We start from the raw sequence: 72,089 nt of genomic DNA, 5'->3' as shown, positions 1-72,089 counted from the left end.
GTCCACTGAGACAAACCAGCTTGGGCTACACAGTGTTTTAGACATTGAGCATATGCTCAGAGTGCCCATCATCCAATGAATCTATGACCTGGTTGGCTTCAGAACTACAGCGTAAAGGACATGACAGCAAAATTGTCTTATCTCTGCATCCTTACCACACTGGCCTGGGTACATGCGTAAGGATCCCAAATTTTTGAAGCTTCCTGAAAAACTGGCAAATTAATCAACAAAGAATAAGATAAAATTTAAACGTGGTGCCTAAGGGCCACTATATTAGTGGGCAAACGTTGAGCACACTGCTGACAAGTTAAAGGATGTTGAAAGCACCAATGAGGTTGTTCTTTATTTTATCTTATTGTTACTTTTTTTTTTAAATAAGAGAACATTTATTTGGGAAATCACAGAGGTAGAAGAAGTAATCCACAGAAGCAATGGGCTTCGGAAACAAGTCATAGAGGTAAAGGAGGGGCCCTTGGAGCTTAGATGGGAGGATGGTAAAGGCAGTGCACCTGGGGGTAGAGGAAGGGAAAGGTGCAGGTGTGCCCCCCAGAGGGAGAGTGGAGGTTCTTCCGAAAGGAATATGGGGGCCTGAGTGCAAGCAAGCATCCTTTACTTTTCCTTCATGGAAAGGGCAAAGGGAGATAGTTTCTGGAAGTTGCAGTTGGCCAATACCCAGGGGGAATAGGTGCGGTTCAGTTGTAATTAAGCAAGTGTGAAGAAAGAAATGCCACTTTTCCCACGAAGAGGTTTAAAAGGACAGCAGTGGTCAGAGCTGCCCAGGCTGAGAGGAGGTGCTCTGCCGGTGAGGCTCGCTTCGTGGGTGGGGCACATCCTATATAATAAACGGTGAATATGCAAATTGTCCCCTTGGGATTTCTACCACCCACTATGACTTGTGCTGACAGCTAGGGGGCAGAATGAAGGAAGGCCCTGGCTGGCAGCTGATAGCAGGGGGGTGGGGGGACAGGAAGGGGAGAAGGAAGGCCGTGCTGGGCCCCAATCACTGGCCAGGCCTAGGGACCCTACCTGTGCACAAATTTCATGCACCGGGCCTCCAGTGAATAACTAACCTCTCTGGAAAGGGAGTGTGCAGTAGTTACCTTGTAGGAATCAACCTTAGAACAATGCATGATGCAAAGATTTATGTCCAAAGACATTTATTTGTAAAAATTGTGATTTAAGTATCCATCAATATAAAATAGTTGAATTATAAGATATCCACATACCAGGATAATGTGTAACCAAAAATCTCTGAAGAAAAGTGATTGATAAACCTTTCTTTGTCCCAGCATCAATTTATTTTTCCAAGAATTTGGATACAATAACTGCAGCAAGACAGTGCTCAATACTATTCAAACCTCACTTAAGCCCTGACTGGTTTGGCTCAGTGGATAGAGCGTCGGCCTGTGGACTGAAGGGTCCCGGGTTCGATTCTGGTCAAGGGCATGTACCTTGGCTGTGGGCACATCCCCAGTAGGGGGTGTGCAGGAGGCAGTTGATCGATGTTTCTCTCTCATCGATGTTTCTAACTCTATATCCCTCTCCCTTCCTCTCTGTAAAAAATCAATAAAATATATTTAAAAAAAAACAAACACCTCACTTAAGATTCTTAAACTACCTCAGCATGTGTAAATGTGAATTCACATTCCAGTAAAACTGGAAAACTAAAATTTTACATACCAACAAACTTACTCAATATTGATGTAACTACAAAATTTCATGTTAACACGTGGCCTTTACAAACTAGTTTACAAACACAAAGTTACTCTGCTTACCTGTCCTAATCTATTTAGTGTTACACCAACAGATCCCCTTTCCCATAGCTTTTACCATGAAGAGACAGGTGATTCAGTGGCGAAAAATTCCCACAAAAAACCCTGAAGTTCCCACCCAGAAAAAAATGTTAACAGAACTATCCAATTGTAAAGTATCAGCAGATATAACACTGGAAATAGGTCCTGGCAATCCTGAAGTCTTTTACCTAAGTAGTGTAACAGAAAGTTACAGTGTTGACCAAAAGAACACACAGGTTTCTCATTAACCTTTGTTATTTTCATGGGTCTCAAAATTCTGTGACAGATTTTTGGTCATGTTGTTTCCATTAAAAAGTACTGATTTTAAAAACTAATAATTTAAAAACTGCCACACACACAAAGGACCAAATGGTCCACAAAACATTCTCCTTTCCTTCTGAAGGTTTTACGATGCATTGTAATCATTAACCAGTCTTTTACTATTAAACTTAAATGGCCCATTGAGACAAACAGTTCTGAGACCGTTCTTCCACCACTGATTAAGACTGGGGTGGCAGGTGTTGGGAATAATATTCATTTAGCCTTCTGAGCTTTCTGGGAAGACTTGGTGACTTTGCAGCTCCAGCTGCCTTCTTGTCCCCTGCTTTGATGACACCCACAGCAACTGTCTGTCCCATGTCACAAACAGCAAAACGGCCCAGAGGAGGGTAGTCAGAGAAGCTCTCAACACACATGGGCTTGCCAGGAATCATATCAACGATGGCAGCATCACCAGATTTCAAAAACGTGGGGCCGTCTTCCAGCTTTTTCCCAGAACGACGATCAATCTTCTCCTTCAGCTCAGCCAATTTGCAAGCAATGTGAGCTGTGTGACAATCCAGCACAGGTGCATATCCAGCACTCATCTGGCCTGGGTGGTTGGGGATAATCACCTGAGCTGTGAAGCCAGCTGCTTCCATTGGTGGATCATTTTTGCTGTCACCAGCCACATTGCCCACGGCGAACATCTTTGACAGACACGTTCTTGACGTTGAAGCCCACATTGTCCCCAGGAAGAGCTTTACTCAAAGCTTCACGGTGCATTTCAACAGACTTTACTTCAGTTGTAACATTGACTGGAGCAAAGGTGACCACCATGCCGGGCTTGAGAACACCAGTCTCCACCCTGCCCACAAGGACAGTACCAATACCACCAATTTTTTAGACATCCTGGAGGGGCAGACCCAGGGGCTTGTCAGTTGGACAAGTTGGTGGCAGGATGCAATCCAGAGCTTCAAGCAGTGTGGTTCCACTGGCATTGCCATCTTTACGGGTGACCTTCCATCCCTTGAACCAAGGCATATTAGCACTTGCTTCCAGCATGTTGTCACCATTCCAACCAGAAATTGGCACAAATGCTACTGTGTCAGGGTTGTAGTCAACTTTCTTTTTTTTTAAAATATATTTTATTGATTTTTTACAGAGAGGAAGGGAGATGGATAGAGAGTTAGAAACATCGATGAGAGAGAAACATCGATCAGCTGCCTCCTGCACACTCCCTACTGGGCATGTGCCCGCAACCAAGGTACATGCCCTTGACAGGAATCGAACCTGGGACCCTTGAGTCCGCAGGCCCACATTCTATCCACTGAGCAAAACCAGTTAGGGCTGCAGCCAACTTTCTTAACGTAGGTGCTGACTTCTTTAACAATTTCCTCGTATCTTTTCTGGCTGTAGTGTGGCTCAGTGGAATCCATTTTGTTAACACCAACAATCAGCTGTTTCACACCCCGTGTGTAGGCCAGAAGGGCATGCTCACGGGTCTGTCCATTCTTGGAGATGCCTGCTTCAAATTCACCAACACCAGCAGCAACAATCAGGACAGCACAGTCGGCCTGAGATGTGCCTGTAATCATGTTTTCGATGAAGTCTCTGTGCCCTGGGGCATCCATGATGGTCACATAATACTTGCTGGTCTCAAATTTCCACAGGGAGATATCAGTGGTGATACCATACTTGAAGGAGCCCTTCCCCACCTCAGCAGCCTCCTTCTCAAATTTCTCGATGGTTCTTCTGTGGATCCCTGCACATTTGTAGATCAGATGGCCAGTAGTGGCAGACTTGCTGGAATCCACGTGTCCAATAACGACGATGTTGATGTGGGTCTTTTTTCCTTTCCCATCTTGGGTTTGAGTTCATGGTGGTTTTCACGACACCTGTGTTCGGTCGGCAAACCCGTTGTGAAAAAGCTAATAAACCTTTGTGAGACAGTTGCCTGGCTCTGTAAAAGGGGGACCATATTCACTGAACGGAATTATGGGGATCACTGGTCTAGAAAGTTCCTGGCCCTGAGCAGGGCTCCCTGCCCTTTAGGGCACTTTTTCCTACATCTGGGGAATATTGCCACCAAAGATCAGTTCCCAGGCTCGCTGCTCAGATGAGCTAGGGAAGCAAGGCCCCAGGCCTTTCTAGTAACCCGCGCAGGCCACACCCCGCTGGTTGGGAGCAAGCCTTTATGTGCAGCACCTGGGCAGTGGGCTCCTATGCTCTTCCCCCCTCCAGGCAATGGAGTGCACTTGGAATCAAACCTGCACGGGGCCGCTGGGGGCGGGGAGAGGGCGGGATTTGGCGAGGAGCGACAGGAAGGAGCACCAATCTCCGGCCTGCTCCGCTGTGGGGCTTGCTTTAAAAGCCCTGTGGTTGCCTGATGGCTTGGGAAGTGGCAGATCCTGTGCCAGCTGGTGCTAGGGGCTGGTTGCAGCGCTCGGTTCCGGGGGAGTAGGTCGTGGACTTCCATCATGAGGAGAAGGTGCGGGCTGTGGGGGAGCTGGGGATGCGGGAGGGGAGACGCCCGTCCTGGGTGCGGGGCCGGTGGGGCTTCCAGAGGCCCCTCTGGGCCCTGAGCGAGGGTGTCACACTGTCCTTTACTAGCCTGTGACTTGGGACAGGATGGCAATGTGTCTTCTCGCCTTTCAGATAAAAGTTACACGCCCTCGCCGGTTTGGCTGGGCAGACAGAGCATCGGCCTGGGGACTGGTCCCGGGTTCGATTCCGGCCAAGGGCACATGCCCGGGTTGCAGGCTCCATCCCCAGTGCGGGGCATACAGGAGGCAGCTGATCGATGATTGTCTCTCTTCATTGATGTTTCTCTCTCTCTCCCTCTCCCTTCCTCTCTGAAATAATACATATATTTCAAAAAGAAGACATGCATAAGGCTAATTTTAAAGGGTGTACTTTAAAAATACATAAATAAATACAATGAAAGTTACACGATAATTTTGTGTTAAAGTAAGAAGGTCCTCTCCTTGGGGCTCCCAGCCCCATGTTCTGGGCGCTGGCTCGGCTCCAAGGAGACGTCCCCTGGGCTGCGGGTGGCAGGGCAGGCCAGGCCTCAGCACCCAGCCCCACAAGTCACTCCGGGCACCGCCTGGCTACCCTGGAGGGCTCCCCTGGCCTTGAAGGGGCCAGAGCCCCATCCTGCTCTGACAAGCAGTCCCATCCATTGGCCACACCTGCTGCTGACTGGCGGCAGCAACAGGTGTGTCCAATGGATGGGGCTGCTTGGCCCCAAGATGCCCCAAACTACCTGTGTCTCCCCAGGTGCAGCTCACACCTTCTTTTCTTCCTTCCCTGCCTCCCTAGCCCCTGCACTAGGCTGGGCAGCCCCCTAAGGGGGCACAGGAAGGCAGGCAGGAAGGGTTTGAGGCCCCTACCCTGCCTGCTTCCATTGTAGGCCTCAAGTTTCCCCTTTTCTCACATGGGGCCCTACTCACCAGGAACTAGCCTTGCACACTCCCACCCCCTGCTCCTCCCCAGATAGGTAGGGGATCCTGTACAAATCTCCATCCTTTCCCATTTCAGTGTTTTTGTTTTTTACTGGAAGGATAGGAGAATTACAGGCCTCATACTTAAAGTTACAAGCCCCCATTTAAGAAGTAATCCTGCATAGTGGACTAAATTCCAGCTCGTGCATAAAGGACAGTCATGACTGGAAAAGGCCTAAAGTTGTATTGGAATGACCTGTAACAAACCTTCAGTCAATTTCAAGATCAGTTTCCTCTTACGGGGTTCCTTTAAAATCATTATTTTCCCAATTCAGTATCTGAATAATTTACTTCTAAACACATTCCACCCTTCTGGAAAAGGATATGTGGCCATCCTTGATTTCAAGGAAATCTCAGCTGCTTTGTCTGTGAAGGGACCCATTCTTTATCTCACTGCTTCACTAATAAACTCACTTTCACTTAAAAAAGAAAAGAAAATATCACCCTATCAGGTGAATTGGGGCAGATTTAACTAATAAAAATATACAGGGTAGCCCGGCCGGCGTGGCTCAGTGGCTGAGCGTCGACCTATGAACCAGGAGGTGAGGGTTCGATTCCCAGTCAGGGCACATGCCCAGGTTTCGGGCTTGATCCCCAGTGTGGGGTGTGCAGGAGGCAGCCCATCCATGATTCTCTCTCATCACTGATGTTTCTCTCTCTCTCTCTCTCTCTCTCTCTCTCTGTCTCTCTCTCTGTCTCTCTCTCTCTCTCTTTCTCCGTTCCTCCCTTCCTCTCTGAAATCAATAAAATTTTTAAAATATATATATATACAGGGTGTCTCCAAAAAATGTATACACACTTTGAATAATTAATTTCAATGGGTTAAATTTGAAAAGAAAGAAACAACAATTGAGCTAGCAGCTGTTAAAGTATGTATACATTTTTTGGGACATCCTGTATATTGCCCCATAACATTCCCTAACTAGAAGGGAACTGGTTCTGATTTACCTGTCCCTACCATTTGTATAGAAGCTTTACTCCAAGGGAGAGTGCTTCTTAATTGAGGAGGGTTTAAGATCAGATAAAGTAGCCCCAGTATCTACAAGGGCCTTAGTAATTTCCCCTTTTACAGTGATTTCAATTTTTCCAAAAGTATTAATAAGGAGAAGGGGAGCCCTAGCTGGTTTGGCTCAGTGGATAGAGCATTGACCTGGGGACTGAAGGGTCCTGGGTTTGATTAGAGTCAAGGGCACATGCCCTGGTTGTGGGCTTGATACCCAGTAGGGGGCATGCAGGAGGCAGCAGATAAATGATTCTCTCTCATCATTGATGTTTTTCTCTCTCCCTCTCCCTCTCTGAAATTAATGAAAATATATTTTTGAAACAATAAAAAGGGGAAATAACCTCTCATAGTCCTCAGAGCAACCTTATATTTGCTTCTGTTTATTTTTCTAAATCCTATTTTAGTTTTCTACAACCCTACTTTTTTGCTTTTTTTTTTTTTGTTGTTGTTGTTATTAATCCTCCCCCAAGGATATTTTTCTATTGATTTTTTTAGAGAGAGTGGAAGAGAGAGGGAAAGACAGAAATATCGATGTGAGAGAAACATATCAAGTGGTTGCCTCCTGCACGAGCTCCAACCAGGACTCAGGCTTGGGAGGAGCCTGCAACTGAGGTTTGTGCCCTTGACCGGAATCAAACATGGGACCCTTTTGGTCCGCAGGCCAATGCTCTATCCATTGAGCCAAACTGGCTAGGGCTCCATTGATTTTTAGAGCTAGTGGAAGAGGGAGAGGGAGAGGGAGAACGAGAGAGAACGAGAGAGAACGAGAGAGAACGAGAGAGAACGAGAGAGAACGAGAGAGAACGAGAGAGAACGAGAGAGAACGAGAGAGAACGAGAGAGAACGAGAGAGAACGAGAGAGAACGAGAGAGAATGGAGAGGAGGGGAGAGGGAGGAAAATATTGATGTGAAAGAGAAAAATCATTTGGTTGCCTCCAGTTCACACCCTGACCAGGGCCAGGGATCCAGCCTTCAACCGAGGTATATACTAGTTGTACCGGTTAATAATGTGGATTTTGTAATCAAAGAAAACACGATAATTTCAAGAGAAACATCAAAAGTGCTTTATTCAAAGTAATGTCCATCGCTAGCTACACATTTCCCCCAATCTTTCAGGTAATTTGTGGATACTGTCCCAATAGAACTTTTCTTGTTTTGAGGCAGACCATTCAGAGACCCAATTTTCCACTTCTTCATATGTTTTGAAGTGCTGCTCAGAAAGTGCGTGTGCCACTGATAGGAACAAGTGGTAATCTGAAGGAACAAGGTCTGGTGAATACGGCGGGTGGGTTAATACTTCCCAGCAAGATATTTTAACGTGACTTTAACTGGTGTTGAAGTGTGTGTTGGTACGTCATCATAAAGCAAAATTACTATGTTGTGTCTTCTGGCCCATTCTGGTTGTTTTATGATCAAAATGTGGTTCAAATTGATTATTTGTTGTCTGGAGGGATCAGTATTAATGGTTTCACCTGGTGTCAGAAGCTCATAATACACCACACCTTCCTGATCCCACCAAACGCAGAGCATTGTCTTCTTTCCAAAGCGATTTGGCCTTGCATTCAATGTTGATGGTTGACCTGGATCAACCCATGATTTTGTGCATTTGGGATTCCCAAAATAAATCCACTTTTCATAGCCAGTCACAATTTGATGCAAAAAAAGACTTTCTTTCCTGCTGTTGAAGCAACATTTTACTGATGACTTTTCGGTTTTCCATTTGTCCTTCGTTCAGTTGATGTGGAACCCATTTTCTTTCCTTTAATGTCTTTCCCATTACTTGTAAATGATCAGAAATTGTTTGCTGTGCAACGTTTAATCTTTTTGCAAGTTGTTTTTGAGTTTGACTCACACCTTTATCCAATAATGCTTGTAATTGTTGGTCTTCAAACTTTTTCGGTTGACCTGGACATTCTTCGTTTTTCACATTGAAATCATCACTTTTAAAGCGTTTAAACCACCGTTCACAAGTATCTTGAGATGGAGCATGTTCACCATAAGCTTCCGGAAGTATTCAGCAGCACTTTTCTTCAAAATAAAGTAATGAATTAAAACTTCTTGCAAATGCTCTTTTTTTTTTTGGCACGATATTCGACATTTTTAAGCATAAAAATATCTATGATGTTAACACCTTCAGAAAATGTGACATATGAAGTTTTGAAGCTTGTTGTCAATACAACAAAATAGCATATATATCAAATCGCATATATATCAACATATGTGTAACTCCATCTGTTGAAAAAAAAATCTGCATTATTAACCACTACACCTAGTACCCTTGACTGGGAATCAAGGGGAATTGAACCTGAGGCTCTTTGGTCTGTGGTGCACTGCTCTAACCACTGACCTAACCAGCCAGGGCTGTAAATAATTCTCTTAGTGTGTCAGAGGCAGTGGCTCATGCAGCTGATTTCTCTTTTGCTTTCCAGTGAGGTTATTGAGGAGGAGTCCACATTATATCTCCAAAAAGCCCTGAGTCACCTTCAGGAAATATGGGAATTGATTGGGATTCCTGAGGACCAGCGGTTACAAAGAACTCAGGTTGTACATAAGCATATCAAGGTGAGTTTAGTGCCGGTGTCTTTGCAGGAGGACATGGGTATTAAAATTTTGAAATTATTGGTGTTTTGGTATTATTTATTGCTTAGTATTTTTTCCTCCCTTAGTTCCAAACTTTTATGGGGCAATTTTCTCTCTGGTAGGACCTCATGGATAAAATGATTGCTGAAGAAGAAAGTCTGAAGGCAAGGCTCATTAAAAGCATAGGCAACTGTCAAAAAGAGTTGGCTGTCTTGTGCAGCGAGTTGCGTGTTGAGCCATTTCAGGTACACAGGGTCTGGGCTCCTGTTTGGGTCTGACACTGAGGCAGGAGCTTTGCCTTGGGGCTGAGTGGAGGGTTTCTGTGTCAGGGTGGTCCTGGACACGACAAATGGGGGAAATGTGCTGCCTAGCCAACCAGTGCCAGCAGTCATTTTTACTGACGTAAAGCGTTGCCCTGTTGAGAGGTGAAGCAGCTAATTTATTTTTTGAGAGTTTGTTTATTAAAGCTGGGAACAGCAAAACAAGGAAGGGCTTAGAAGAAATAGGAGAGAGTCTCGTTGGAGCTGTTTTGGGAAGTCAGGGAAAAGGGGGCCATGGAGACAGGTTCAAGGGGCTGGCCCAGGAGAAGACCCTGCACATTGCTCCCCTGAGTGTAAGTCTCGTGGGGACTCTTAGAGTTTCGGAGATGCCGCCTGAGGGAGAGAGGCGTGGGCACGCTCCCAGGAGGGACAGCTTGCCAGAGGTGAATCAGCTAATGAGTGTTGCAGTGCTTTAGTCTAAAACACTTCCTCTTGCTATCAGTCTGTGAGGCATATACTACAATTTTTTTATTTTTAACTCTCAGGAAAAGTTAGGCAGAGATGATACTGTGCCATGAACTGATTTATTTGTAAGTTGTCCTACTCTTCCTTTGAGGAAATCCACTTGGAACTTGGAACAATGGTATCTCCTCTTCTACAGCAGGAAGGAGAGCCGACGACCATCTTGCAGCTAGAAATAGATTTGCGCACTGAGGTGGAGCTGAGGCGCAAACAGAAAGAGGAGAGGAAACGTCAACTGAAACTACTTACGGAACAAGATCAAGAACTGTCTGAAGTGCTTTCCATGCCACGCTATGACATTGACAGCAACTCCGTTCCCAGCCTGGAAGAGCTGAACCAGTTCAGACAACATTTGGCAACTTTGAGGGAAACAAAGGTATACTCCTTGCCTCCATAGTTCCTAAAAGTCAGTTTGACTTTCCTGTGGGTGTCTTCTGATCATTTGATTTTACAGGCATCTCGGCGTGAGAAGTTTGTCAACATGAAAAAAAAGATCATGCTATGTATGGAAGAATTAGATCACACCCCAGATACAAGCTTCGAAAGAGATGTGGTGTGTGAAGATGCAGATGCCTTTTGTTTATCTTTGGAAAATATTGCAGCACTACAGAAGTTGCTACTGCAGGTAATGTCTATTTGGAATATGGCCTGGGATCTCACCTCCATAGTATCCAGCAATTTGAAAAAAGGGACAGTTTTTTCCCTGCAGTGTTTTTTAGGGCCCAATGTAGGTTAAGAGAATGAGGGAGAGAGGATGAAGATAGTATATGATATACAACCATGATGTTTTTTAAAAGAAAACTTAATTTATATGTAGCTATAAGAACATGAAATTGAAATGATGGATGAAATAATAGTCATTGAATTAGTGTTTAATTGAAAAAAAATTAATCTTTAGGTTGAGTTCATTACAGATGTCCCTCTTTCCCCCCTTCCCCCCCCCCCCCCCGTTACTCCCCTCTACCGGAAAAAAGTTTTATTTCAAAATTTGAATCCTAATTCTTGGGGTCTGAGATCCTGCTGTAAATGACAGACTTACAGTTTGTGTTCAGAAGTCATGAAAACACACCTCTTCACAATCTTATAACAGTGCTTATTCTGCAAAAGCTCCAGAGGGCTAGCCTCTGCTGCTGCCTTTGCCATAACCCCTGTCTTTCCTTGTCACAGCTGGAAGTGAGGAAATCACAAAACGCGAAGCAGTGTGTAAGAGGCTGCGTGCTCAGATCCGGGATCTCTGGGACAGACTGCAAATACCAGAAGAAGAGAGAGAAGCTGTTGTGGCCATGGTTATGACTGGGTCGAAGGCCAAAGTTCAGAAAGCGGTAGGAAACCCATAGGGTGCTGGGTCCGTAGTCTCTACAGGCATTTTTATGTCTGATCTCATGTCTTTACCAAATTCTGCCTTGAACAAGTCTTTTTTTGTTGTTGTGAATCCTCACCCAAGGATATTTTCTCCATTGATTTTGAGAGAGAGTAGAAGGGAGGAAGAGAATCATTGATGTGATAGAGACACATGAATTAGTTGCCTTCCACATGCACCCTGACAGACTGGGGATCAAACCAGCAACCCAGGTACCTGCCCTTGACCAGGAATCAAATCTGAGACCCTTCGGTGCATAGGCTAATGCTCTAACCTAAACACACTGGCCAGGGAGAGCAAGTCTATTTTAAAGTAAGCATCAGAAAAAGGTGGCAGGAACCCACTTATCTTTTATCTTTCCTTTGATAGCATTGTTAGAGTGTGGACTTACCTCTGTGATTTTGTACTATAATTTTATTTAAAAAGGGGAAATTTTTAAAGTATATTTTATTGATTTTTTGCAGAGAGGATGGGAGAGGGAGAGAGAGAGTTAGAAACATCGATGAGAGAGAAACATCAATCAGCTGCCTCCTGCACACCCCCCACCAGGGATGTGCCTGCAACCAAGGTACATACCCTTGACCGAATCAAACCTGGGACACTTGAGTCCACAGGCCGACACTCTATCCACTGAGCCAAACTGGTTAGGACAAAAAGGGGAAATTTTTGCCCTAGCCAGTTTGTCTCAGTAGATAGAGCGTCGGCCTGCGAATCAAAGGGTCCCGGTTTGATTCTGGTCAAGGGCATGTACCGTGGTGCAGGTTCCTCCTCTGCCCGGGCCCTCATGGGGCTCATGCAGGGGCAACCAATCGATGTGTTTTTCTCACATTGATGTTTCTCTCTTCCTTTCATTCTCCCTTTAAAAAAAAAAAAAAAAAAAAAAGGTAAAATATCCTTGGCCCTAGCCGGTTTGGCTCGGTGGATAGAGGGTCAGCCTGCGGACTGAAGGGTCCCCAGGTTCAATTCCGGTCAAGGGCACATGCCAAGGTTGCGGGTTCGATCCCCAGTAGGGGGCATGCAGGAGGCAGCCAGTCAATAATTCTCTCTCATCATTGATGTTTCTGTCTCTTTCCCTCTCCCTTCCTCTCTGAAATCAATAAAAATATATTTTAAAAACATATCCTTGTGTGAGCATTAACAAAAATAAATAAATAAAAATGGGAAATTTTTGCAAGGCTCTGTGAATGTAAAAGTAGAACAAGCACCTTTACCAGGTATCTGTGTTTCAGCTGCAGTTAGAAGTGGATCGCTTGGAAGAACTGAAAATGCAAAACATTAAGAAATTGATTGAGGCAACACGAGTGGAGCTGGCTAAGTGCTGGGACCACTGTTTGTACAGCCAGGAGCAGAGACAAGCTTTTGCTGCTTACCATGATGGTTAGTACAGGAGCGCTGGCCTTCATGTGGCCTGCACTTGTGAAGATGTGCAGATGTTCACCAGAAAGTGTTTCCTCTGCTGAACAGATAAAACTGCCTTTTCAAGCCTTTCACCATAAGTTGCCATTCCTGTGTCAGTGAGCATTTGCAGGTGCTACTGGGAAATAAGGGATGTCTTGATTTCTGAAGCAGCTTATCACTGTAGCCCAGGGGTGGGCAAACTTTTTGACTCGAGGGCCACAATGGGTTCTTAAACTGGACCGGAGGGCCGGAACAAAAGCATGGATGGAGTGTTTGTGTGAACTAATATAAATTCAAAGTAAAGGAGCGGAGGGGAGAGCAAGAGAACCGGATAGAACAGCCGGATCCGGCCCGCGGGCCGTAGTTTGCCCAAGGCTGCTGTAGCCTATAGTTGCGAAGCTCAAGTTTATCAGCGCATGCTTACTCTATGCCAGGTGCAATGTCAAGCTCTTAACAATAATATCTCAATCCCATGTCAAGAGATGAGGACACAAAGGTGCATAAATGTTGAGAAACTTGAACCAGAGGCACAGCGGGTAAAGGGCAGAGTTCACATTTAAGGCCACAGAGTCTGACCCCAGAGCCCAGCAGAATTCTAGTCTGACCTGACCTGAGTATAAAGATGAGGTTATCTACTAAATTCCACATTGGGGACATTTTCTGTGCCCCAACCCACTCCTGAGCAGGGTGGATTGAAAGAAAGCTAAGAAAAGGTGAGAGATGACACAGGTTTGTGAATCTTAGTCATTTTAGTCCACACTTTAGGTCCTTACTCCCTACTCCCTCCAGGAGGATGGTGACAAACCAGATTTTTATTATCCACAATGTATACTTATTCATGTAGCGTTTTTACTATCGTGAAGAATAATCTATTTACAGTTTAGGGAATGAGGGGTTAGAAAGTAAGATGCTAAACACTAGAGGAATTTTTTTAAACTCCTGGGCTTCTATCTTGCAGAGGACTACACAGCAAGTCTGCTCCAGGTCCATGATGATGAGGTTGTGCGGTTAAAAAACTACTACGAGGTTCGCAAAGAACTCTTTGAAGGCGTGCAGAAGTGGGAAGAAAGCTGGAGGCTTTTCTTAGAGTTTGAGGTACTGCCCTCACTTTCCTCTGTTTTCCTCAGAGGACAATGAAGTATTAAGAAAGCATGCCCTTGCCCTGGCCTGTTTGGCTCAGTGGATAGAGCGTCGGGCTGCGGACTAAAGGTTCCCAAGTTCAGTTCTGGTCAAGGGCACTGGTCAGGGAGCATCAGGGAGACAACCAGTTGATGTGAGAGAGACATCTACCAATGGTTTCTCTCTGTCTTTTCCCCTCCCTTCCCCTATCTCTACAAATGGAACAATATCCTTGGGAGAGGATTAAAGAAAAAAAGAAGGAAAGAAAGCATGTCCTTTATAGAATCGGTCTCCTTTCCTCCTTACTGAGTTTCTAATACCAGTGTCGTCATCACTGAGACTCTAGCTTACTCCTGACCCATCTGTATTTGTGAGGCTCACGTACAGGAACATGTAAGAGAAAAGCCCTGAACAAATGCTTCATGCAGGTATAAGTTTCTGGCATAAAGGAAGTCCAGAGGGGCCAGTGCAGGGCAGGTGTGGCAGTTCCACAGTCAGTGGGGTCCCAGGCTTCTCCAGCTCGCGGACCTTATCCTAGGTTGGCCCTCGCGCTCCACCACAGCCCTCAGGCACCATGTGGAGAAAGGGACATAGAAGGCACTGTCCCCACAGCCCCTCTAAGGGCTCTTCCAGCTCCCGTCCCAGCATCTCTCGCATGTGCCATGCTGGTGAGGCTGGCGGTCCTGCTGCCACAGAGGAATTCGGTTGTTACTGAGGAGGGAGAGAAGGATAGAATATTTTCTCTTCCAACTTTTGCTGTTTTCTTAGAAAATCGCCTGGGTGTTAGTGCACATTTGTATGCTGAATTCCGTTTCTTCTGATCGACATAGCACAGGCAGGTTCCCTCAGAGCATTTCAGAGCTCGGGGCTGGGACTAGGAGGAGGCATAATGGACACAAAATTCAAGCAGCCTTGCTCTTAGGTTCATGCTGGCCCCGTTAGAGTCTGATGGGTCCTTCAGGGAGTCCTGAGTTCAACCTCACGTTTACAGGTGGGAAACTAGGACTCAGACCTGGGGAGAACTGTGTGAGACCTGACAGCTGTTTAAGGACAGGTTTCCCCGTCCTCAGTGACCCCTGACTTCTGCTTGGAAGCAAGGAGGAGGAGGAATAAACGTCAGTAAAGAGCCAAATAAGTAACCCTTGTTGACATGCAAGTGTTTAAGAATAAATAAGAGACTAACTCCCATTCCTTTTAGGAATTGTTTATAGGCCTTCACCGACAAAGCAGGCTGGGAGGGGAATGGAATTTATTCACAAGCTTAGCAAATGGTCAGGATTTCTTCTGTACTTTTCTGATGATCTGCCCCTAACTTTGTACACGTCTAATTCCTATTTCTAAATTATATGCTTATACTACTGTTCTGGTATACTGTATGCATGATAGAATTAAAAAAAAAAAAAGAAAAGAAAGAGCCTAACATACTATATTTTTTTGTCCATTTTGTGAGGGTCAATTCAATGAAAACCAGATTATCTGTGACCCTTAACCTTGCATATTTAAGCTGCATTGTCTCAATAGGCAGAAAGAGAGTGGACAAGTAGGGGTGCCCACCAGTCTCCGAGTGTGGACCTTTCCCTTGTCCCCCCACATAGCTCATTTCCTGTAGGTGACGTAATCTTTTGACATCTGAACCAAGGAAGGGAGCCAGTGGGGTGGCGCATTAATATTGCAGCCTGTCTTTTTAGATGACAAAGGAAGCACTGGTTTTCCTGCACCAAGTGGATGTGCTCACACCCAGCTCCCCTGCCTTAGGACCCTCCATTCCTCACTGCTGAGAGGCAGTGGGAATGCAAACCTCACAGTATTCTTAACCAGTTAACTGCCACGCGTCCAAAACAGAAACCATTCCCACACACCACGATATTTTGAATTTAAAAAGTCAATTTGCAATGAATATTACAAAAATAAATATATTACTCCCAATTCGGGTGTTCTTGAATATTTTCAGCTGAAAATTCACACAAAAAATTATTTTAAAGTTGGTCAGGGCTACCACTTAGGGAAAACATTATATATATATAGACGCGTGTGGTGTGTGGGGAAGGTCTGCCGCTTGGGTCTATAGATGCTTATGGCGTACAATGGGTTAATAATGTACATCCGAGTATGACAGCAAGGAGTCCTAGCAGAAGTGATCGGTCTGATTGCCTGTCCCAGGGTTTACTCTGATTCAAATGTATTTTCACAGAGAAAAGCATCAGATTCAAGTCGACTTACCAATCGTGGAGCAAATCTTCTAAAAGAGGAAAAGCAACGAGCCAGGCTCCAAAAAACACTCCGTAAGGTAACAGTGTTAATAGTTTCGGTGCTTGACTACAAAATACCTCACTTTTGGTGGATTCTCTGCTTTGAATCATTTGCCCCAAACTGTCTTCTCTTTCAAAGGGTAGGCAAGGATCAGTGACACTGGGCCTTATGGCATCCGCAGCTGTATGTCGAGGCATATTAGTTTTCTAGCACGGCCCTAACAAAACACCCCTACTGGGCGGCCTGAACAAAGACACGTATTTTCTCACAAGTCCGGGGGCTGGAAGTCTGAGATGAAGGCCTAGGCAGGGCTGGTTTCTTCCGAGACGTGTAGGTGGTTGTCTTCTCCCTGTCTTCACACGTCAAATAAAACCACATTCCTAGATACTGGAGGATAGACTTCATCATATGAACGGGGTGGGGAGGGGGCACAGTTCAGCCGATAACACAGAGCAAGCTCTTTATCTTGAGCAAGTTCTGTGGGCTTAAGTATCTTCTCTACCTTAACAATAATAGTATTTACTGAATGAAGGGCCAGGTATTATTTCAAAGTGCTTTCCATTTTTGCAGATGAGGAAACGGGGCACTGAGAACTTAAGTAACGTGCCCACTTTTCACGGCTCGCAGGAGGCGGGTCCGGGCCTGACCCAGATGGTGCTGCCCTCACTGCACGCCATCCTCTCACTTTCAGCACCAAAACCAGTGGCCACGCTGGGCCTGTGTATTGGGAACAAACCATCCCTCGCCTTTGGTTTCAGCTACTCTGACATTTCCCCAAGTGGGTCCAGCTCCCCGGAGTCAGCCTAGTGATGCTCTGGGAAAGGAGTAATCATTCTGGGGGGAAATCATTTCCTTCAGGCTTCACACCAAAGGTTTGAAGTAAATGACACATGCTTGTGTCTGGTCTCAGGTGGAAGAGGAACTGAAGGCCCAGATTGAAATGTGGGAACAGAAACACTTAACAGCCTTTGTGGTCCATGGGCAGAAATTCATGGAATATGTGACTGAGCAGCGGGAGATGCATCGGTTAGAGAAAGAGCGAGCGAAGCAGGAAAGGGTACGTGAACCCAGTTTGGGAAGAGGGAAGGGTGGCCATGTGAGCAGCCCAGACCTGCTCTCTCCCTGGGATGTGTCACTGTTGCTTCTGCCTGTCACACAGCAACTGAAGAACAAGAAGCAGACAGAGACAGAGATGCTGTATGGCAGTACTTCCAGACCACCCAACAAGCAGTGAGGAGTGACACCCACCACACCGGGCAAAGTGCGCAAGGTAAGGAGGCTCCATGGCCCACTGGTGTGAGGGCGTGTGGAGGGCAGGGCCACGGCCGTCTCTTGCCATGTGTCCTGCAGAGATTGCCCTGCAGGGATGGGGAAGGGGTTTTGGAGACTTTCAGTTGAGTCCATTTGAGATTGGAACATTATTTCTCTTCTCCTACTCATACTTGACAATATATAAAAACCATTTTAAAAGCACCTGTACCATAATTCCAAGAAGTCTACTAAAACTATTTGGTGTTTTTCTTGCTTTTTAAAAAAATATATTTTTATTGATTTCAGAGAGGAACGGAGAGAGAGAGAGAGAGAGATAGGAACATCAATGATGAGAGAGAATCATTGATTGGCTGCCTCCTGCACGCCCTGCATTGGGGATCAATCCCACAACCCGAGCATGCGTCCCGCTGGTTCATAGGTCAATGCTCAACCACTGAGCCACCTTGGTTGGGCTTAAAACAGCTTTTAAAAATAATGTATGTTTACAAAGTAGAGTTCACATTATATAATTTTGATTTCTGTCTTTTTGCCTATTTTATATTGTTTGTGGGTTTTTCTTCATAGCATCAAACTTTCTTTAAATACATGTTCATTGTTAGCTACTTATTTCTGTCCTCTTAACATTTTATGAAACTAGCTCTCTATTGTTAAATATTATTATGAAAATAATGCGAACTTCTTAAAACATATAACATTAACATTCAGTTCCAGAAAGGTTTATTTTAATTAAAAGTTTGAGAATCTCTCTGCTAAGAGTACAAGGTGGGCTATCCTTGCTGTCAAAGTGCTGCCCTCATATGTTTCTTGTTTTTAACTTATTATTTTAATTTTAAATGTAGATTAATTTTTAATTGACTTTAGAGAGAGAGAGGAAGGGGGACAAACAGAAAAACATTGATTTGTGTTCCACTTACTAATGGCATTCATTGGCTGATTCTTGTATATTCCCTGACCTGGGATCCAACTGCAGTCTTGGTGTGTTGGGACAACACTCTAATTAGCTGAACTACTCAGCCAGGGTTATATTATTTTTTATTTTGTAATTACAGTTGTTGTATACTCGAAACTAATATAATGCTGTACCACTCCGTGACTAAACATTTAAATAGCTTAGAAAGTGATCACCCCGATAAGTCCAGTACCCACCTGGCACCATACATAGTGATTACAGTATTGACTGTGTTCCCTGTGCTGTGTGTTCCCTCCCCATGACGACTTTGTAATCACCAATTTGTGCTTCTTAATCCCTTCATCTTTCTCCCAGCCTTCCAACCCTCCTTCCTCTGGCAGCCGTCAAAATATTCTCTGTATCTATAAGTCTGTTGTTGTTTTTTTCCCCATTGATTTTTTATTTGTTTAATAAATCTTTATTGTTCAGATTATTACAATTGTTCCTCTTTTTCCCCCCCATAGCTCCCCTCCACCAGGTTCCCACCCCACCCTCTGCTCTTACCACCCCCCTCCACTGTCCTAATTCATAGGTGTACGATTTTTGTTCAGTCTCTTCCCGCAATCCCCACACCCCTTTCCCCCTAGAATTGTCAGTCCACTCCCTTTCTATGCCACTGATTCTATTATATTCACCAGTTTATTCTGTTTATCAGATTTTTTAAATTTTTATTTTATTTTTTAATTGTTTGAAGTATTACAAATAAAACATATGTCTCCTTTTTTTTCCCCATTGAACTCCCCCGGCCTCCCCTACCCCCCAATACATGCCTTTACCTGCCCCCACCCCCTAGTGTCTTGTATCCATTGGTTATGCTTATATGCATGTGTACAAGTCCTTCAGTTGATCTCTTACAGCCCCCGCCCCCAACCTCCCCTGCCTTCCCGCTGTAGTATGACAGTCTGTTCAATGCTTCTTTTCCTCTGTATCTCTTTTTTCCCCATTTCTTTCCTTAAAAAAATATTGCCTCTGCAGACTATAAATAAACATATAGTAACAAAAAATGTTAGAGTCCCAATTTCAATGTCCAACAGTTCTGAGTCCCCGTTTTAATGTCAAACAGTTCCTTATGTGTACATGTCAGCAATGATATCTGGATGGTGGGCCCATGGTGGCAATGCAGGTCCGACCCTCTCTGGTTTGGTCCTAGGCAACCTGCTGTGTCGCACAGCTGCTGACTGCAAGCGTGGCAAGACATCGTCAGCATCTTCCATCTCTGGACTGTTTCTCCTCTTGTCTTCTTATTCATTTGATTTTTAGATTCACTTGTTGATAGATATGAATTTGTGGTTCGTAATTTTTATCTTTACCTTTTTCTTCTTCTTCCTCTTCTTAAAGAATACCTTTCAGCATTTCATATAATACTGGTTTCTAACTTTTTTTTTCCAGAGTTCAAATGAGGCTTGCTTATTTATTTATTTTTAATTTAATAAATCTTTATTTTTCAGATTATTACAATTGTTCCTCTTTTTCCCCCCATAGCCCCCCTCCACCCAGTTCCCACCCCACCTTCTGCCCTTACTCCCCCCACACTGTCCTCATCCATAGGTGTATGATTTTTGTCCAGTCTCTTCCCGCACCACCCACACCCCTTTCCCCCCGAGAATTGTCAGTCCACTCCCTTTCTCTGCCCCTCATTCTATTATATTCATCAGTTTATTCTGTTCATCAGATTTTTTATTCACTTGATTTTTAGATTCACTTGTTGATAGACATGTATTGGTTGTTCATAATTTTTATTTTTACCTTTTTCTTCTTCTTCCTCTTCTTAAAGAACACCCTTCAGCATTTCATACAATACTGGTTTGGCGGTGATGAACTCCTTTAGCTTTTTCTTATTGGTGAAGCTCTTTATCTGACCTTCAATTCTGAATGATAGCTTTGCTGGGTAGAGTAATCTTGGTTGTAGGTTCTTGCTATTCATCACTTTGAATATTTCTTGCCACTCCCGTCTGGCCTGCAATAGTTTCTGTTGTGAAATCAGCTGACAATCGTATGGGTGCTCCCTTGTAGGTAATTAACTGTTTTTCTCTTGCTGCTTTTAATATTCTCTCTTTGTCTTTTGCTCTTGGCATTTTAATTATGATGTGTCTTGGTGTGGTCCTCTTTGGATTCCTTTTGTTTGGGGTTCTGTGTGCTTCCTGGACTTGTAAGTCTATTTCTTTCACCAGGTCGGGGAAGTTTTCAGTCATTAATTCTTCAAATAGGTTTTCAGTATCTTGCTCTGTCTCTTCTTCTGGCACCCCCATAATTTGGATGTTGGTACGCTTGAGGTTGTCCCAGAGGCTCCTTAGACTATCTTCAAATTTAGGGATTCTTTTTCCTTTTTGCTTTTCTGGTTGAGTGTTTTTTGCTTCTTTGTATTTCAACACTTTGACTTGATTCTTGCGGTCCTCTAGTCTGCTATTAGGTCTCTGTATAATATTTTTTATTTCAGTCAGTGTATGTTTAATTTCTAGTTGGTCCTTTTTCATATCCTCAAGGGTCTCACTAAATTTATTGGCCTTTTCTAGGAAATTCTTGAAAAACCTTATAACCCTGGTTTTGAACTCTATATCCAGTCTTTTGTTTTCCTCCATTTCTTTCATTTGTGATCTGTTTCTTTGTCTCTGCATTTTGGTTGCTTCCCAGAGTTGCTAGAGTAGCTTTGTGTGGTAGGTGTCCTTTAGGGCACAGTGGCTCAGCCTCCCTAGTTAACTGAGGTGGACACTCTTGGTTCACCCCTTTGTGGGCTTGTTGTTGTTAAGCCTTGATTGTTGTTGGTATCACTGGGAGGAATTGACCTCTAGGCCAATTGGCTGTGAGGATCAGCTTTGTCTATGCTGGGAAAACTTCTGTGCTGGAGACACTCTTATGAGACAAGACTTACAAAATTGCAAAAGCCTCTGTGCTCAGCTTGGATGGGGCAGCGTTTCAGGGCAAAGCAGACAGCCTTGGTTTCTCATCAGCCCTGCCCTATGAGGCCCCTGGGTTTCAGTGTCCCTCCGTAATCCCTGCAAGCACCTGTGAGAGAAAGCCGCCCTCAAGTTTCGCCCACTGCCAGACAGTCCAGTTTCTCCCCAAATGAGTCGCATTCCCAGAAACTTGCCCGGAACTGGAGTTCAGCACAGTCGGGAGCTTCTGTCTCCCTCCTGCTTTAGAAAGCCAGCCGCGCACTCAGCCTCCCGTGCATTCAGCAGTCAGTCCACTCTGTGGGTGCGTGCCTCCAGACCTCTGCCTTACGCAGCTCCCGAGTCTCGGTGTGCTTTCTCTTTTCCTGATAGTCCAGATTCCCCCCGAATGAGTCTGGTTTCCCAGCATCTCGCCCGGGACTGGAGTTCAGTGCAGTCGGGAGCTTCCTTCTCCTTCCCACTTTAGAAAGCCATCCGCGCACTCTGCCGTCCCTGCACACAGCCGCCCGTCCTCTCTGCATGTGAGTCTCTGTACCTCAGCCTTTTGCAGCTCCTCTGAGTCTCAATGTGCTTTCCTCTTTTCTTCTAGGTGCAGAATTTCCACTCAGCCAGCTTTCCTTTGATTCTGGATGGTGTCCATTTTGTCTTTTAGTTGTAGTTTTGATATTGTGCGAGGCAGCAGTGTAGGTATTTACCTATGCCACCATCTTGGTTTCTCCTGGTTTCTAACTCTTTATCCCTCTCCCTACCTCTCTGTAAAAAATCAATGAAATATATTTAAAAAATAATAATCTAACAATTTTTTATTACCCTGGCCCTTCTAGTTTGTTCACCTCAAAATTTGCTGCAGTCAAAATCTCATGGTAAAAGAAGGATAATCCTGTAATCAGTCTCAGAATGTGTCTTTTGTAGTCAGTCAGCATGTCTGTTGATGCTGATGGCAGTAGTCTTCACTGCTTGCCAGTGTTTGTTGCCACTGAGGCAAAGCTGTTCTGCTCAGGAAATGAGAATTGACATGCAACAAAGCGCACTTTTGAATGCATACTACTTGGTGAGCTTTGACATAAGGATAAAACTGTGAAACTGTCACACATGAGATATGATTAACTGTCACCAATATATTGGGTGGGGCAAAAATTTGTTTAACAGTTCTAAGTATGCTAAACACAGAACTTATTCTTTTAAAAAATATTTGAATAATTGCTTTTATTTTTTTTCTTTTAGGGAGATGGAAGGGGAAGGGACAGAGAGATACATTGTTCTCTTGCATCTTCCCTGCTACCTACATGTGATGGATATGGGCATGTGCCCTGTCCTGGAATGGAACCAACGACATTTCAGTAAATGGGACAATGCCCAATCAACTGAGCCATACTGGTCAGGGCAGAGTATATTCGTGTATTATTATTTATTAATTATATTTTTTCATACCATCAAATCTAAACCTACTTTTGATACCTCTTACCCTTTTATAATATCTTTCTGTTTTCCTCAGCCCTCAATGCAGTCATGGATAGTCCTTCCTATACAATAGATTAGTTCATATTTTTCATAATTTTATAGGCTCTATAAGGTGTGTTGTTTAACAAATAGTGGTTTTCTTCATGAAACACAGTTATTTAGGGACTCATCACTTATCCTTATGTGAATAGTTACTTTTTGATTGGTGAGTAGTATTGTGTTCTATGCAAAATGACTTTGCCTATTGATCTGTCTATGATTATGGTTATTTCCAGGTTTGGGGTATTATAAATAAACCTTCTGGGAATATTTGTGTTCAGTTATCTTTATTTATGTAAATGTTTTACTTATCTAACTGTTGTTGTGAAGGTGAATGTTTCACACATTACGACATGCGGAAATGTGGCCCAACATGGTCATTGCTTTTGCCTTCCACACACCCACACTATAAAGTAAATCCAGTTTTATGCAACTCTTCGAGCACATGCACTGGTTAATCTTTTTAAAGAGCACCCAGAATTGAGTTCAGTGTTAACTCACTTTTGTTTTAATTCAATTTACCTAAGAATTTTTTTCCTTTATTGATTAAGGTATTACAAATCTGTCCTTATCCCACCATTGTCTCCCACCCCCCAATCCTGCCCTCACTCTCACCCCCTGTTGTCTGTGTCCATTGCTTATGCTTATATGCATGCATACAAGTCCTTTGGTTGATCTCTACCCCTTACCCCCACCCTCACCTACCTTCCGTCTGAGGTTTGAGCATGTGCCGATGCTTCTCTGTCTCTAGATCTGTTTTTATTCATCGTTTGTGTTATTCATTATAATCCACAAATGAGTGAGATCATGTGATAAATATCTTTCTCTGACTTATTTCACTTAGCATAATGTTCTCCAGCTCCATCCATTTGCAAATGGTAGGAGTTCCTTCCTTTTTACAGCAGCATATTATTCCATTGTGTAGATGTACCACACCAGTCAGAAAGGATATATGCACCCCTATATTCATAGCAGCACAATTTACAAAATCTAAGAATTTTTTTAAAATATATTTTATTGATTTTTTACAGAGAAGAAGGAAGAGTGATAGTCAGAAACATCGATGAGAGAGAAACATCGATCAGCTGCCTCCTGCACACCTCCCACTGGGGATGTGCCCGCAACCAAGCTACATGCCCTTGACCGGAATCGAACCTGGGACCCTTCAGTCCGCAGGCTGACGTTCTATCCACTGAGCCAAACCGGTTTTGGCGAAAATCTAAGAATTTTTTATGGTGAACAGTTTTTCACACATTTATTTACACTGTCTTTATCTCCTTTGTTAAAAAGGTCAGCTCATAATCTCTTTCAAATTGTTTAAATAAATTCATTATTTTAACCTGAAGGAGGACTGTGTAGCATCTAAGACATATGTTTGAATTTCACTCATTTCTCAATGACTCAAGTGACTTCTTTGCATTAAGGAACCATAGGTTTTGAATACTGGAAGGAAACTTCTTCATTTTTATCCTATGTTCAACTTAAGCCAACTTGTAGCATATATTTATATATTTAATATGCATTGTTTACATTCTCCAGTACCCTTTTTTAAGTTTAAGCACTGAATAATACATTAAGTGAAGTCTAGGTTTATAATATTTGTTACTTTTCCTGGTGTAAATGCTCTCATCATTGTCAGTTGCAAACTACTAAAATGATGGCACTGAAAATAGACATGTTAAGATATATCAGTAGCACATCATTATATTTTACTTGCAACATGCTGATTCAATAGCAACAAATATGCTCAAAAACTCTCATAATAATATAAAATCATTGGTAACTGCCCATTTTTAAAACTTTCTTAAAGTTTGATGTAAGTATTTGATTTAAAGTATATATTTTTGAAACATGTGCTTTTGGTGTTTCCATGCATTCCTGTATTGCTGAAGCCAAGATCCTCCTGCCCTTATCAGTACTTCATTCTCAGCATATAAAAGAACTGATGCAAAAATACAGCCTGGCTTAGAAATAGCTTACTTGTAATATATCCATGTAAAAAGTCACTTATGAAACCCAATTAATCCTAATTTGCCTTCCACCACTCCCTGTCATCATGATTTTGTATCTGTCTATTCATACATAATTGGGTATTTTACATACATTGCTGCATATGTCTTGCCAAATTCAAATAGCTCATTAGGTCAGAGAATCATCTCAATACGCCCAGGTTGGAAGTTCCATCACCGGTCAGGGCAATTACAAGAATCAATTGCTGAAGATATGAAAGTACAGAACAAAAGAACTGCTGTGTGTGTGTCTCTCTGTCACTATTTTCCTCTCACTCTAAAACCAATATATGTGTTTATTCACCCAGTCAGTCCACACACATGTGAACACCAGCACAGCCCAGGGGCCCCGTGGTGACCAGCAGCCAGGGTTCTCATGAGGGTAGAGCAGGCAATGGTCCAGAGAACAGTATGGGAGGTGCTGCTGCTGTAAGTGCGGCAGGTGTAAGTGTGGCAGGTGGGGAACCTGGGCTGAGCTGCACAGTCACCCACAGGGGATGATGGCATCCCTGGGACTAAAAGCAAAGAAGCTGGGAGAAGCTCTGAGCTGGGACATGCCCCTGTGGTCTCTGCACCTCCAGGTGGGGTTTAGGCTGGGTTATTGCACATTCAGATGGTTGAGAAGCTCAGATTCCTCTCAGGTGGCAAGGCTGGGAGCAGCAGTGGCTGCTGGGCAGGTGGGTGTGTGTGTGGGAGGCAAAAGCCCAGGGCAGTTGCCAGGGAGAATTGGTGCTTGGCCATGTGTGTGGCTCTGAGGCCCTCCCTAGTCCCAGTCCAGGCTGGTGGTCTCTCTGTTCTTTGGGGCCATGGTTAGTGGGAAAGGGAGCAAGCTCAGCTGCAGGAGTTCCTGGGGGGTCATGACCTGAGAGTCAGCATGTGCTCCAAGGAAACTTGTGAGCCAGGCAGAAATAACCTAGTCCAGTGTAATGAAGTGCTCCAGCCATTGCCCTGCCCAGGGAGGGAGAGGAGCTACCATAGTACTGTCCTGGGCGGTGAGAAAACTATATTACCCAGAAGGAACTGCATTCCCATGGGCGGAGCTAAAGGGCATTTTAGTGTTTGCACATCCGGCTAGGGCGGGACTTCCTGCTTCCTTCTCACTGTGTGGTCATTTTAACATTTAGATCTTTGTTCAGAGTCACAGGCTTCAGGGAGCTGGTCGGGAGCAGGAGGAGGCCTGGGGGGGCAGCTGCCTGCGGTGCGGGGTGTGTCTGAGGCTCCTGGAGCCCCAACAGACCGAGATCCGGTCTCCGTGCCTCCCGGACTCCTCTCTGCTCAGAGCGTTCCCGCAGCCTGACCCCACTTCACCCTCCAGCCTGGGGGACCCGCGCCTCTCAGGTCCTGCCGCCCAGGTCCCAGCGTTCAGAAGGGTGAGTCCCTCGTGGGTGACACATGGGTGATGGGGGAAGAGGGTGGAAGGCTGCAGTGCCACCTTGTAAGGACGTGATGGTGCGACTGAGCTGGGAGGATTCGGAAACCCGGGCCTGTTTGGGTCTAAAGGCAACAAAGATGAGGTGTGGTTTTGCAGGAGGAGTTTTACTTTCATTCTCAGAATGCTGGGGCCATAGATGGTTGTGAAAAAAAAGAGGGACATTCTCTGGGGTAATGGTCTAACTTTTCCTACCATTGCTCAGAGGAAGAACAGACTAGAAGACAGAGGACAGCAGCTGTGGACAGGAAGGGGAAGTCCTGTAAATGATAAGGGAACTGGCAAGAGTGAGCACTGAGGACTGAGCCCTGCGATCATACAGGATCTGGAGGGCACCTGGCCTCGGGGCTGGGCAAGGTACTGAGCAGCCTGAGCCATAGAGCCTGGTGGCTGCCAAGCTCCCAACAGACCCTTTTCTTTCCACAAATTCCTGCAAATGCAGAATCGTTAGGTGTATGCGTTTGTGGAGCTTATTTCAGGGCCTCTCACACTTGTGGCCTCTGAGATAGTGATGCGCTTGGACTGTCAGCCACTCCTGTAGCCCTTGGACCTGGGGACTTTGAACAGACACTGAGCACAGAATCCTAAGGCCACGACTAGGCCTTCATGTTGTACATCTTGTTCTTGGCCACCAGTGGGATGAGTGGGAGTTCTTCCAGGACATAGGTTCCAGAATGTGCCAAGGCTTGGAGTAAACAGTGAGCTGAATTAGTAACCTGCAGGTATGTTTTTTTAAAATACATACATATTTTCATTGATTTTATATTTACAAATGAAATGAGAGAGAGATGGAGAAACAGGGATGAGCAAGAAACAACGGTTTGTTGCCTCCTGCACAACCCCTACAGTGCATCCAGCTCACAACCCAAGCATGTGACTTTACCAGTGAAGGGGTCTATGCTCAACCAACTGAGACACATCAGCCAGGACTGCAGATCACTTACATACAGGGAATCATGGTCTGGTTGGTAATGGTAGTAGTAGCCCAGAAGGGAAAGTGTGAGCCTGAGGACTGGCTTTCTTGCTGGGGCCACTGTTGGTTGGAGGTTGGTGTCATAACACAGCACAGGGACAGACGTTGTTATGTCGAGTGTGGGGGACAGATAATGGTTTTTCGGTGGCCGACGCCGAAAACTAATTAAAACAAAATGAGACTAGGGCTGATACATACCAACATTTTGAAAATCTCACCAGGATTTTGTTGTGACCCTCGGTGTGTCCTGGCTGTGGGGAGTTGCAGTCAGTCTTGTGGATTAGCTAAGAGGCTTGAGTGGTCATCTGTGATACTCACTGGGCATGCTGCAGAGGGCCATCAGGGCTGGGACTTCAGTGACGGTTACCTGAGAGATGTTGGCTGTGACTAGTGAAGGGACATCAAGTGCAGCATCACAGGAGGTGGCCTATGGATCTCTGAGATCTGATTGTTGCTCTTAATAGTTGAGGTTGAAGGAAAAAAACAGCCATGGAGAGAGGCCTACATAGCAGGACTCAAGGCTGCCTCTATGAGTGTGGACTGTCAGAGTCTGGGCAGTGCTTGATCCTGATTCCATTTGGCAACCATCCTCTGGACCACACATGCTGAGTAATAAGTAAAAGGCCAGGATATGAGTATGGGGGCCGGGGCTGTGGAAGTGCAGGTGTGAGAGAGGTGTGGTGGAAAGAGTCATGTGCACTTGGAGAGGGAATGTGAATTCATGGCCACAGCACCATGACATTGACAGAAGAGTGAGTGAAGGAAGAGTCTGTTTCTGGTTGTGCCTGGATGTAACAACAAGGTGAATTTTAGGGTAACTGCCTGTAAAGAAAGGGGTTTGGGTGCTACATTCTAGGTTAAGGGCTTAGGTGCCATTTAACTAACCACCTGACTTTTGTTGTTGGGAGGAAACACTGGTTGATGGGAATGAGATAGCATACATCAATGTTACCAGGCGTGTAAATCTCCACTGGCATGGGTAAGGAAGAAGGGTAAGAGAGAAATAGATGTTGGAGGTGGTGAACTATAATTTTGGAAAAGAAGGTGATTATGAAATAACTTATCCTCACCATGGCTAATTTGCATTACCTTTGAAGGGGTGCCTCTGGGAATGAAGCTGTGTGAGAGAAGTGTTGTTCAAAGAACTATGTGCAGCCGATTGTGAAAAGTGTTGGCCTCAGCACCTTGGGAATGGGGTCAAGAGGGTGAAGTGAGATGCCATGTTTTTGGTGTCTTAGAGGAACAATCCGAGGGTCTACAGGCTATTTCCTGAGAAGAACAGTATCAAATCACTCACACTCTCTTTATGGCCAACATCCACCTCTAACCTATGTTTTTGACACCCACTCTATTGATAAGAGGCAGTGTGGCATACATGGGGGTCCAGAGCACAGGTAACTTCTATCTGCTCAATTTAATTTTCTAACGGAGGCATACCTAGATTTTTATTTGGATCTGCTTTTTAAGGCTTTACTTAGGCATATGTATCACTGGCAAACAATGAAATGTACTTTTCTGATGTGTACTCTTTGGTGAGTTTGAACATATGGATCACGCTCTGAAACGTTCACAGGTGAAATAAGCTTCTCTGTTACACATATCCATGGTGAGGCAAAAGTAGGCTTACAGTTGTGAGTATGCAAAACACAGTTTATTCTCTGTTCTTAAATAACTACGTTATATATTTGAAATGATATTTTCATTGATTTTTAGAGAGGAAGGGAGGAGGAGAGAAACATCAACCTTCCGGCTCCTATAAGCCCACTACTGGATCCAGGAACGCATGTGCCCTGACCTGAAATTGAACCAGTGACATTTTAATGAATGGAATGACGCTCAATTAACTGAACCACACTGGATATGGTGGTGTTTATACTTGTATTATCATTTATTAATTATTTTCAATACCAACAACTGTAAATCTACTTTTGCCACACCCTGTATTTACCTCATGCCCTTTTATTTTAATATATTTTTATTGATTTCAGAAAGGAAGGGAGACGGAGAGAGAGATAGAAACATCAACCACGAGAGAGAATCATTGATTGGTTGCCTCCTGCATGCCCCCATTGGGGTTCGAGCCCGCAACCCTGGCATGTGCCCTTGCCTGAAATCAAACTTGGGACCTTTCAGTCCGCAGGCCAACTATCTGTCCACTGAGCCAAACAAGCTAAGGCCCTCCTCCCCTTTTATACTCTTTCTGCTTCCCAAGCCCTCCATGCTAGCATTGATATAACTTCTTTTGAAATAGATTAGTTCATATTTTTCATTATTTGTAGGCATTATAAGGTGTATAATCTTTAAGCAACACTGACATCCTTCATGCTACACCGTTATTTTGAGATTCACCACTGACATTTATGTAAATAGTTCATTTTTTGTTTCTAAGAAATATTGTATTATTTGGATTAGCCACTTATCCTTTGATCTGTCTATGGTTTTGTTTATTTTCACGTTTGGGGTTTTCTAAATAAAACTGCTGTCATTATTGTTCTGCTTTTTTGTTTTGTTTTGTTTTTGTATTTTTTAATTTCTTTATTGACTAAAGTATTACATATTTGTCCTCAACCCCCCATGACCTTCCCAAACCCCACCCACTCATGCCCCCACCCACCCTGTTGTCTGAGACCACTGGTTAGGCTTATATGCATGCATACAAGTCCTTTGGTTGATCTCTCCCCCTTACCTCTACCATCCCCTACCTTCCCTCTGAGGTTTGACAGTCTGATCGAAGCTTCCCTGTCTCCTGTTTTTGTTCATCAGTTTATACTGTTCATTATTTCCCATAGATGAGTGAGATCATGTGATATTTTTCTTTCATTGCCTGGCTTATTTCACTTAGCATAATGCTCTCCAGTTACATCCATGTTGTTGCAAATGGTAAGAATTCCTTCTTTTTTAGCGCAGCGTAGTATTCCATTGTGTAGATGTACCACAGTTTTCTAATCCACTCTCTGCTGATGGGCACTTAGGCTGTTTCCAAATCTTAGCTATGGTGAATGGTGCCGCTATGAACATAGGGGTGCATATATCCTTTCTGATTTGTGTTTCTAGCTTCTTGGGATATATTCCTAGAAGTGGGATCACTGGGTCAAATGCGAGTTCCATTTTTAGTTTTTTTGAGGAAGCTCCATATTGTTCTCCACAGTGGCTGTACTAATCTGCATTCCCACCAGCAGTGCATGAGGGTTCCTTTTTCTCCACATCCTCGCCAGCACTTGTCCTTTGTTGATGATAGCCATTCTGACAGGTGTGACATGGTACCGCAATGTCGTTTTGATTTGCATATCTCGGATAATTAGTGACTGTGAGCATGTTTTCATAGGTTTCTTGGCCTCCCTTCTGTATTTTTTCGAAAAGATTCTATTTAGGTCCGTTGCCCATTTTTTGATTGGGTTGTTTGTCTTCCTTTTGTTAAGCTGTATGAGTTCCCTGTAAAAGTTGGAGATTAAACCCTTCTTGGTAATATCATTGGCAAATATGTGGGCTTTCTTGTTGTTTTGCTGATGATTTCTTTTGCTAGGCAAAAGCTTTTTACTTTGATGTAGTCCAATTTGTCTATTTTCTCTTTATTGTCCATTGCCTAAGGAGTAGTATCAGTGAAGAAGTTCCTTCGGCATATGTCTGAGATTTTTCTGCCTGTGGATTCCTCTAGTATTTTTATGGTTTCCCGTCATATGTGTAAGTGCTTGATCCATTTTGAGTTTATTTTTGTGTATGTTGTAAGTTGGTGGTCTAGTTTCATTTTTTTTTGCATGTATCTGTCCAATTTTCCCAACACCATTTATCGAAGAGACTCTCTTGACTCCATTGTATGTTCATGCCTCCTTTGTTGAATATTAACTGGGCATAGTGGTTTGGGTCAATTTCTGGGTTCTCTATTCTATTCAGTTGGTCTATATGTCTGTTCTTGTGCCAGTACCAGGCAGTTTTGAGAACAGTGGCTTTGTAATACAGCTTGAAATATGGTATTGAGATCCCACCTACTTTGTTCTTCTTTATCAGGATTACTGCAGCTATTCGGGGTCTTTTTTCATTCCAGATGAATTTTTGAAAAGTTCTTTCTAGGTCTGTGAAATATGCAGTTGGTATTTTAATGGGGATTGCATTGAACCTATAGATTGATTTGGGTATTATGGATATTTTGATGATGTGGATTCTACCAGTCCATGAACACGGTATGTTCTTCCATATGTTTATGTCTTCCTCTATCTCTTTTTTCAGTGTCCTGTAGTTTTTTGCATATAGTTCTTTAACCTCCTTAGTTAAGTTTATTCCTAGGTATCTTAATTCTTTTGGTGCATTGGTAAATGGAATTGCTTTTTCAGTCTCTCTTTCTCTAAGTTCATTATTGGTGTATAGAAATGGCATAGATTTCTTGGCGTTAATTTTGTATCCTGCTACCTTGCCAAATTCATTTATTGAGTCTAATAATTTTATGATGGAGTCTTTAGGGTTTTCTATGTACAGTATCATGTCATCTGCGAATGACAGTTTTACATCTTCTTTTCCGATTTGGATGCCTTTTATTTCTTCTTCTTGTCTGATAACAATGGCTAGTATTTCCAGTACTATGTTGAACAGCAGTGGTGAGAGTGGGCATCCCTGTCTTGTTCCCGTTCTTAGGGGAAATGGTTTTAGTTTTTGCCAATTGAGTATGATGTTGGCTGTGGGTTTGTCATATATGGCTTTTATGATGTCGAAGTATGATCCTTCTATCCCCACCTTGCTGAGAGCTTTTATCAAAAATGGGTGTTGGATTTTGTCAAATGCATTTTCTGTTTCAATATATATGACTTTGTGATTTTTCTCCCTCTATTTGTTTATGTGATGTATCACGTTTATTGATTTGCGGGTATTGTACCATCCTTGCATCCCTGGGATAAAATCCTTCTTGGACATGGTGTATGATCTTACTGATGTACTGCTGGATCAGATTTGCTAGAATTTTGTTGAGGATTTTTGCATCTCTGTTCATGAGGGATATTGGCCTGTAATCCTCTTTCATTGTGTTGTCTTTATCTGGTTTTGGTATTAGGGTGATGCTGGCTTAATAGAATGAGCTTAGAAGTGTTCCTTCCTCTTGAATTTTTGGAATAGTCTGAGGGGGATAAGTTTTAGTTCTTCCTTGAATGTTTGGTATAACTCTCCTGTGAAGCCATCTGGCCCCGGGCTTTTGTTTGCTGGAAGCTTTTTGATGACTGCTTCTATTTCTTCCACAGTTATCGGCCTATTGAGCTGTTTAGATTCTTCCTGATTGAGTTTTGGAAGGTTGTATTTTTCTAGGAATATGTCCATTTCCTCCAGGTTGTCTAGTTTGTTGGAATAGTTGTTCATAGTATTTTTTAACAATCCTTTGTATTTCTTTTTTTAAAAATTTCTTTTAGTGATTTTTCTCTTATTTATTTTAATATATTTTATTGATTTTTTTACATAGAGGAAGGGAGAGGGATTGAGAGTTAGAAACATGAATGAGACAGACACATCGATCAGCTGCCTCCTGCACACCTCCTACTGGGGATGTGCCTGCAACCAAAGTATGTGCCCTTGACCGGAATTGAACCTGGGACCTTTCAGTCTGCAGGCTGACGCTCTATCCACTGAACCAAACCAGTTAGAGCAATCCCTTGTATTTCCGTGGGGTCTGTTGTTATTTCAACTCTATAATTTCTGATTTTGTTTATTTGGGTTCTCTCTCTTTGCTTCATGGTAATCCTGGCTAGAAGTTCATTAATCTTATTTATCCTTTCAAAGAACCAGCTCTTTGTTTCATTGATCTTTTGGTTTTTTTGTTTGTTTGTTTGTTTTTGGTCTCTGTGTCATTTATTTCTGCTCTAATCTTTATCTCCTTCCTTCTGCTCATTCTGGCTTTTCTTGTTGCTCTTTTTCTAATTCTTTGAGTTGTAGAGTTAGATGACTTATAACCATTTTTTCTTGTTGTTGTTTTTTTTGTTTTTTTATGTATGCCTGTAGAGCTATGAACTTCCCTCTCGGGACTGCTTTCATTGTGTCCCATAGCATGTGCATTTTTGTGTTTTTATGGTCATTAATCTCCAGGATGTGCTTGATTTCTTCTTTGATCTCATTCGTAGCCCAATCAATATTTAATAACATGTTATTCAGCTTCCAAGTGTTTTGAGTATTTTGGGTTGCTTTTATTTAAGTTTATTTCTTATATTATGCCATTGTGGTCTGAGAAGATGCTTGGTATGATTTCAATCTTCTTGAATTTGGGGAGACTTAAACTCCACAAGCAGTCAATTTACCTTAAAATAGTAGTGCATGTGAAGCATTGAATCCATGGCCTTGCACATGTAATAAACATTCAGTAACTCTTAACCCCATAGCTTCACAATGTGTAATGACTACAAACATGTAGACAATGTAGGAAATGTCAACTTGTTCACCTATGTATGTTTTCAAATTTTGTTTTTAAACAAATACGATGGGATTATGTATATTTTATCTTAATAATGTGATATTTTTTGTTAAAACTAAAAAATGTGACAACTGCAGTGGGTCTCTGGTTGAGCATAGTCTCATAAACAGAAAGGGTACCAGTTTGATTTCTGGTGAGGCACAAGTCAGGCTTTCTTGGTGGATTCCCAGTCGGTGGGAGGGGCCATCAGGAGGCACAAATTAGTGTTTCTCTCTTTTCCTTTCCCTTCTACTCTCTATACTAAAAATCAAATAAAAAACAATATATCCATTCAGATTTGTGGTCTTCAGGAATAACTGAATAATGTTTTCCACCTCAGTGAGCATTCTGAAATGCTCATAGAATCTGAAATAATATCTCCAAATAAGAGATCATTTGCACTTCCCAGTAACCTGGGACCAGCCACCAAATCCGAAAGTTACCATTTCCCAGTGCCCCTGGGGCACTCCAATACCAATGTTTGCAATGATCAGTCAGTGACTGGGATCCTAATGCCACCTGCTGGGCCAAAAAAACGTAAGTTACCCAAAGGGCAAGGGGCCCAATGATGGCTGTGTTTAGCCAATGAAAGCCCAGGACAGGTGTATTTACCTGCGGTGATTGGCTGGGTATTACTTTCAGCTTCTTTCTCAAGGTGGGCATTTTGAGCTCCTTGTTCTGTTAACATATTCATAGGCTCCAGTGCTGGATCACAAGAGGATGAAGCATCAGAGGCAGAGCCCCCTTGTGCAGTGGTTTGTCTGAAGCTTGTTGAGCAGCAACAGCCAGTATTGAGGCCTATGTGCCTCCCTGACTCTGTTTGCTTGCAGAGTTCTATTCTTCCTCATTCCATTTACCCTCCATCCTTCGGTGCCTGTCAGGTCCTGAAGCCCAGATCACAACATCCAGAACAGTGAGTCACTTGTGGGTGATAGATGGTGTGAGGGATGAAAGAGGGTGACAGGCTGCAATGCCACCCTATAAAGTTTCGGTTGGTGCGGCTGAGCTGAAAGAATTCAGGAATCCTCAGCTTGTTTTGTATCTAAAGGCAAAAAAGAAAACAAGGCGAAATATTGTGTGAGAAGTTTCAGTTTCATTCTCAGGAACCTAGGGCCATCGGTGGTGGAGAATAAATGAGGGACATTATCTGAAATAGGGTTCTTAACTTCCTAACTGCTCAGAGGAAGAAGAAACTAGAAGGGAGAGGATACCAGCAGGGGGCAGGAATGAGAAATCCTTTGAAAGATAGCAAACTAGGCAAGAGTGTGCCTTTAGGACTGAGGCCCTGATGTAATGTGGTCATCTCCAGGTCATCTGGCCCTGGGCCTAGGGAAAGGTACTGAGCGGCCAGAGCCCATAGATCCTGGCAGTGTTTGCAAGGCTCTCAACAGACCTTTGCTTTCCACAAATTCCTGCAAATGCAACATCGCTTAGGGGTACTGGTTTGTGGAGCTTATTTCAGGGCCTCACACTCTTGTGGCCTCTGAGATAGTGGAGTCCTGGGACTCTCTGCCACTCTTCCAGCCTTTGGGCCTGGGAAGCTTGAACAAACAGTAAGCCCAGATCCTAAATTCAGGTCTAGGGTTGTATGAAGTACTCCCTGATTTTGGCAATTAGAGGAATGAGATGTTGGAGGTCCTCCCAGGATGTGTAAACACATGGAGTAAAGACCAAACCTGTTCAGAGAATTGTAGGCATCCTCTTTTTAAAAATAGGGAGGTAGCCCTACCGGGTTGGCTCAGTGGATAGAGGGTCGGCCTGCGGACTGAATGGTCCCAGGTTCGATTCCGGTCAAGGGCATGTACCTTGGTTGCAGGCACATCCCCAGTAGGGATTGTGCAGGAGGCAGTTGATCAATGTTGCTCTCATCGATTTTTCTAACTCTATCTTTCTCCCTTCCTCTCGGTAACAAATCAAGAAAATATAAAAAAAAAGTTTTTAAAAATAAAATGAAATAAATAAAAAGAGGAACGTATTAAAAATGGGAGAAAATCAGATCTAGAGGAGCTCTGTGACAACTTTAGAGTCTGTTCTGCAGGTGATGGGAGTATGGCAAATTTGCTGAAGTGGTGACAAGTGATCTGAACCAGATCTCATTAGACTCCTGGTGGCTGGAGTATGATGAACAATATGCTTGTGAGGTAGGAGGCAGAAAGACTAGGAAGGAAGCAGCTGTGATAGATTGGTTGAGGATGATGGTATCTGGCTCATGATGGTGGCTGTGGAGATGGAAGTAGCAGTTGCATACTGGATCGGTGATTTAGGTGTGGACACTTGGATTTTCTAATGTTGGGCTTGAGAGAGACAGAGAGGTCATAGTCTCAATTGAAATTAAGGCTTCATTTAGCACCTGAATGTATGGAAACACCATCAACTCAGATGGAGAAATTCATAGTAGGAAGTGTTATGTTCATAGGAGATACAAAAACTTTTATTTTCTGGCCTGTTAGGGTATTTCAGAGAGCAGTTCAAGGGCGTCTAGAATTCTGATGAGAGTTCAATAGGAAGACTTCCTTAAATGTAGTGGAAAATGTATAGACCACATAGGAGTTGTAGATCACCTTTGTTTGTTTGTTTGTGTGTGTGGGGGTGTTTGTGTTTAGAATTGGATGCCAAAGAGTATTTCAAACAAGATGAGACTGTGGTTGGTGCTTATTTTCTTCTCTAAACACTTACCAGGTTTTGTTTTGTTTTTTATTTCCAACACTGTGCCTGGATTGTTGCAGTCAGTTTAGCGGAATTGCTTAGGGGCATGAGTGGTCATCTCTGAGTTCACTGGGCATGGGGTAGAGACCACAAGTGATGGGATTTAAGTGACGAAAGGCTTAGAATGGTGAAGAGACATCAAGTGCAGCACCAGTGGAGGTGGGCTCTGAATATCTGAGATCTGATGTGGTTCACATTAGGTGAGGTGGGAGGGAAAAAAACAATCAGGGATGGAGACCTTCAGAACAGGACACAACACTTCCTCTATGGTTGTGAACTATGAGATTATGGGTAGTACATCACCCAGTTTAAATTTTCTAGGCATTCTCTGGGTCATACCTGCTCAATAGTGAGTATGAGTCCAAGGAGATGAGTATGGGTGCTTAGGATATGGGAGTGCATGTGTGGGACAGGTGTGGTAGGAAAAAATGTCGTGCACTTGGAGAGGGTATGTGAATTTATGGCTGCAGGGCCCTGACATTAACATAATAATGAAAGAAGGGTGAGTCCATTTCTGGTGGGGACTGGATGGTATGACATGGGGAATTTTAGGGTAATTCCTGAAAAGAGAAGTTGTTGTAGTTCTGCATGCCAGATGAAGAGCTTACTATATATATATATACACACAGACACACACACACAGCCACACACATTCAACTGCTGTTTTTTGTTGAGGGCTGCCCCAGTGATCAATAGGAATGAGATAGCATACATCAGTGTCACCTGTGCTTGAAAACCTCCACTGACATGAGCAAGGGAGATGATAAGAGGGAAATACATTATAGAGGTGATAAATTAGAATTTTGAGAGAAGAAGCTAACTAGGCAACAACCTGTCCTTGTCACAGCATTTTCATATTACCAGTGAGATTGTTCCTCTTGGAATGAAGCTGAATGAGAGGAGTGTGGTTCAAAGAATTATGTGATGAAAAGTGATGTAGTGAAATGTAATGGCCTCAACAATCTCGCTTTGGAGTCAGAACGGTGAAGTGTGATGCCATGTTTTTTGGAGTCTTGGAGGGAAAATTCAGAGAAAACAAGCATATTACCTGACAAGACCAGTGCCAAATCACTCACACTCCCTTTATGTACAACAGCTCTCATAACCCTAAGGTCCTGACACCCACTGTTATTGAGAAGGGGCAGTGTGACTCACATTGAGGCCCAGAGCACAGGTATCTTCTATTTGCTCAACTCCCTTCATTGTTGTGGAAGACACAGCATCAGTAGGAATAGAAGGATAGATTGAATTTTATGGGACCGAGGCCTGGTATCTTCTCTGATGTGGGGAGTAGAGGGAGCAGATGGATGTGGTGAGTTAACAATATGACAGAATTGGAATATTATAAGAGAATCTGATCATGGCTGTACTGTCTCCATTTTGACAGGATATGCACTTTGAGGATGTGGTCATTGCTTTTTCTCAGGAGGAGAGGGTGCTCCTTGATGAGGCTCAGAGAAGTCTGTACTGCGATGTGATGCTGGAAGTGTTTGCACTTGTTGCAACTGTAGGTAAGAACTTCACATCTCAGTGTCATGATGTGATGTTCTCTCTTACTTTATTCTCCAGGCATAGCACTCTCTGTCTCACAGCCAGACCATAGGTTCTGCAAATATTCCTAACTGTCTTTTCAAATGTACTATGGCTGCCAGTGCTGAGCACTGTGGAAAGCCCTGAGCAATAGACTCCACAAACTTCTCTTACAACATTTGCCTCAGCAAGTGCAGGAAGTTTGTGGGAGTAAGGGGTCTTACAGACAGCTTAATTGATCCCACCTGCTGTTTCTTCCTGGGAGGGTGACTATATTCAGATCCATGGCTTCCATTTCTACCCCTTTCCTATAGCTAAATTCCTGGATGACTATCTGTGCCAGATTACGGTCTTTACTTGCATGAACCATGTACTATTCTTGTAAGACCCTCTGTTTCATACCAGGAACCAGCTCTTTTCCATCAGTGTTCAGATGGACATGCCACTCGCTACACCACATTTCTACCTTATCTTTTACCTACTTGACTCCTTCTGACATGTCATTTCACCTGTGAGTTCCTGGCTTTCAGCTATGTTTACCTTTATGGCATTTTTACATCATCTGCTCCTCTGCATTGCTGCCTCTGCTGTATTCTTTAACACTGACTTACATATGTGTTATGAATTACACATACATGCTCAAGTAGGTTTCACACATCAGCTACTTGTTTATTGAATTTTTCTTGAAATAAGAGGTAAGAAAAATTCTGCAGAGCTTGCTTATGTCACCTGCAGCAAGCCCTGCTGAACACTGTTAAGCTAAGGAAGGGCTGGAAGTCTTACCGCTCTTCCATGTGGTGCTTTCCATCTTTGTGTCATATTCCTGGTGTGGTCTTCCTTCCTTTAGGATCTGCAGAGGCCCAGAACTTCACAGAAGCCTCTTATTAATGCTTCCATCACATCTCTTCTTTTCTGAAAATTGCATGGAGCCCAGGTGTCATTACTGGCTACACACTTTTGTAATGGAAATTCCCCCTGTCCCCACAGTCCTCAATCATCTCCTCACCCTTTTTCTGTTTTCAGGTTGTTGGCATAAAAAGGATGAGGAGGAGGCCTGTTCTGATCAGAGTGTATCTGTACAAGGAGAGTCACATGTCAGGGCTTCTAACACAGCTCCAGCAATCCAGAAGTCACATTTCTGTAAGCGGTGTTTCACAGTGATAAAAGATATCTTGTACCTGACTGAGTTACAAGCAGAATACTTTGAGCACAAATGCTTCTTCAGTGACTCATGTGTGAGAGACTTCTGTTTCAGTGCAAACCCTCACCAGTAACAGAAGGATATCAGTGAAGACACCTCCTGGAAAGAAACTATGGACAGACCCTCATTTGTTACCAGGTGTAGCTTCTATTTATCAGAGGTACCTTCAAACAACAGGGAGGTTAGGGAAGATGTCCAAGCTCCCTCAGAGCTTCTCCAGGCGCCGGCCTCTCATAACACTGAGGAGCCACACAGTGGCTATGAGGTTTCACAAGAATATCTCAGTGGAACAAGTCATCACCAATGGGCTGAATGTGTAAAAGCTGCCAGCAAGAAACAGAAAGTTGTTGAATGTCATGGTGTCTGTTCTGGAGAACTGATTTATGATTGTGACAAATGTAGGAATGTTTTCAGAGGCATCTTTAACCTCATTCAACCTAAGAGAGTTCACAGTGGAGAAAAGCCATATGAGTGTACAGATTGTGGGAAGTCCTTCAGTGAGAGTTCTAAACTCATTCAACATCATAGAATTCTCACTGCGGAAAAGCCTTATAAGTGTAGTGAATGTGGGAAGTCCTTCAGATATAAGTATTATTTCAACAGACACCAGCGAGTTCACACTGCATAAAAGCCATATGAATGTACAGTTGAGAAGTCCTTGAGTGACAATTGTAAACTCATTCAACAACAGAGAATTCACACTGGAGAAAAGCCTTATAAGTGCAGTGAATGTGAGAAGTCCTTCAGAAGTAAGTCTAATGTTAATAAATATCAGTGAGTTCACACTGGTTAAAAGCCTTATTAGTGTACAGATTGTGGAAATCTTTTACCAAAAATTGTAGCCTCATAAGACACCAGAGACTTCACAGTGGAGACAGGCCTTAAATGTGTAGGTAATGTTTCCTTTTTCTTACCCAGAATAACAACACTGAAGGAGAATCTATGATACATTTTTATCTCAGTATGATCCCTTTTTATCAGGAAATACACTCTGCTAGATTCCTCAAGTTTCCGGTACAAGAGAGGCTTTAAGGAGCTGCCTACAATGGCTATCCTGCCCAGGTCTACTATGTGATTGATGTCACTGTGAAGGTTTATGGCTGCAGGGATTTCTCCTCTACCACCTGGCTCACATGAACAGTGTGAATCAGTTACAAACCTGCATGCTCTTTTGTGCTTAAATAAATTCTCAATACTCTGAACACACCCTAGGAAATTTGGCACAGTGGATAAAGTGTTGGTCTGCAGACAGAAGGGTCCTGGTTTTGATTCCACTCAAGGGCACATGCTGGGGTTGTAGGCTTGATCCCCAGTGGGGTGCATGCAGGAGGCAGCTGATCAATGATTGCCTCCCATCATTGATGTTACTATTTCTACCTCTCCCTCTCTGAAAAAAATAATAAAATTGTTTTTTATAAAGAAACAACTGGCGAAATTTAAATAAAGTTACAGATTTGTAAATAAGTAAATACATAAATACTCTGAACTCTTGTCAGTGTCTTCATTCCTTCCTCTCTGACTAGGAAATGGGCCTGACTCAGGGTTTGTCCAGAATACCCATCAACAGCAAAGAAGTAGTCCCTCTTAATGTGGTTCTCACATTATGCTGTGATGATTGGCTTATGTTCTAGTTCACCAATCTGAACCCCACTGGCTGTGGTTTATGATATTTCAGTAAAGGTGTTTTTTCTGTTGTACCTTTAATTGTGTTGGTTCTATTCCCTGCCTGTCATGATTTGAAAGCACTATTGTGATCTGTCAGCATGTAAATGTGAACAGATATTGTGGGGACGTCAAACCTTCAGTGCTTTGGAAGGGAGAGAATGATGGCAGAAAATCACTCTTTGTCCACAACCTGCTTATTTTGCATTGCTGCCCAAGGCCTTGTAAGAAAGACTGCATGAGTTTGTAGTTTTAATTTACACCCCAGTACCTTGGTTATTGGTGAGGACAGTGGTCACCCAGAAAAGGAGGATTTTGCTGTCCTTCTGTTCACAATAGGAATTATGTTCTGTTCACAGTATGTGTTACATATGTATCAGCAATGTTTAGGGGAACTCCTCCCCATGGACTGCAAAGGAGACATGTGTCATGAAGTACAAAATTTCATAGTCTTGTGACACTTGTTTTAAGACTCTGAGGTTAAACTACTATTGAGACAGAAACACTATATTCATAGCGATGGGAAAAACTGCAGTAAATTAGATTGAAAATGTCTGCTTTGAATGTAAATCCAAAAATATTCCTGGGCCTATGGGTTGTGTCCTTTGTTTACAGACATTCTCAGCACCTCCAAAACTTTTCCTGTAGCTGAAGTCATTGGCAGAGAAAATAATTTAATTGTTTTGAGGATTCCCCTGGTTTCTATAAGGTGTTCCCCGCAAGGTCATTTCTCAATATGTAAGAGCTCAATGCTGGAGGAAGGATAATCCGGTAATCAGTCCTAGGATGTGTCTTTTGTAAACGGTAACCATTCCTGTTGATTCCATGGCAGTAGTCTTCCCTGCTTGCCACTATTTGTTGCCATTGAGGCAAAGCTGTTCCTCTCAGGAAAGGAGCACCGACATGCAAGACAGCGCACTTTTCTAATGTGTGTTATTTTGTCAGCCTTGACCTAGAGATAAAGCTGTGAAACCACCACAGGTGAAATCGTATCTGTCACTGTATACAAGGAGTGGCAAAAGTAGACTTTCAGTTGTGACTACACATACCGCACTGCTTATGCTTTTAAAAAATATTATTAAAAATTCCTTTATTATATTTAATTATTTATTTATTGGAAAAGAAGAGGGAAAGGGGGGGGAGAGAGAGAGAGAGAGATACATACATGAGCTCCTTCCTGCACTACAGTTACTGGTGACCCAGGAGGAACTGTGTACTGACCTGGAATTGAACCAGGATATTTCAGTGCACTGGATGACACCCATCCAGCTGAGGTAACCGGTGAAAGCAGAGTTTATTCTGATATTTTTACGTATTAATTACTTTTCATACCAACCACTGTACTCCTACATTTCCTACACTCTGCATTTTCCACCTGGCCTTTTATAATCTCTCTTTCTGACTTTCCCAGTCTTCCATGCAATCATTCATTTTTCATCCTTTACATTAGATTAGTTCATATATTTCATAATTTTATAGGCACTATAAGGTGTGTACTTTTTAACAAATACTGATTTCCTTTATGCTACAGATATTTTGAGATCCAATATAAATGCTTACGTGAATATCGAATTTGTTTTATTGCTGAGTAGTATTGTATTCTATGGATAACAACTTTATCTATTGATCTTCTATAAAATTGCTTATTTCCAGGTTTCGGGTATTATAAATAAATCTGTACCCAGGCCGGGCACCACACCTGCTCATCCCTGCCCCGCTGCGCCTGCATCTGCAGCTGCAAGGTAGAATGCTGCTGTGGAGGCGGGAGACGCTGGCACTGCTGCAGCTGGGCTCGCCAGCTGTGAGCCCAGCATCTAGAGCTCCTCAGTCAGTCAGCTGAGTAATGATCCTGCTGTGTTCACGCACTGACCACCAGGGGGCAGCTCCTGTGTTGAGCATCTCCCCACTGGTGGTCAGTGCACATCATAGCAAAGGGTCAAAAGGTCATTCAGTTGTTTGATCCCTTAGGAATATATATATATTAGTGGCCTGGTGCACAAAAATTGTGCCCATTAAAAGGGGATTAATTAGAGGAAATATTTTAATATTACTATTTGCCTTTCCTCTGTAATAGATGTGTCAGATATGAAAAAAATTAGTAAAATGTATATGAAAATCTTCCTCCTGTCAAAGTCTGGGGCGCACCATGGGACCCAGAGTCAAGTTCCCGCCCACCCACGTGCACCTCAAAATCCCATGAGACCCAGACAGGGCCACCCCCACCCCCTTTGGGCTAGATCCAGACCTGGCCGGTCCCAACCTTGTCAAGCCCTGCCATGCAGGGGGCACAGCCTCAGGTCCCCTGGCCTGGCACCAGGGCGGGGGGTATGTCCTGAGGTCCCCTGTCAAGCCGCGCCAGGTGGGAGGAATGGCCTCAGATCCCCTGGCCCAGTGCAATGGCAGGGGGTTGCAGCCTGAGGTCCCCCGTGAAGCCCCATTGGGCAGGGCGTGTGGTCTGAGGTCCCCCGTCAAGCCCTGCTGGATGGGGGACATAGCCTAAGGTCCCCCATCCTGGCACCAAGGCGGGGGTGCAGCCTGAAGTCCCCTGGCCTGGTGCCGGGGTAGGGGCATGGCCTCAGGTCCCTTGGAAAGCCCTACTGGATTGGGGGCACAGCCTGAGGTCCCCAGTCAAGCCCCATGGGGGTAGTTGGGGCACAGCCTCAGGTCCCTGCTGATTGCTCATTAAGGCTCATTACGGGAACTTGGCCTCTGCTGTGGGTGCAGCCATATTTGTTACAGAAACCCCCACCTCCGCTGTGGGCGCCACCATCTTTGTGGCAGAGTCAATTTGCATATTCCCTCTTTATTATATTGGACAGGTAGTCTGCTGTAGGGGCCCTGTGCAGAGTACGCTGGAGGTTCAAGGCCAAGTTGCCATGCCCATGCATACAGGAAAGGACACAGCAGCATTACAATGGTAAGTCCTCTTATGCCCTATGTATGTGCGGGCACAATCACTCAGCATTAGCACTGTACAGAGCTCCCTTATCTGACCTGTTTGTGTTAATTCAGCTCAAGCACCACTCATTGGCATGAGGCTTCTTCTGTTTGAGTGTGTGAATAAGGTGCCACTGAGCAGCCAGATTTGGGCTGCTGTGTTTGTACTAAACCATCAACCACCTGTCGTTACCCATGGGCTCTTCCTGTCTCCTGCACCCAGATGGCTCAAGCCCCTGACGGAGGAACTTGCCACAAACACCTGCTTTTCTCTTCATAGTGTGATATTTTCATATGGAAAACAAGAAATAAACCTCCGGGAGTGGTTCAATTGGATGAACATGCTCCCATGCACAGAAAGGTTTCCAGTTCCAATCCCAGTGAGGGCACATGGTAGGGGGCATGCCAGCTCGGTCCTCTGTGTGGGTCCTTGCAGAAGCCAGCCAATCAGTGTTTCTCTCTCTGTCTCTCTCTTTAAAAATAAATTTAAATAGTATGTATATAAATCTGTTAATATTTGTGATCTTCAGGAATAATTGAAACAATAATTTTCACCTCAAGGAGCATTCTGAGCATCACAGAACCTGAAATAATATCTTAAAACAAAAGATCAATTGAAGACAACACATCCAAATTATGAGACTTGTCATTTTCCAGCGCGACTGGGTGCCCCGACTCCCATATTTGCAATGATCAGTCAGTGATTGGGATCCTAATGCCACCTGTTGGTTCTGAAAATGTAAGTTACCGAAAGGGCGGTGCATTGTTAACATTCTCCGCTATTCCTGTTTAGGTCCAAACTTCAGTAATGCATTAAGTGCAGTCTACATTGGTAATCTTTGTTAATATCCCTGCTGTAAATACTCTCATCATTGTGAGGTTCAAACTGGCAACATGATGGAACTAAACATGGACATGATAAGATATTTCAGTAACACCATTACATTTTATTTCCAATATGCTGATACAGCAATACCAAATATGCTCAAGAACTTTCATAATAAAAGAGCAAAATTATTGGGAAACATCAAGTTTAAACATTTTTAAAATTTGATTTAAGTAGAATTAATTTAAAATGCACATTAAAGAAGAAAAAAAAAAAGAAACATGCTCTTTTGGAATCTCTGCAAGCCTGAATCGCTGAAACCAAGTTCCTGAGGCCCTTATCAGTGCTTCACTTTTGGCATAAAAAATAACTGATGCAAAAATACAGTCTGCCTATGGAACAGCTTACCTGAAATATATCCATGTGAAAACGATACTTATGGAACCCATGAACACTATTCCAGCCTTTCACCACTATCTGTCATCATGATGGTTTTTTTGTTATTGTTTTTGTATCTATCTATTCTCAGGTACATTATTGGATTATTTCACTTAAAATTTCACATCTGTTTGACCATGCAGTGGGTCAGAACATCATCTTAATAATGCCAAGGTTGCAAGTTCCATCCCTGGTCAAGGTGATTAAAAGAACCAAACAAAAACGTATAAAAATAAAGGAACAATAATGGATCTCTCTCGCTCTCTCTCTCTCCATAGATATATAGATTCCTATTTTTCTCCCTCTTCAAAATATATATATATGTTTTAATCACCCAAATAGTCCACACACTTGTGAACACCAGCACAGCCCAGGGCGCCATGGTGACCAGCAGCCATGGTTCTCATGAGGGCAGAGCAGGCAATGACCCAGAGAACAGTATGGAAGCTACCACTGCTGTCAGTGTAGCAGGTGGGGAACCAGGGCTGAGCTGCACAATCACCCCCAGGGGATGATGGCATCAGTGTGATCTCTGTGACTAAAAGCACCAGGAGAATTATCCTCCAGGACATGCCCTTCTGGTCTCTGCGCCTTCCAGTTGGATGTGGAAAATGACCTATTTCAGATTCAGGGAGATGAAGTGTCCCGATTCCTCTCCGGTTTCAAGGCTGTGAGCAGGACAGGGCCCAGGGAAGCTGCCAGAAAGAATTGGTGCTGGGCCATGTGTGTGGCTCTGAGGCCCTCTCTAGTCACAGTGCAGGCTGGTGGATGCTCTGTTCTTTGGGGCCTTGGTTAGTGGGAAATGGAGCAGACTCTGCTGCAGAAATTCCTGGGGGGTCATAACCTGGCAATCAGCATGTGCTCCAAGAAAAGCTGTGAGCCAGGCAGGGCCAACCTAGTCCACTGTAATGAAGTGCTCCAGCCATTGCCCTGCCCAGGGAGGGAGAGGACCTGTCTCTGCAGAGGCTGATTCCCTATCTGCCCAGCAGGAGGGGTTGCAGGCTGCTGAGCCAGGTGGTCCTGTGCTGGGTTACAAGTGTCTTAAAGTTTAGCCACTAAAGGAGGTTCTAGATATTTCTCAATCCAGAGAGAGAATGTGTCCCTGATCTTTTCTTTATGGGTAAACATCCACCGTGCTGCACTGAGACTGTTCTACTGCCTGCACAGCCCACCCCTCTACACTCTTTGTTGGCTGTGCCTGGGATGTTTCCACTAAAGATGAGACATGCTCCTCAAGTGAGTTGATGGAACCTGAACTCTGGGCATAGTGTGCTGCTGGGTGTGTGGGTGAAGGAGCAGAGAGGTTGGGGTCTGGGATAGGGCTGGAGAGAGGCAGGGTCCTTGAGTGGGTGGGCAGAGGGAAGGCTCTAGGGATGAGAATTGGAATCAGACTGGATGTAGAGGCAGCAGCCAAGGGCGGGTACATCTGAGACTTGTAAGGACACTGTTGAGCCCAACTGTTCCAGACTACAGAGTTATAGAGTCCCCTTCCCTTAGGAGCTGGTGTCCTAGTGGAGGACAGCCCACAGACAATGAACAGGACAGCTGTGACAGGTGACAGGAGCTCAGGCATAAGGTAAAGCCAGTGGTGGTCAGTGTGGGCCACCCTGAGTAAATCTGAGAAGGCATGGTAGAGTCCAGTTGGAAAGCCTGCTAGCAGATTCCACCCCCTTTCCCCCCGTTTGGGAGGTGAAGGGAGGTCACTGTGGCTGCCTTGGACAACTAAAACTAGAAAGGGGGTCCTGGCTGGCATGTGGGCGCTGTGGCAAGACTTGACCTTCTCCTCAGGAGGCCTCACAGTTTGCCTCCAGCCCCAGGCTGCCGTCAGAAGGGCTGATGGGCAGCCCCTTCAGAAAAATCATTGCCAGAGGGAAATTTACAGTCCTGAATCACATGAAGAATCCACGGGCTTAAAAATGTTTGCTTATTTATGAGTAAAAGTGCATCTGTAAGGTGCTTTAGTTTACTCACCACAAGGATAGTTCTCCAGAGGAAAATGACAAACACAAAAATGTACAAGGAGACAGTGATGATGGTAAGCTTCCACTGAATTTCAAAAAATCCGCTGGAGGACACAGTAATGGGGCAGGATATGCAATAGATGAAATACTATGTGAGATCCTGAGGAGCCTTAGACATTTACAATACATCTGTCTCAGGAAATCATCTTTCGAATCCCAACACCAGCCTCCATGTGGTCTCCACAGGATTCTCTGCTTTGAGAAAGACTGCAAGTTGGCTGCCTCCTGCCTCCTGTGTCACTGGCAGTATTTATAGACATTAAAACATGGGTTTCACTAGGGAAAGCACAGTTTCTAGTTCACCATGGGCTCTGCTCACTCCAGTGTCTAAAGTTATGTTGGAAACCCTCAGAAACAGCTTCTTCCGTGGGAAAGTTAATTTTAATCCCCAAAGACTACCTAAGATAAAAATATAAAGAGATGACTTTAATCAGAAACCATCACATTTTAGAGCTAAAATAAAAACAAGATGGGGATCATGACTATGTCACTAATAATGTGGCGTTTTTCTGAAATCCGTGATATCGATTCTTGTAGCCTCTTATATGAAAGGGGACAGACTTCCACTGAGTTCAGATGATTCTGATAACTCTTCTAGAGAGATAGCGTTAGATTTAACCATATATACTTGAAACATCAACACCTTAGTTGTTTAATTCTCTCTTAGGGATTTGTTTATTAATTTTAGAGAGAGAGAGGAAGGGAGGGAAGGAGAGAGGGTGACAAAGAAGCATTGATATGAAAGGAAACATGGGTCAATTGCCTCCTCTATGCTTTCCAAACAAGGATCAAATTTGCAACCCAGTTAGGCGCCCTTTCCAGGAATCAAAGACACCATCCTTTAGTGGGGGTGCTTTACGGGAGGATGCTCTAATCCACTCAGCCACCTGAGCAAGGCAGCACCTGAATTCTTAATGTTTCTTTAAGAGAGCAAATTAGGCCCTAGCTGGCTTAGCTCAGTGAAAAGAGAGTGGGCCTGTAGACTGAAGGGTCCCAGGTTTGATTCTGGTCAGTGCACATGCCCAAGTTAGGGCTCTTACCCCAGCAGGGGGCGTGCAGGAGGCAGTGGATCAATGATTCTCTCTCTTCATTGATGTTTCTTTCTCTCACCTCTCCCTTTCTCTCTTGAAGTCAATATATATATATATATTAGAGTAAACTAGTATGACAACACTTGTGGGGTCTCAAACTTTATGTGCTTCAGAAGGCACGTAAGAATGACAGAAAATCACTCTTTGTCCCATATTGGCTTATTTTGCATTGCTGACCAAGGCCTTGAAAGAAAGTCTGCATGACTTTGTGGTTCTAGTTTGCAGCCTGGTGCCTCTGTCATTGTTGAGTTCAATGGTCACCCAGGACAGGAGTCCTTTGTTGTGCCTGTGTGAACAATATGAATTATATTCTCTGTTCTCAGTAAGTATTACATAATTCTCAGCAATGTTTAGGAGAATTCTTCCCCACACACTGTAAAGCAGCCATGTGCCATGATGTATGAAATGTCATAGGCTGGTGTCACTTGTTAAGGCTCTGAGGTTTAAATGGAACCAGCATTAGAACAGAAACACTGTATTCATAGTGAGTGGGAAAGACCAGTAAATTGGATGAAAAGTGCCTCTTCTGAATGGAAACACAAACCATCAACGGTCGGTGCCTTCTGTGATGTTTGCTTACAACATTCTCAGGGCCTCCATAACTGTATTATGTGGCTGAAGACATTGGCAGAAAAAATAAACACATTTTTTTTTTTGAGTCCCCTGGCCCATCCAGGGTGTTCACCTCAAGGTTTCTGCTACTGGCAAGACCTCAGAGCTAGAGGAAGGATAATCCTATCATCAGTCCCAGGTTGTATTTTTTGTAACCTGTCAGCATTCCTGGGGATTCTGATGGCAATAGTTTTCACTGTTGGGCAATATTTTCTGCCCCTGACATTAGACTGGTCCTGCCAGGAGATTAGGAGAGAGATGGTAGAACCCATGTAAGGTTGCTCTTTTAATTTCCTAACAAGACAGAGATAGCCAGGCCTTTATTTGGAAGTACTTCTTAAGGCTCTATTAAGTATATTTGTGACTGACATGCAACAAAATGCACTTTTTCTAATGTGTAATACGTGGTGAGCTTGGACATATGAATAAAGCTCTAAAAACATGACATGTGAAATAAACGTATCTCATACATATACAAGTTAGGTCAAAAGTAGGCTTACAGATGTGAGTATGCAAACCACAGAGTTTATTCTCTTTTTTAAATTAGTCTTTTAGATATTTAAAATATTTCTATTGACCTTTTAGAAAGAGAGGAAGGAAGCATGAGAGAAAGAAATGGCGATAAAAAAAAAGAAGAAGCATTGAACTGCTACCTCCTGTCTGCCACCTGCAGGGCATCCAGGTGGGCATGTGCCCTGACCTGGACTGGAACCAGTGACCTTTCAGGGCACAGGATGGTGCCCAAACAATTGAAGTACAATGACCAGAGAAGAGTTTATTCTTGTATCATTATTTATTAACTATTGTATTAATTTCCTTATCAACACTCTACACACCCTATATTTACCTCCTGCCCTTTTATAATCTCTCTTTCTGCCTTCCCCAGCTCTAAATGCAATCATTGATTTTCCTTCCTTTACAAGATCAGTCCATATTTTTCATAATGTTATAAATACTATAATGTGTGTATTCTTTAACAAGTATGGGACTCTTTCATGCTACACAGTTAATTTGAGGTTCAACACTAATGCTTATGTGAAAAGTTAATTATTTTTTATTGCTGAGTAGTATTGTGTTCTGTGAATAACCACTTTATCTATTGATCTGTCTAAGGTTTTTTGTTGTTGTTGTTGTTATTTCCAGGTTTGGTGTATGATAAATAAGTTTTCTGGGAATATTCGGTTCAATTCTTTGTACAAATGTATGTTTTCCTTATCTAACTGTTGCAGGGTAGGTGAGTGTTTTACTTTTGAAGGCATTCAGAACCCTGATCTAAAGTGGTCCTTTCTTTCCTTCCCAGCCACCTACAATAATGAAAATTCTAGTTTTTCATTATCCCTGTGAGCACATGCAATGTTTAATATTTTTAAATTGTAGGCCTTAAATTCACTAGTGTAAACATGTTTTGTTTTAATTCCATTTCCCTAAGAAATTTTTATGCTGAGCATTTCTTTATGCATTTATTTACACTGTCTTTATCTACTTTGCTGAAAAGTCTGGTCAGAAACTTTTGCCAATTTTAAAAATGCTTATGATTTAATCAATAGGAAGTCATTTCACCACCTAAAACATCTGTTTTCACCTCACTCATTCCTCAAGGACTCAACTTCTCTCTTTGCCATTTGGAACTATATGTTTTGAATACTGGGAGGAAAATTATTTTTTAAAATTGTATCCTATGTACAATTTAAAGCCCATTTGCATGACACACTTATAAGATTAACTTACGTTGCTAACATTTTCCACCATTCAGTTTAAGTTGAAGCATTCCATAGTGTATTATGTGAAGTCAAGGTTTGTAGTATTTGTCAATTTTTCTGGTTGTAAATACTCTCAACATCGTCACTTTCAAATTTCCAAAGTGATAGCACTGAATATGGGCTGATGAGATATTTCAGTAGCAAATCATTATATTTTATTTCCAACTTATTAATACAGTAGATACAAACATGCTCAAGAACTTTCATAATAAAATAGTAAAATAATTGGGAAGTGTCAAGTTGTAATCATTTTTTAAACTTTGATGTAAGTATAATTGATTTAGAACATACATTCAAAAATACACTGAGTGGCCATAATATTATGATGTCTGAACGCATAATAATCTGGCCACTCAGTGTGTGTGTGTGTGTGTGTGTGTGTGTGTGTGTGTGTGTGTGTGTTAGAGGCCTGGTGCATGAATTTGTGCATGGGTGGGGTCCAGCCAGCCTGGCCAGGGGGAGGGTACATGGGCTGTTGGCCGGCCTGCCTGCTGGTCAAACTCCTGTTCGAGGGGACAATTTGCTTATTAGCCTTTTATTATATAGGCTATACACTGAGTGGCTAGATTATTATGCATTCAGAGATCATAATAATCTGGCCACTCAGTGTGTATTTTTATTGATTTCAGAGAGAAAGGGAGGAGTGAGGGATAGAAACATCAATGATGAGAGAGAATCACTGATAGGCTGCCTCCTGCATGCCTCACAATGGGGATCCAGCCCACCACCTGAGCATGTACAGCCCATGATCAGATTCACTCCTAAGACTATAAGTCTGTCATACTCCCCACCCTCCACACCCATCTGCTCTTTCCACTCTTCACATCCGAGAACATACCACGCCTTCATCCCATGAAGCCAATGTCTTATATTCCTGCTGATATTTTTGTTCCCACAAAAATTAAGGCAGTTGAGAAGATAGAAGATACCTGAGGTCTGGAACCCCATGTATGTCACACTGCCTCTTATCAATAGATTGGGTGTCAAAAACATAGGTTAGAGAGGGATGTTGGCCATAAAGAGAGTATGAGTGATTTGATACTGGTAGTCTCAGGAAATAGCCTTGGGGTCCCTCTGATTGTTCCATTAAGACACCAAAAACATGGCATCACACTTCATCAGCTTGACCTTATTCCCAAGGTGTTGAAGCCATCACTTTTCATAATCTGCTGCACATAGTTCTTTGAAAACACTTCTCTAACACAGCTTCATTCCCAGTGGCACAACTTCAAAGGTAATGCAAATTTGTCATGGTGTGGGGAAATTTTTTCCTAGTCACCCTCTTTTCCAAAAATATAGGTCACCACCTCCATAATATATTTACTCTTACCCTTCTTCCATACCCATGCATTTGGAAATTTACAATCCTGGGTAACACTGATGAATGCTATCTCATTCCCATCAACCAGTGTGTCACTCCCAACAACAAAAGGCAGGTGGTTAGTTAAATGGCACCTGAGCTCTTTACCTAGAGTGTAGCACCCAAACCCCTCTCTTTACAGGCAATTACCCTAAAATTCACCTTATTGTTACATCCAGGCACCACCAGAAATAGGCTCTTCCTTCATTCTCTCTTATGTCAGGGTGCTGTGGCCATGAATTCACATTCCCTCTCCAAGTGCACATCACTCTTTCCACCACACCTCTCTCACACCTGCACTTCCACAGCCCCGGCCCCATACTCATCTCCTGGCCTTTTACTTATTACTCAGCATGTGTGGTCCAGAGGATGGTTGCCAAATGGAATCAGGATCAAGCACTGCTCAGACTCTGATAGTCCAAACCCATAGAGGCAGCCTTGAGTCCTGCTATGTAGGCCTCTCTCCATGGCTGTTTTTTTTCCTTCAACCTCAACTATTAACAACAATAATCAGATCCCAGATATCCATAGGCCACCTCCTGTGATACTGCACTTGATGTCCCTTCACCAGTCACAGCCAACGTCCCTCACTTAACCTTCACTCAAGTCGCAGCCCCGATGGCCCTCTGCACCATGCCCAGTGAGTCTAAGGAGGAAAACTCAAGCCTCTAAGCTAATCCACAAGACTGACTGCAAATTCTCACAGCCAGGCCACACCAAGTATCACAAAAAAATCCTGATGAGAGTTTAGAAAAGGTGATATTTACCAGCCCTAGCTCATCTTGTTTGAATTACTCTTTGGCCTCCAATTAATCTCAAGTCCACTCATCTTTTAAAGGCCTTTGCCACTGCAAAACCATTATCTCTTTCCCACACTCTACATGACAACGTCTGTCCCTAAGCTGTGTTGTGACACCCACCTCCAACCAACAGTGGCCCCAGCAAGAAAGCCAGTCCTCAGGCTCACACTGTCCCTTCTGAGCTACCACTACCATTAACAACCTGACCATGATTCCCTGTATGTAAGTGATCTACAGTCCTGGCTGATGTGTCTCAGTTGGTTGAGCATAGACTCATGCACTGGTCAGGTCACATGCCTGGGTTGTGGGCTGGATCCACAGCAGGGTTTGTTCACCTGGTAACCAATCTTTGTTTCTTGCTCATCCCTGTTGCTCTGCCTCTTCCCCTCTCCCTTCCTTTCTATATCTAAAATCAATAAAAATATAGATGTATTTTAAAAAACAGACCTGCAGGTTCCTGACTCAGCTCACTCCTCACTCCAAGCCTTGGCACATTCTGGACCCTATGTCTGGAGGACCTCGCACTCATCACACTGGTGGCCAAAAAAAAGGTCCATATCCTGAAGCCCTACTCCTGGCCTTAGGATCTGGGCTTAGTGTCTGTTCAAAGTGCCCAGGTCCAAGGGATACGAGCAACTGACAGTCCCAGGACTCTACTATCTCAGAGGCCACCAGTGTGTGAGGCCCTGAAATAAGCTCCACAAACCCGTACACCTAACGATTCTGCATTTGCAGGAATTTGTGGAAAGAAAAGGGTCTGTTGGGAGCCTGGCAGCCACCAGGCTCTATGGCTCAGGCTGCTCAGTGCCCTTGCCCAGCCCCGAGGCCAGGTGCCCTCCAGATCCTGTATGATCTCAGGGCTCAGTCCTCAGTGCTCACTCTTGCCAGTTCCCTTATCATTTACAGGACTTCCCCTTCCTGTCCACAGCTGCTGTCCTCTGTCTTCTAGTCTGTTCTTCCTCTGAGCAATGGTAGGAAAAGTTAGACCATTACCCCAGAGAATGTCCCTCTTTCTTTCACAACCCACTGTCCTGAGAGTGAAAGTAAAACTCCTCACACAAAACCACACCTCATCGTCGTTGCCTTTAGACCCAAACAGGCCCGGGTTTCCGAATCCTCCCAGCTCAGTCGCACCATCACGTCCTCACAAGGTGGCACTGCAGCCTTCCACCCTCTTCCCCCATCACCCATGTGTCACCCACGAGGGACTCACCATTCTGAACGCGGGGACCTGGGCGGCAGGACCTGAGAGGCGCGGGTCCCCCAGGCTGGAGGGTGAAGTGGGGTCAGGCTGTGGGAACGCTGTGAGCAGAGAGGAGTCCGGGAGGCACGGAGACCCGATCTCGGTCTGTTGGGGCTCAAGGAGCCTCAGACACACCCCGCACCGCAGGCAGCTGCCCCCCAGGCCTCCTCCTGCTCCCGACCAGCGCCCTGAAGCCTGTGACTCTGTGAACAAAAACCCAAAATGTTAAAATGACCTCCGCGTGGAGGAAGCAGGAAATCCCGCCCTAACCGGATGCGCAGACACCAAAATGCCCTTTAGCACCGCCCACAGGAGTGCAGTTCCTTCTGGGTAATGTAGTTTTCTCAACCGCCCAGGACAGTACTGGCATCCCAGTCAATGACTTAGGTGAATGAAGGTGTGTGGCAGAGAGAGTGAGGCCTGGGGAGGGACTAGATGGGACCAGAGGCCTGGCTGACTGGGGCGGACTTACAGATCTCTGAGGGGAAGGAGGTGGGAGGAATGCAACAGATCCACCAAGAATATATACAGAGGGGGACATGGGAGACATTGATAATACTATCAACAATAAAAATTACATGTATTTTTGTAAATTTTAAAATAATGTATCCCAGCTGGTGTAGCTCAGTGGTTGAGCCTTGACCTATGAACTAGGAGGTAATGGTTCTTTTCATTTTATCTTTATTTTTAAATTATTGTTTAAAGTATTACATATAGTATTACATATCACTCCTTTTCCCCCATTGATCTCTGCCCATCAACCAACATATTGCTGGTTTGATTCCACGCCTCAGCACATTCCCTTACCCGCCCCCCCCCCCATAGTGTCTGTGTCCATTGGTTATGCTTATATGAATGCATATAAGTCCTTTGGTTGATCCCTTTCCCTCTCTCTCTCTCTTGAATTCCCTCTAAAGTTTGACAGTCAGTTCGATGCTTCTATGTTTCTGAATCAATTTTTGTTCATCAATTTATGCTGTTTATTATATCCCACAAATGATGAGGTCATGTGGTACTGGTTCTTTTCTTGGTCAGGGCACATACCTGGCTTGCAGGCTCAATTACCAGTGTGGGAGTGGAGTCATGACCTAGGCAACTAATCAGCAATACATTCTCATAATTGATGTTTTTATCTCTCCCTCTCCCGTCCAGTCTCTAAAATCAACAAAAATACTTTAAACAAAGTGTATACATATATTCATAGGCCATGGACACAGACAATAATGTGATGAGGGACTAGAAGCAGTGGGTGTAGGGTAGAGGTAGAAAAGAGGGGAGGAGTACAGGGAACAATTGGGCACATCTATAATAAAGTCAACAATAAAAAAATAACACTGTGCACAGACAGTGGGACTCAGTGGTTGGTCGTGTACCCATCAACCAATATATCACTGGTTTGATTCCAGGTCCAGGCACATACCCAGGTTGGGGGCTCCATCCCTGTAGGGGGAATGCTGGGGGCAGCTGGTCAATGATTCTCTCTCATCATTGATATTTCTTCCTCTCCCTTTCTCTCTAAAAAATCAATAAAGACATTTTAAAAAATGAACAGTGTTAGGATTAATTTGACTCAATAACAACAAAGTGATTGTGGGCCATCACTTTTTCTTCCAAGTCTTGTAAGCAAAATCATGCCGTGTTCTGTCTTTATACAGAATGTCTCAGGCATAACTTTTAGGGAACAGAAATATGGCTGGAGCTGGTCTGCCTCAGCTTGGCCTATAGTTTGATTTATTGACTTCATGCAGAAAAGATTTCACAACAGGAGTTCAGAGATTTTGAGGGAACATTTATTAAAGATGGGGATAATGAAAAACATCTAGGGCTTAGCATAGAACAAGGAACAGTAGAGAGACTAGGTGTGGCTCCTTGGGCTCTCTAGAATCACTACTGTGAGCTCACTGGAGAAGCAGAGAAAAGAAGGTCTTGAGCATGTGTTCAGAGGATTAGCTCAGGATGAGCTGTTGCTGCTCATTGCTGCCTCAGTTGAAGGTGGAGCGGGATCCCTTAAAAGCTTAGGAGAGCCTGGCTGGTGTGATGAGTGGTTGAGCATTGACCTATGAACCTGGAGGTCATGGTTGCATTTCCAGTCACGACACATACTCAGGTGCTGGGCTGGATCCCCGTTGTGAGGCATGCAGGAGGCAGCGTATCAGTGATTCTCTCTCATCATTGATGTTTCTATCCCTCACTCCTCCCTTCCTCTCTGAAATCAATAAGAAAATATTTTGAATGTATGTTTTAAATAAATTATACCTACATTAAAGTTTAAAAAATGATTAAAACTTACCACTTCCCAATTATTTTACTATTTTATTATAAAAGTTCTTGAGGATGTTTGTACCTATTGTATCATTATGTTGGAAAGAAAATATAATGATGTACTACTGAAATATCTTAGCAGGTCCATGTTCCGTGTTATCACTTTGGAAGTTTGAAAGTGACGATGATGAGAATATTTACACCATAAAAATTGGCAAATACTACAAGCCTTGACTTCACTTAATATACTATTGAATGCTTCAACTTAAACTGAATGGTGGAGAATGTTAGCAATGTAGGCTAATCTTATAAGTGTATCATGCAAGTGGGTTTTAAATTGTATATAGGATATAATTTTAGAAAAATAATTTTCTTCCCAGTGTTCAAAACATATAGTTCCAAATGGCAAAGAAAGAAATTGAGTCCTTGAGGAATGAGTTAGGTGAAAACAGATGTCTTAGATGGTGAAATGACTTTTGATTAAATCATAAATTCATTTTAAGAATTGGCAAAAATGTCTGACCAGACTTTTCAACTAAGGAGATAAAGACAGTGTAAATTAATGCATAAAGAAATGTTCACCATAAAAATTTCTTAGGGAAATGGAATTAAAACAAAACAAGTTAACACTACTGATTTTCAGACCTACAATTTAAAAATATTAATCATCGCATGTGCTCAGAGGGATAATGAAAAACTAGAATTTTCATTGTTGTGGGTGTCTGGGAAGGCAAAGAAAGGATAATTTCAGATCACAGTTCTGCATATCTTAAAATGTAAAACACTCACCTACACTGCAACAGCTAGATAAGAAAAACATACATTTGTATAAAGAACTGAACCCAATATTCCCAGAAAATTTATAATACCTCAAACCTGGAAATAACCAAAATCTATAGTCAGATCAATAGATAACGTGGTTATTCTCAGAACACAATACTACTCATCAATAAAAATCAATTAACTTTTCACATAAGCATTAGTGTTGAACCTCAAATTAACTGTGTACCATGAAAGAGTCCCATACTTCTTAAAGAATAGACACATTATAGTGTTTATAACATTATGAAATATATGGGCTAATCTTGTTAAGGAAGGAAAATCAATGATTACATTTAGAGCTGGGGAAGGCAAAAAGAGAGATTATAAAAGCCACGAAGTAAATATAGGGTGTGGTAAAGTAGGTTTGGGATTGTTGGTAAGGAAATGAATACAGTAGTTAGTAAATAATAACACAAGTATAATCTCTTCCGGAGCCATTGTACTTCAGTTGGTTGGGCACCATCCCTTGCCCTGAAAGGTCACCGATTCTAGTCCAGGTCAGGGCACATGCCCACCTGGATGCCCTGTAGGTGGGGGACAGGAGGCTGCAGTTCAATGTTTCTTTCCCTTATCGCCATTTCTTTCTCTCTCCTTTCCTCTTTTTCTAAAAGGTCAATAAAAACAGTTTAAATTATATAAAAGACTTATTTAAAAAGAGAATAAACTCTGTGTTTTGCATACTCACATTTGTAAGCCTACTTTTGACCTAACCTGTATATGGGTGAGAGATACGTTTATTTCACATGTGATGTTGTTAGAGCTTTATCCATATGTCCAAGCTCACCACATAGTACAAATTAGAAAAAGTGCATTTTGTTGCATTTCAGTTACGAATATCCTATATAATAAGAGAGAAACATGTAAATTGATGATACCTCTGCTAAGCTCTTAGGGATGAGTATGCAAATTAATCCAACAAAGATGGATTAATTTGCATACACGGGCACCAAGCAGCTGGGGTCCTGCGAACATCCTCGTGACCCAGGCAGCTCTGAGCCTGTAGGCCTGTGTGTAGGCCCTGAGCAGCAGGGGTTCCTAGAACACCCCTGACCAGGAGCGGCACTGGCGCCAAGCTTAAGTGGCCCGGGTCCACGCCCCCCAGCCCAGCAAACATGGTGAATGCGTGGCCGCCGGGCTTGGGGGCATGACCCCGGTGGCCGGGAACACGCCCCTATCCCAGTGGACACAAGGCAAAGGATCCTCTGCGCATGGGCTGCAGAGGAAACACTTTTTATTATTTTTAAAAATATATATTTTATTGAATTTTTTTACAGAGAAGAGTGGAGAGGGATAGACTGTCAGAAACATCGATGAGAGAGAAACATCAATCAGCTGCCTCCTGCACACTCCCCACTGGGGCTGTGCCCCCAACCAAGGTGCATGCCCTTAACAGGAATCAAACCTGGGACCCTTCAGTCTGCACGCCGACGCTCTATCCACTGAGCCAAACCAGTTCGAGCATAAACACCTTTTCTGATCGCTTATTGGCTAAGCTCCCTGTACACCGCCACTTGCAGTGTTCTTGGTAACTAGGGTAATAAGAATCCAAAAAGGTGATCTAGGGTTTTTCCACCTCACTCCTGGAGAAAAAAAACGAAGGTCCGCTGCTGGAGGGGCTAAGAAATGTCATATCCTGTCCTAGCGGTTTTCCTCAATAGATAGAGCCTCGGCCTGTCGACTGCAGGGTCCGGGTACGATTCTGATCAAGGGCATGTACCTAGATTACAGGCTCCTCCCTGACCAGTGCTCAGGTCAGGGCTCATTCAGGAGGCAACCAATCAAAGTGTCCCTCTCACACTGATGTTTCTCTGTCTCTCAGGTGAGGATTTTAAAAAAAGAAAGAAATGTCATATCCTATGAAAGACACATCTTGAAAATGCCTAAAGAAAGCTGTCATTTTTTCATGGTGAAGGGACTGGAATCCATGTTGATGAAAGCACCTTGGCGCCTGCAGTGGCTGGCAGTGGCTGCAGCAGCGTGATGATGGGGCTGGCACCTTCCCCTGATCAGCCTGGTCGCCTCCCACAGAGGGAGGCCAGACTGCAGCTTAGCCGTCAGTAGGACATCCCCTGAGGGCTCCCAGTCCATGAGAGAGGGCAGACTGGGCTGAGGGAACAAATTTTGTGCACCGGGTCCCTAGTCCTATCTAATAAAAGAGTAATATGCAAATTTACCTTACCTCTGCTAAACCCACAAGCGATGCCCACCAGCCAATCAGAAGCAAGTATGCAAATTAACCCAACCAAGATGGCTCCAACTATGGAGTGAGCAGGAGGCTTGGGTTTCCCTGCCAATGCAGGAAGCCAAGCTCCCTGCACACCCTGGATAGCCCAGGCCTCCACTCAAGGCTACAAAGTTTCAATTATAGAAGATAAATAAATCCCAGATACCAGGGCCTCTGCTTGGGTCAACGGGGCTGTAGCCGGCCTGCAAACCACCACAGGCCCCTTGCCCAGGCCGCCCCACGGGCACCCCCACCCTGATCTTGGACACCCTTCAGGGCAAACCAGCTGGCCCCCACCTGTTCACCAGGCCTCTATCCTATCTAATAAAAGAGTAATATGCAAATTGACCATCACTCCAACACACAAGATGGCTGCCACAAGAAGGCCAGCAGGGGAGGGCAGTTGGGAGGGAGCAGGCCAGCAGGGGAGGGCAGTTGGGAGGGACCAGGCCTGCAAGGGAGGGCAGTTAGGGCAATCAAGCTGGCAGGGGAGCAGTTAGGCATCAAACAGGGTGGCAGGGGAGTGGTTAGGGGGTGATCAGGCTGGCAGGCAGAAGTGGTTAGGGTCAATTAGGAAGGCAGGCAAGTGAGCAGTTGGGAGCCACCAGTTCTGGATTGTGAGGGGGATGTCCAACTGCCCGTTTAGGCCCGATCCTACTGGTATCCTACTGGTATCGGGCCTAAACGGGCAGTCGGACATCCCTTACGGGGTCCCAGATTGGAGAGGGTGCAGGCTGGGCTGAGGGACACACCCCATGCACGAATTTCATGCACCGGGCCTCTAGTACTTAACAAAGCCTTAAGGAGCACTTCCAAATAAAGGTCTGGATATCCCTTATTTGTTAGGAAATTAAACCAGGAACTTTACAAGGGTTCTACCATCTCCTAATATCCTGAGAAAACCAGACTTACCTCAGGGGCAGCAAATATTGGTAATCAGTGAAAGCTTTTGCCATTTGAATTCCCAGGAATGCTGACAGGTTACAAAAAATACAGCCTGGGACTGATGATAGGATTATCCTTCCTCTAGCTCTGAGGTCTTGCCAGTAGCGGAAACCTTGAGGTGAACACCCTGGATGGGCCAGGGGACTCCAAAAAAATGTGTTTATTTTTTCTGCCAATGTCTTCAGCCACATAATACAGTTATGGAGGCCCTGAAAATGTTGTAAGCAAACATCACAGAAGGCACCGACCGTTGATGGTTTGTGTTTCCATTCAGAAGAGGCACTTTTCATCCCATTTACTGGTCTTTCCCACTCACTATGAATACAGTGTTTCTGTTCTAATGCTAGTTCCATTTAAACCTCAGAGCCTTAACAAGTGACACCAGCCTATGACATTTCATACATCATGGCCCATGGCTGTTTTACAGTGTGTGGGGAAGAATTCTCCTAAACATTGCTGAGAATTATGTAATACTTACTGAGAACAGAGAATGTAACTCATATTGTTCACACAGGCACAACAAAGGACTCCTTTCCTGGGTGACCATTGAACTCAACAATCACAGAGGCAACAGGCTGCAAACTAGAACCAGAAAGTCATGCAGACTTTCTTTCAAGGCCTTGGTCAGCAATGCAAAATAAGCCAATATGGGACAAAGAGTGATTTTCTGCCATTTTTATGTGCCTTCTAAAGCACAAAAAGTTTGGGATCCCACAAATGTTGTAATAATAATAATATATATATGTATGTGTGTGTGAGTGTGTGTGTGTGTATTAGAGGCCCAGTGCACAAAATTTGTGCATGGGGGGGTGTCCCTCAGCCCAGCTTGCACCCTCTCCACTCTTGGATCCCTCTCATAATCCAGGACTGCTGGCTCCCGACCACTCGCGTGCCTGCCTGATTGCCCCTAACTGCTTCTGCCTGCCAGCCTGATTAGACCCTAACCACTACCCTGCCAGCCCAATTGCCCCTAACTGCCCTCCCCTGCCAGCCAGGTCACCCCTAACTGCTCTCCCCTGCAGGCCTGGTCCCCCCCCCCCCACCTGCCCTCTCCTGCTGGCCTGGTCCCCCTCAACTGCCCTCCCCTGTAGGCCAGGTCCCCCCCCACAACTGTCCTCCCCTGCAGGCCTGGTCACCCCCAACTACCCTCCCCTGCAGGCCTGATCACCCCCAACTGCCCTCCCCTGCTGGCAATCTTGTGTCCACATGGGTCAGCCATATTTGACCACATGGAGGTGGTCATCTTGTGTGTTGGAGTGATGGTCAATTTGCATATTACCCTTTTAATAAATAGGACACATACATATACACACTGAGTGGCCAGATTATTATGATCTCTGAACACATGGATGGTTGGCTGGCCTGCCTGCTGGTTGAAATTCTCGTTCAGAGGATAATTTGCATATTAGCCTTTTATTATATAGGATATACACTGAGTGCCCAGATTATTATGTGTTCAGAGATCATAATAATCTGGCCACTCAGTGTGTGTGTGTGTGTGCGCGTGTGCGCGCATATATATATATATATATATATATATATATATATATATATGTATGTATGTATTTCAGAGAGAAAGGGAGTGTTTGGAGATAGAAACATCAATGAAGAGAATCACTGATCTGCTGCCTCCTGCATGCCCCCTACTGGAGTTGGAGGCACAACCTGGGCATGTGCCATTGACCAGAATCAAACCTGGAACCTTCAGGCCCCACTCTCTTTCCACTGAGCTAAGCCAGCTAGGGCTAATTTTCTCTCTTAAAGGAAACATTCCCTGTTCAGGTGGCTCAGTGTGTTGGAGCATCCTCTCACAAAGCACCCCGCTAAAGGATGGTGTCTTTGATTCCAGGTAAGGCCACATAACTGGGTTGCAAATTTGATCCTTGTTTGAAAAGCATAGAGGAACAATTGATCCATGTTTTCTTTCGTATTGATGCTTCTTTCTTTCTCTCTCTCTCTATCTCTAAAATTAATAAGCAATCCCCTGAGAGAGAATTAAACAATTAAGGTGTTGATGCTTCAAGTACATATGGTTAAATCTAAAGCTATCTTTCTAGAACAGTTATCAGAATCATCTGATCTCAGTGGAAGTCTGTCTCTGGTCATGTAAGAGGCTAAAGAATCAGTATCAAGGAGTTCAGAGAAACCCGACACTATTAGTGTCATAGTCATGATCCCCACCTTGTTTTTATTTAAGCCCTAAAATCTTATGGTTTATGATTAAAGTCACCTCTTTTTTAACTTAGGTTAGTCTTTGAGTGATAAAAATTAACTTTCCCATGGGAGAAGCTATTTCTGAGGGTTTCCAACATAACTTTAGAAACTGGAGTGAGCAGAGCCCATGATGAACTAGAAACTGTGCTTTCCCCAGTGAAACCCATGTGTTAATGTCTATAAATACTGCCAGTGACACAGGAGGCACAAGGCAGCCAACCTGCAGTCTTTCTTAAAGCAGAGAATCCTGTGGGGATCACATGGAGGCTGGTGTTTGGATGCTAAAGATGATTTCCTGAGACAGATGTATTGTAATGTCTAAGGCTGCTCAGGATCTCACATAGTATTCCATCTATTGCATATCCTGCCCCATTACTGCGTCGTCCAGCCAATATTTTGAAATTCGTGGAAGCTTACCATCATCACTGTCTCCTTGTACATTTCTGTGTTTGTCATTTTCCTCTGGAGAACTATCCTTGTGGTGAGTAAACTAAGGCACCTTCCAGATGCTCTTTTACTCATAAGAAAACATTTTTAAGGCCGTGGATGCTTTATGTGCATTCAGGACTGTAAATTTCCCTCTGGCAATGATTTTTCTGAAGGGACTGCCCATCAGCCCTTCTGAAGGAAGCCTGGCAAACTGTGAGGCCTCCTGAGAAGGTCAAGTCCTGCCACAGCATCCACATACCAGCCAGGACTTCCCTTTCTAATTTTAGTTGTTCAAAACAGCTATAGTGATCTCCCTTGCGCCCCCTCCCCCGTGTATTGGTGACAGATAATCATATCTCACGTGTGACAGTTCTAGTTTTATCCTTATGTCAAAGCTCACCAAGTAGTACGCATTAGAAACGTGCGCTTTGTTGCATGTCAATTCTCATTTCCTGGGCGGAAGAGCTTTGCCTCAGTGGCAGCAAATACTGGCAAGCAGGGAAGAGTATTGCCACCAGAACCAACAGGCATGCTGACTGGCTACAAAAGACACATTCCGAGACTGATTATAGGATTATCCTTCCTCTAGCTTTGAGGTCTTGATTGTTGAGCAAATTTTGAGGTGAACAACCCATAAGGGCCAGGGGAATAAAAAAAACACTGTTATATTATATTTTTCTGCCCATGGCTTCAGCCACAGGAAACAGTTATGGAGGTCCTGAGAACTCTACCCAAAGATAACACAAGCCAAAGACCTGTGATCATTTGTGAAAAATGTTCAGAAGAGGCACTTTTCATCTAAGTCACTGTCGTCTTTCCCACTCACTATGAATACAGTGTTTCTGTCCTAATTCTGACTCCATCTAAACATCAGAGTCTTACAACAAATAAAACCAGCATATGAAATTTTCTACATCATGGTATATGGCACCTTTACAGTATATGGGGAGGATTTCCCCTAAACATTGCTGAGAATTATGAAATACATACTGTGAACAGAGAATATAATTCACCTTGTTAACAGAAGGATAGCAAAGTCCTCCTCTTCATGGAGAACATTGACCTCACCAATAAAAGGGGCACAAGACTTCAAATTAGAACCAGAAAGTGATGCAGTCTTACTCTCAAGGCCTTGGGCAGCAATACAAAAGAAGCCAACATTTGACAAAGAGGAATGTTCTGCTATCATGCTGTGCCTTCCAAACCACAGAAAGTTTCGGAGCCACCATTTTTGTTTAGCTATACATGCTGACAGGTCACGTTTTCTTTCAGTCATCCCAGGGAGTGAATAGAACCAATTAAACTAATGGTACAAAAGAAAAACAAAAACAAAACAACCCTTTACAAGAAGATCATAAACCAGAGCAAAGGACAGCAAGTGGTTTTCAGGTTAGTGGATTGGAACCTGAAACAATTCATCACAACATGATGTGAGAAGCACAATGTCCCTGACAGAGGTAGCACTTCTTAGCTAAGGACAGGTGCCCTGGATGAAACCTGGGTCAGATCAATTCTCTAGTCATAGAAAAAGGAATGAAGATCCAGCCAGGAGCTTAGAGTATTCATACTTTTCTCAAGCACTACTCCTGAACATGCAGGGGTTATGAATGCTGAATACTCTTCAGGTGAGCCAGGTGGTAGAGGTGAAATAGATTCTGCACAAATACTCCCAGTGACATCAGTAGGCTTGTAGGCCGGAGTAGGTTAGCAAGTGCAATGCAGCTGCTTAAAGCCCACTTGTACCTGAAACTTATGAGGACTCCAGCAGAGTGTATGTTCTGACGAAAAAGGGTTTATATTCAGGTAAAAGGGTCTAAAACCTTCTCCTTCGATGTTGTTATCCTGAGTGAGGATAGAATACTCCCTGCCCATTTAAAGCTTTTCTCCAGTGTGAACTCTATGATGTTTAATATCACTGAAGTACTTCCTACAATCACTGCACTCCTAAGGCTTTTCTCCAGAGTGAACTCTGCGGTGTTGACTGAGGGCAGAACGTTGTCTAAAGGACTTCCCACAGTCACTACACTCGTATGGCTTTTCTCCAGAATGAACTCTGTAGTGTTCAGTGAAGGATGACTTGTGTCTAAAGGACTTCCCACAATCACTACACTCATAAGGCTTTTCTCCAGAATGAACTCTGTAGTGTTCAGTGAAGGAAGACTTGTGTCTAAAGGACTTCCCACAATCACTACACTCATAAGGCTTTTCTCCAGTGTGAACTCTGTGGTGTTGATTGAAGGAAGACTTTTAAGTAAAGGACTTCCCACAATCACCACATTCATAAGGCTTTTCTCCAGTGTGAACTCTGTGGTGTTGATTGAAGGAAGACCTTTGACTAAAGTACTTCCCACAATCACTACACTGGTATGGCTTTTCTCCAGTGTGAACTCTGTGATGTACAGTGAAGTAACGCTTTTGACTGAAGGACTTCCCACAATCACTACACTGATATGGCTTTTCTCCAGTGTGAACTCTGTGGTGTGCAATGAGGGTAACCTTTGTCCTAAAGGACTCCCCACAATCACTACACTCATATGGCTTTTCTCTAGTGTGAACGCTGGGTTGTTTATCGAGATCAGTATTTTCACTGAAGAACTTCCCACAATCAGTACACTCATGGGGATTTTCTCCAGTGTGAATTCTCCTATGTCTATTGAGGTTAAAGCTATGTCTAAAAATATCCCCACACCTGCTACTCTCATAATTCACTATGCCAGTACAGACACCCTGATGTTGAAGAACCTTGTGGTTGTGGCTGGCAGCTTTTTCACATTCACCGCACTCATGATAACTTTTTCCACTGACAAATTCCCGTGAATTCTCACTACCACATGGTGGCTCCTCAGGTTGGAGAGGGCCCTGATGCATGAGAAGCTCTGAGATGGCTGGGATGTTTTCCTCACCTCCCCACTGGAGGCCCTGTCCATATCATCCTTCCAGGGCTTCTCTCCAATGGCATCCCTCTGTTGCTCCTGAGGGTTTGCACTGAAGCAGAAGCCTCTCACACATTTGTCACTGATGAAGGTTTTCTGCTCAAAGTATGCTGCGTGTAACTCAGTTAAGTGCAAAATATTTTTTAACACTGAGAAGCACCGCTTACAGAGATGGTTCTTCTGGGTTGCTGGAGCTGTCTTAGAAGCCCTGACCTGTGACTCTCCTTCTACAGATACACTCTGATCAGAATTGGACTCCTCACCATCCGTTTTATGCCAACAACCTGAAAAGGGAAAAATGGTGAAGACATAAATGTTGACTGTGGTGTCAGGTGTAAGTCCCTTTACAAAAAGTGTATTGCACATAAGACATTGGTTCCATTTAATTGTAAGAGAAAACAACAACTGTGGGAAGGATGAGGAAGAGGCTGCTGTGAAGTCTGGTCCACTGAAGATCACAAAACAAAGAAGATCTCAACAGAAATATGACACAAACATGGCAAGCACCACATGGAAGGGAAGCAGCACCTCCAGCTCCTTATTCTGCTAACAGCATTCAGCAGGGCTTGTCTGCTGGTAACATGGGTAAGTTGTGCAGAAGGTTGGTCACATCTTATTTCAATAAACATGTTGCTGTTGGTTTAGGATCACTTAGGTATGTATGTTGGTTTAGGATCACCTCGTAACACATGTTCAGGTCCATGTCAGAGAATACAGCAGAGGGAGCAGTGAGGAGGAACAGGTGATGAAAGAAGGCCGCAAAGGTGAAAGTAGACAAAAGCCAGCCAGTCACAGAAGAAATGACATGTCAGAAAAGTGTCAAGTATGGGAAAGAAAAGGTACAAATGTATTTTGGCCACCTGCACCTAAACACTGTTGGACACAAGCAGGTTCCTGGTATGATAGAAACAATACCCTTATGTCATACTTTCCCCCGGTTTCCTACAGCAGGACCAGGTTTCCTCTGAGACCATCTGGCATGTTCACTCTGTAAAAAAACAGAGTTCTCTCTGCACCTCCTCCTCTACAAATATATAAAACCTAAACATTCTGAGTAGTTATAAAAGATGGCAGAAGTGAGTAGCCAGTACTAGCCCAGAGCAAGTCAGCATGCAATAATACTGAGGGAAGAAAATATTACAAATGATATTAAGGAGGTCTTACAAGCACACCCCATGGCTCATGTAATTAAAGACTACAACATGGCACAGGTGGGCACAAAGAACCTTTAGCTAAAGAAAGGGGGCAGAAGGGGAAGTCATTGATGTGGATGTAGGAAATATCCCAGGAATAGGAAGAGCAAGAACACATAAGGTGTCTGTAAAAGTGCTGACTCACAGAAACTGCCTGTACTTTGTGAGACTATGGGTGTCAGCTCTCTCCACAGAGTTCTGCTCTGGCAGCCATAGCACATTTGACAAGAAAATGGGTGAAGTAGCACAGTCGCTGGACTGGCTGTGGGAGAGAGAAAGCTACAGGTGGAGAATCTAGGAAGACAGGGCATCACCTCAGGACACTAGGAGAGATGGGAAGGTCTTACCTACAGATGATACAAGTGTAAAAACTTCCAGCATCACATCGCGGTAGAGAAGTCTCTGAGCCTCATCAAGAAGCACCCATTGCTCCTGGGAGAAGGCAATGGCCACATCCTCAAAGTTCATATCCTGTCATAATGGGGGCAGAACGGCACATAATCAGATTTACTCCTAAGATTCCTAGTCTGTCATACTCCCCACCCTCCATATACATCTGCTCTCTCCACTCCACACACCAGAGAAGATACCAGGGATTCATCCCATATAAGTCACTGTCTTCTTATATTTCTACTGATATTTTGTCTTCCCACAACAATAAAGGCAGTTCAGCAGATAGAAAATAACTGAGCTCTGGGCTTCACATGTATACCACACTTCCTCTTGACAACAGAGTGGGTGTCAAGAACATAGGGTAGGAAGAGATGTTAGCCATACAGGGAGTGTGAGTGATTTGATACTGCTCTTGTTAGTCAATACCCTTGTAGTCCCTCACATTGTTCCTCAAAGACACCAAAAACATGGCATCACACTTCAAACTACAAACACAATCTCAGTGCTGAGGCCATCACTTTGCACTACCTGCGTCACATAGTTATTTGACCAACACTTCTCTCTCACCACTTCCTTCTCAGAGGCACAACTTCAATGGTAACACAAATTTGCTGTGGCAAAAACAGGTTATTTTTTAATTACCTATTGTCCAAAATTATAGATTACCACCTCCATTCCAGTGAAGATTTCAACCCCATGTAACACTGATGTATGCTACCTCATTCCTAACAATCAGTGTGTCAGCACCCAACAACCAAAATCAGGTGGGTAGATAAATGGCATCTAAGCTCTATACCTGGCCATATGCCAAAACACCCCTTTCCAGGCAATTACCCTAAAGTTCCCCTTATTGTATCATCCAGACACCACCAGAAATGGACTCACCCTCCATCCACTCTTATGGCAATGTCAGGGACCTGTGGCCATGAATTCACAATCCCTCTCCAAATGCCCATCACTCTTTCTACCAAACCTCTCTCACACCTGCACTCCCACAGCACCAGCCCTCATGGCACTCTCCTTGGCCTCTTACTTATTACTCAGAACATGTGATGCCAAATTTAAACAGGACAAGCACTGCCCAGACCCTGATAGTCCACACTCATAGAGGCAGCCTTGAGTCCGGCTATGAAGGTCTCTCTCCATGACTGTTTTTTCTTCAATCTAACCTATGAAGAACCACAATCAGATCTCAGACACCCAGAGCCCACCTCCCCTGATGCTGCACTTGATGTCCCTTCAGCAGTCACAACCAAGACCTTTCACTTAATCGTCACTCAAGTCCCAGCCCCGAAGGCCCTCTGAACCATGCTTAGTGAGTGTCACAGATGACCACTCAAGGTCTAAGCTAATCCACACGACAGACTGCTACTCCCAACAGCCAGGCCACACCAAAGGTCACAACAAAATCTTGGTGAGAGTTTGGAGAAGTAAATATGTAAAAACCCCAACCTCCCTATCTCATCTTTCTGAATTATTCTACGGCCTCCAATTCATCGCACATGCACTCACCTTTTAAAGGCCATGTCCACTGCAAAGCCATTATCTCTCCCTGACACTCTACATGACAACTTCTGTTTCTATGCTGTGTTGTGACACCACCTCCCACAAACAGTGGCCCCAGCAAGAAAGCCAGTCCTCACGCTCACACTGTCCCTTCAGAGCTACTACTACCATTACCAACCTGACCATGATTCCTTGTATTAAAGTGATCCACAGTCCTGGCTGATGTGTCTCAGTTTGTTGAACAGAGACCCATGCACTGGTCAGGTCACATGCCTGGGCTGTGGGCTGGGTCCACAGCAGGGGTTGTGCAGGTACCAACTGGTCCTTGTTTCTGGATCATTACTGTTTCTCTGTATCTCTCCCTCTCCCTTTCTTTCTACACATTATATATATATGTAAATACCTGCAGATTTCAGACTCAGCTCACTCTTTACTCCAAGCCTTGGCACATTCTGGACCCTATGTCTGGAGGACCTCGCACTCATCACACTGGTGGCCAAAAACAAGGTCCACTTCATGTAGCCCTACTCCTGGCCTTAGGAGTCTGGGCTTAGTGTCTGTTCGTTCACAGTCCCCAGGTCCAAGGGCTACAGGAGGGGCTGACAGTCCCAGTGCATCACTATCTCAGAGGCCACAAGTGTGTGAGGCCCTGAAATAAGCTCCACAAACCCGTACACCTAACGATTCTGCATTTGCAGGAATTTGTGCAAAGAAAAGGGTCTGTTGGGAGCCTGGCAGCCACCAGGCTCTATGGCTCAGGCTGCTCAGTGCCCTTGTCCAGCCCCGAGGCCAGGTGCCCTCCAGATCCTGTATGATCTCAGGGCTCAGTCCTCAGTGCTCACTCTTGCCATTTACAGGACTCCCCTTCCTGTCCACAGCTGCTGTCCTCTGTCTTCTAGTCTGTTCTTCCTCTGAGCAATGTTAGGAGAAGTTAGAAACCACCTCAGAAAATGTCCCTCTTTTGTTCACAACCATCTATGGCCCCAGCGTTCTGAGAATGAAAGGAAAACTCCTCGTGCAAAACCACACCTCATCTTTGTTGCCTTTAGACCCAAACAGGCCCGGGTTTTCCTAATCCTCCCAGCTCAGTCGCACCACCGTGTCCTTACAAGATGGCACTGCAGCCTTCCACCCTCTTCCCCATCAACCCTGTGTCACCCACGAGGGACTCACCATCCTGAACGCTGGGACCTGGGCGGCAGGACCTGAGAGACACCAGTCTCCAAGGCTGGGAGTTAAATGGGGTCAGGCGGACTGAATGCTGTGAGCAGAGGAGTCCGGGAGGCACGGAGGCTGGTGCTCAAAGAGCCTCAGACACACCCTGAACAGCAAGGACGTTGCCTCCTCGGCCTCCTCTTTCTCACGACCAGTGGGCTGAAGCCTGTGAGTCCTTGAAGAAACTAAAGAGGTCAAAATGACCGCCAGGAGGAGGAAGGCGGACGTCCCGCCCTAACAGGATGCACTGCCACAAAAGTGCCCTTTAGCTCTGCCTACGTGGTCGCATTCCTTCCTGGGTAATGTAGTTTTCTCAAACACCAAGGGGAGGCCTAGCATCCCAGCCAATGACATTGGTGAGTAAAGGTGATGTGGCTCAGCAAGTGGCCCTGGGGAAGGACAAGATGGGGCCAGAGACCTGGTTCACTGGAACAGATGGGGAGATCTCCCAGGAGAGGGGAGTGGGGAGGACTGGGAGAGATCCCCCAAAGAATATATGCACAGGAGAAATGGGAGACGTATGTAATACTATCAACAATCAAAAATACATATTAAACTTTTTTTTGAAAAATAATACAGCTCAGCTTGTGTTGCTCAATGAGTGAGCATTGACCTAGGATCCATGAGGTCATGGTTCTATTCCTGGTTAGAGAACATACATGGGTTGTAGGTTCAATTCTCAGGTGGGTGAGGGTGGGGACCTGCAGGAGGCAGCTAATCAGTGATTCTCTCTCACCATTGATGTATTTATCTCTCCCCCTCCCTTCCTCTCTCTAAAATCAATAAAATATATTTTTTCAAATTATATGCATATGTGCATAGTTCATGGATGTAGACAATAATGTGCTGAGCACCTAGAAACGGTGGGGGCAGGGTAGTGGGAGGCAAAGGAAGATGAGGATGGGGGAATTTGGGTCTATTTGTAATAGAGTCAATAATAAAAAACGATATTTTGCCCACATGGCACGGCTCAGTGGTTGGGCATGGACCCATGAACCAAGGTATCTCTGGTTGGGTTCCAGGTCAGGGCACACACCTAGTTTGGGGAGCCCCATCCCTGTAGGGGGCATGCAGGAGAGAGCTGATCAATGATTCTCTCTCATCATTGATGTTTCTCCAATTCCCTCTTTCTCTAAAAAATCAATAAAAAAAGAATAGTGTTAAAATTGATTTGATTCAATAACACCAATTTGAATGGGTACCATCACGTTTTCTCCCAGGTCCTCTAAGCAAAACATGCCTTGGTCTGTTTTGTAGAAGATGTCCCAGGCATAACTGTGTTCAGGAGCAGGAAGCAGCCTGGAGCAGGTCCGCCGCACCTTGGTCTGTAGTGTTTGAGTTCATTACTTCATGTTAGAAAAGATTTGACAACACGAGTTCAGAAGATTTTGAGGGTACATTAATTGAAGCTGGGGATAATGAAAAAATGTAGGCCTTATGATGGAACAGGAAACAGCAGAGAGATTAGGCCCGACTCCTTGGACCCTCTAGTGGGAAATAAATGAGCCAAAGAGAGGCTGCTGTTAGCTCACTGGGCATTCAGAGTAAAGGAGGCCTTGAGCGCGGATTCAGGGGTTAGGCCAGGATGAGCTGCCACTGCTCATTGCTACCCTGGTTGCAGGTTGAGTGGGATCCCTGGAAATCATAGGAGAGCTGGGCAAGTGTGGTTCAGTGGTTGAGTGTTAACCTATGACCCTGCAGGTCACTGATCAATTCCTGGTCAGGACACATGCTCAGGTGGTGGGCTGGATTCATATAGTGGTGCATGCAGGAGGCAGCCTATCAGTGATTCTCTCTCATCATTCATCTTTCTCTCTCTCTCTATCCCCCCTCCCTTCCTCACTGAAATCAATAAAAATATATTTTTGAATTTATATTTTAAATCAATTACACTTACATCAATGTTTAAAAATGATTAAAACTTGCCACTTACCATTATTTTACTATTTTATCATGAATGTTCTTGAGTATATTTGTACCTACTGCATCAGCATGTTGGAAATAAAATATAATGATGTGCTACTGAAATATCCTAGCAGGCCCATGTTCAGTGCCAACATTTTGTCATTTGGAGACTGATCATGATGAGAGTATTTACCACCAGAAAATTTGAGAAAGGTACAAAACTTAACTTCACTTAATTTACTATTGAATGCTTTGACTTGAAATGAATGGTGGAGATGGTTGGCAAAATAGATTTAACTTAAAAGTGTATCATTCAAGTGGACATTAAATTGTGCATAAGATAAAATTTGAGAAAAACAATTTTCCTTCCA

The 72,089-nt window shown here is 43.9% G+C and overlaps 1 protein-coding gene, 1 long non-coding RNA gene and 1 pseudogene across 3 annotated transcripts; 1 reads left to right on the top strand and 2 right to left on the bottom strand.

The window, feature by feature from the left end:
* Positions 1-2,066: 2,066 nt before the first annotated feature.
* Positions 2,067-6,518, bottom strand: LOC308239018 (elongation factor 1-alpha 1-like; annotated as a pseudogene). The gene is made up of 3 exons: positions 6,506-6,518; positions 3,413-3,915; positions 2,067-3,179 (listed from the first exon to the last, which is right to left on the bottom strand). The product of its transcript is annotated as an elongation factor 1-alpha 1-like (transcript).
* Positions 6,519-8,960: 2,442 nt separating this feature from the next.
* On the top strand, positions 8,961-22,175 carry LOC308239017 (protein regulator of cytokinesis 1-like; the record flags this gene model as incomplete). The annotated part of the gene is given in 13 exon segments (XM_080651572.1): positions 8,961-9,122; positions 9,263-9,385; positions 10,062-10,298; positions 10,377-10,547; positions 11,090-11,113; positions 11,116-11,244; positions 12,512-12,659; positions 13,639-13,775; positions 15,991-16,086; positions 16,960-17,106; positions 17,209-17,280; positions 17,284-17,319; positions 22,074-22,175. Coding segments are annotated over 13 exon segments (1,584 nt in total).
* A 6,465-nt stretch (positions 22,176-28,640) lies between these two features.
* Positions 28,641-53,944, bottom strand: LOC308239148. The gene is made up of 3 exons (XR_013959704.1): positions 53,648-53,944; positions 38,510-38,638; positions 28,641-34,532 (listed from the first exon to the last, which is right to left on the bottom strand). It is a non-coding gene; the product is annotated as an uncharacterized lncRNA (long non-coding RNA).
* Between the last annotated feature and the right edge of the window lie 18,145 nt (positions 53,945-72,089).

This window comes from Plecotus auritus (genome assembly GCF_963455305.1).
Source record: "Plecotus auritus genome assembly, chromosome: 15".
In the NCBI taxonomy this organism is placed as follows: Eukaryota; Metazoa; Chordata; class Mammalia; order Chiroptera; family Vespertilionidae; genus Plecotus; species Plecotus auritus.
Note: the sequence above shows the minus strand (reverse complement) of the source record. Positions and strands in the feature narration are given on the sequence as shown.